A 68,937-nucleotide genomic window follows, 5' to 3' on the forward strand; every position below is an offset into this window, starting at 1 on the left:
CACCTGTGCCCAGGTGCCCAGCAGGGCATCAAGTGCTACCCAGGAGCTCTTTGTGCAGGGAGGGATCCCCTCCCCTGTGTGCATTGACTGTGCTGAGAGGACGAGGAGCTGCTGGTGGCCTGGCCACCCAGCCTGTCCCCGTGGCTGTGACAGTGGAAAAGGCAAAGAGATGGAGCTCAGGGATGGGGGGGGAAAAAAAAAAAAAAAACAACCCAAAAATATTCAGGTTGGGCTGGGTGGCGCCGAACCCGAAAGCAAAAAAAAAAATAAACCAGAACAACAAAACCCTGAATGTCTCGTGTGGAGCAGGTTTTGGAGAACAGAACAAAGGCAGAAATGGTCACGTGCGAGCGAGGGCTCATTTCCACAGCGGGGAGCTGAGGGAGGGATTGCTGCCCTGGCCTCCTCCTCCTCCCATGGACTGTCCATAGCCCATCATTCCATTGGCTCCATAGAAGTTCATGCCAGCCATCTGCTGGGTCATCTGGAAAACGGGACAGAGAGAGGTCAGGGATGGGCCTGGCCACTGCCCACGGCTCCCAAAAACTGCACAGCCCTCCAGGGGAGCAGGGAATGGCAGGAGTGCAGGGCAGCCTGGACACCATGGAATTCCTCCATGGGCAGCCCTTGGGATTCTCTGGGGGAGTTGGGAAACTCCAGGGATGGGAGGATTTCAGGGCAGGGTGGACATCAGCAGGAATTTCCCCATGGAAAGGGTGGGCAGGGGGTGGAATTGCCCAGGGAAGTTTGGAAATATCAGCAGGAATTTCCCCATGGAAAGAGTGGGCAGGGGTTGGAATTGCCCAGGGAAGTTTGGAAAACCCAGGGACGGGAGGATTTCAGGGCAGGATGGACATCAGCAGGAATTTCCCCATGGAAAGAGTGGTCACACCTGGGAATTCCCTGGGGGAATCTGAAGCCCCCACACCCCAGGAGGTGTCCATGGGCTCAGTGCTCTGTGCTGGGAGACGACCTTGGGACTGAATTGGGAATTCTTTCCCAACCAGACCCACGCTGGGCCTCTCAGGACCCTCCCACCCCAGCCCAGCACCAGCCCAGTTTAACCAACCCCAAAACCCCGCCGATCCCCATCTCCCCTCGGCAACCCCTGCACCCCAAATCCCACAGGAACAGCCCTTCCAGGGCGTGTCCCCCTCACCTGGGCCAGGTTCCACTGCAGCTGCTGTGCCGGCTGGACCCCGTACACCTGGGGCACCGCGGCCACGTAGCCGGGCTGCTGGCCGCCCATCATCCCGTTGGGAACGCCCAGCACGTTGCCCACGTATCCCGCGGGGATGGCCACGGGAGCCACCATGCCGGGGCCTCCAGGCTGGGCCAGCATCCCCACGGATGGGGCCACCATGCCCCCCAGCACGCTGCTGGAAGGGGGAACTCCGGGGAAGGCGGGGAAAGGAGGGGCGGGATAGCCCAGCTGAGCCGGCGCCATGAACATCGCTCCTGGGAAAGGCAGGGCACGGAAAAGGGATCAGTCCAAAGCGGGGGGAAGGTTGGGATTCTGGGCACAGTCCGGCTGGGATGTCCAGACTGAGCTGCTGCTTGTGCTGCAGTTCTCAGGGAAGCTGGAGAGGGAATTTGGGTGGGGATGTGCAGGAATGGATTCCCAGTGCAGGGTTGGGATGGTCATTGGGAATAAATTCCTCTCCCCTGAATCCCAGTGCAGGGTTGGGATGGATACTGGGAATAAATTCCTCTCCCCTGAATCCCAGTGCAGGGTTGGGATGGATACTGGGAATAAATTCCTTCTCCCTGAATCCCAGTGCAGGGTTGGGATGGATACTGGGAATAAATTCCTCTTCCCTGATTCCTGGTCCAAGATTGGGATGGATAGTGGGAAGGAATTCCTCTTCCTCGATTCCCAGTGCAGGGTTGGGATGGATAGTGGGAATAAATTCCTTCTCCCTGAATCCCAGTGCAAGGTTGGGACGGATACTGGGAATAAATTCCTCTCTCCTGATTCCCAGTGAAGGGTTAGGATGGATACTGGGAATAAATTCCTCTTCCCTGATTCCCGGTCCAAGATTGGGATGGATAGTGGGAAGGAATTCCTCTTCCCCAATTCCCAGTGCAGGGTTGGGATGGTCATTGGGAATAAATTCCTCTTCCCTGATTTCCAGTGAAGGGTTGGGATGGATAGTGGGAATAAATTCCTTCTCCCTGAATCCCAGTGCAGGGTTGGGATGGATACTGGGAATGAATTCTTCCCCGTGAGGGGCTGGAATGGATTTCCCCCAGAATCTGCAGCTGCCCCATCCCTGGAAGCTCCTGGAAAGGGCCTGGAGCACCCTGGGAATGGTGCCAAGCGCGTGGCTGGAACGGGACGAGCTCCACACGTTCCCAATCCCACCCAACCCACTGTGGGACCCTCGGGGATCCAGCAGCATTCCCACTCGTGCTGGAAGTTTCTCAGCTCCCAGGACATCCCAAGCAGCTGCCCTGGAGCTCTCTGGGTTACCTTGTGCCGGCACCTGGGACGTCTGGGAGCCGTACAGGGACAGGATGGAATCTTTGGAGAGCTGCTTCTTCCCCACTTCCTCCCCTTTGCCTCCAGGCTCCGGGAAAAGGTTCAGGTTTTCGGGAACGGAGCCGGCGCTTCCAGAGGTCGGCATGGAGCCAACGACCTGGGGCAGAGAGACGGGATCAGGGCAAGATCCAGCTCCAGGGGGAAAACTGGGAATTATCCAGCCACAGCCAGCGATGAGCTGGGGGAGGATGGCTTCAATTTTAGGATTTAAGGAAGGGAAATGTAGATAAAGCAGGATTTAGGGCAGGCAGCTGTGTGGTGGGCCAGTGGCACAGCATTCCCAGATGGATTCCCCATCCTTTGGAAGTGTCCAAGGCCAGGTTGGAGCACTGTGGGATGGTGGAAGGTGGCCCTGTCATTTAATGCTCCTTCCATCCTGAATTCTCCCGTGGTTCTATCATCCAGCCAGGCTTTTCCAAGCACCGACATTCCCAGCTCACCTTCCTGGAGTCTGAGCTGGATCCCATGGATGCAAAGAGGTCCAGGTCCTTCTCCAGGCTGCAGGGCCGGCCGTTGGTGACAGGAGTTGTCACCGGGGCGTCTGCAGGGACAGGGACCCCAAAATCACTGCAGAGCCCCCCAGTCTGGGCTGGGATCCTGCCCCAAACCACCCCAACCCCTCAAATTTGGGGTAAATCCTCCTCAGATAACATCCAAACCCCTCAAATTTGGGGTAAAACCTCTCCAGATAACACCCCAACCCCTCAAATTTGGGGTAAAACCTCTCCAGATAACACCCAAACCTCCAAAATTTGGGGTAAAACCTCCCAAATTTGGGGTAAAACCTCCCCAGATTACACACAAACCTCCAAAATTTGGGGTAAAACCTCACCCAATAACACCCAAACCCCCACATTTTGGGGTAAATTCTCCCCAGAATACACACAAACCTCCACAATTTGGGGTAAACCCCTCCCAGATTACACCCAAACCCCCAAAATTTGGGGTAAAACCTCACCCAATAACACCCAACCCCATCAAATTTGGGTAAATCCTCCCCAGATTACACACAAACCTCCACAATTTGGGGTAAAATCTCACCAGATAACACCCAAACCCCCAAAATTTGGGGGAAAACCTCCCCCAAACCCCCAAATTTGGGGTCAAAGTCTCCCCTGAAATCACTGCAAAAACCACAAGTTTTGGGGTAAAACATCCCAAAAAACCTCCAAGATCCTCAAATTTGGGACCCCTCAAACCCCTGGGACTTCCAGACTTGACCCAACCCCCCCCAAAATCCCCAAACTGAGGGTGAAACTCCCCAAACCCTCCCTAAAACCCCCAAATTTTGGGTAAAAACTCCCAAATTTTGGGTAAAAAGCCCCAAATTTTGGGTAAAATTTTGGGACAACTCTGTGCTGCCAGCGACCTGATCCTGACTTCCCTCATCCCTCTGGAGCTGGGAAGGGACTGGAGCAGGATTTGGGATGTGCCCCTGGGTCCTGGTTGTCCCACAAACCTCCAGCTGCTGCTGGAACATCCACAAGCTCCAGGAGAAAGGGAAAACACATGGAAACCTCCTGGAATTCCACAGTTCCCAAAGATTATCCTTGAGGATTTATTGTCCTCCCTCTTCCATCCACACAAACCAAACGAGCTCCAAGAGGAAGGGGCAGGAAAACAGGATTTTAAACCACTCAAAACAGTCCAAGGAGCTCTGTGATCCTGCCTTTTTTTTTTTTTTTTTCCCTCCTTTCTTTTGAAAAGGAAATCAGCTCCAGAAAATTTCACTTTTTTTGAAACCCACCCAGCACTTTCAAATCTCCTCAGAGCCGGGCAGGAATTCCCAAACAGCACTGGAGAAATTCAAGCTGAGTATTCCTGCAGGATTCCCTGGAATTGTTCACCTGACAGGGAAAATCAGCACTTGCAATTCCTCAAATTCCCACAATTTCCAGTTTCTCTTACCCAGGCCCAGCAAATCCATGACTGGCTCAGATTTGGGGGAACTTTTCCTGGATTGCTGCGTTTCATCCTTCTTTTGAGGCTGGGGAGAGGAAAAGAAAACAACACAAATCTCATTTTGGGGTTCACCCTGAAATGTCATGAGGTTTTAATGAGATCAACCCTAAAAAATCCCTTTTTCCCAGTGGATTTAAGCCAAAAAAAAACCCCAGTGAAATTCTCTTTGCTCATCAAAAAAAAAAAAAAAAAAAAAAAAAAAAGAATTTCAGAGTGAATATTCATGGATTTTTTTTTTTTATTGTCCCAGTAGGCTGACAAATCCAAGCAGGTTCTAAACTAGGGAGAAGCAGCTGCTGGAGCTGGAAAAATAAAAAAAAATGAGCAGGGAATAGTTGGATTCCAAGGTGCACATCTGCTCAGTGTCTGGTGAGCAGAGCAAAACAAGCTCCCACCAGTGACTCAAAGCACCCAGGGTGTGACAGAGGCCAGAAAAATGCTCCCAGGAGCAGCCTGGAATCCCTCTGCTCTGCCTCAGGGATGTCTCCACTGCTGCTCCAGGGTTTTCTTCCTGCTCTTACCATTTTCACCTTCTCAAAGATGATGGGTTCCAGTTTCCTCTCCGACTCGTTGCTCCTTTTCCATTTGTCGTCTTTTTCTTTCTGTGAAAAAAAAAATCAAATTACTGGCATGAGGGGGAAAAAAATCCTGATTACACCAAGAAAAGGCTCAAAGCTGGTGGTGTTACTGATTTTAAACCTCTCAGATGTAAAAATCCCTCAGAAAAAGCTGAATTTGAGGTTAATTTTTTTGCACTTTTCCCGCTCTGAGCAAAGAATTGGATAAAACCTTTCCTAGATCCTTCTCCAGTCATTGTCCCTGGATATTTACTGCCTCCCTCTTCCATCCTCACAAATCAACAGCTCAAAGAGGGAAGAGAACAGGAATTTAAACATTTTCCTAGTCCTTTTCTTTCCCTGAGAGAAAAAAAAAATCCTGATTACACCAAAAACAGCTCAAAGCTGGTGGTGTTACTGATTTTAAACCTCTCAGATGTAAAAAAAACCCTCAGAAGGGCTGAATTTGAGGTTAATTTTTTGCACTTTTCCTGCTCTGAGCAAAGAATTGGATAAAACCCTTCCAAGACCTCATCCTATCATTATCCTTGGGATCTCCATCCATACCAACCAAGCAGCTGGATGAAGAAGAGGCCAGGAAAACAGGAATTTAAACCACTCAATAAACTCCAACCCCCTGAGCTCTGCCATATCTGTGATCCTGCTTTTTTTTGCCTTTTTTTTTCTTTTTTTATTTTTTTCCCTGGAATCAGCTCCAGAAGATTCCCTCAAAACCAAAAACCCACCCACAAGCACCTTCAAATCTCCTCAGTGCTGGGCAGGAATCCACTCCAACGGAGAGGAAAACTGGAGAAGGGAATACCCCTGCCAAAAGGGAATGTTTGAAGTGCTTTAAATCACCAATTTCAGCCTCCAGACTCACCCTGAAGGCGTTGATGTCGATGCTTCTGTCCATGTATTTCTTCTTCTCGTATTTATCCCGGATAAAACTCTCCACAGCTCTACAGCAGCTGGTTAAGGACAAAGGAATCCAGAATAGAAGCCTTATTTGACAGGGAGGAACAAGGTACAGGCTGTAACTAAATTAAATCATTGTTTAAAGAGCATTTCCAGCAGTAACTTTCTTAAAATAATTTACTGCTGGATCCCAACTCGGTGGATTTTTTTTTTTTTTTGGCCTGTGGGTTATTCCAGGTTATTTCAGTGCTATAAAAAGGGAATTGAATCAGGATTTAGGCTATGGTTGTGTTTTCTCCACTGGTTTTTTTGTTTGGCCCCTAAGCATCCCCTCAGCACATTCTGGTCACCAGCACAGATCAGAGTGGTCACAACAGGATCCTGCATCTCCAAAAAGCACCTCAGCTACCAGATTAACCCAAAAAATGATGGTGAAAAGGTGCTCTTGTGGTTTATTATTTTTTTTTTTAGGTTGACATCATTAATATCCCTGTTCGCTCAGCATTCCTGCAAGGTGGGAGCTGCAGCTGAGGTTTTCAGGAGCATTAAAAAAAAATTCTCCATCAGAGAATCCCAACCTGGTTTGGGTTGGAAGGGACCTTAAAGCCCATGGGTAGGGACACCTTCCACCATCCCAGACACTTCCAGGGATGGGGCAGCCACAACTTTCCTGGGAAATCCATTCCAGCCCTTCACAGGGAGGAAATTCCTTCCCCAAATCCCACCTGTCCCTGCCCTGTGACAGTGACAATCCACCCCCTTGATCCTGTCCTTTGTAAATCATCTCTCTCCATCTCTGGCAGCTCCTTCAGGTCCTGGAAGGGTCACAATTAGAGGTCTCCACAGAGCCTTTGGAATAAAACCCCAAAACCCTCCTCATTTTCCCTTCCCCAGGCTCCAAAACCTGCAGCAGCCTCCTGTGGTGACACTGATGTCCCAGTTTTCTCCACCCTCCGAGCAAATCCTTCATTCCCCTGCCCCAGGGAACTCCTCCTTCAGGAAGCTTTAACCACACAGCTCCAGGATGGAAAAACTCCAGTGGTTTTGTTGTTTTGGGGGGTGTTTTTTTTTTTCTCCAGGGAAAAAGAAAGAATAACAAAAAGGATGCTGGTCTGTCTGGGGCCTCCGGAAGTTTTCGGGCAGGTAAGCTTCATAGAGACGATTGGCTTTGCCATTCCCCATCTCCTGCACACACTGAAAGCCAGAAAAAAACAAAAAATTCCTTGAAATTTCTCCTTTCCTGAGATTTCAATTCTCCCAAAGCATCTCAAGCTGGCAGGGAAAGAGAAATGGAGGGAGGGAGATCCTCCTGAAAGTCACTCTCCACCTCCCCAGGGGATTCTGAGGCAGCTGCTCCCATCCCATTGCCCAATCCTAACAGATTCCATCTAAAGCAGGATAATATCCCATCAGCAGTCCCAAATTCCCTCTGGAAATCCTCGGGAGCTCAAGGAGAGTGGGAAGCACCTCCAGGCAGGGATTGGTAATTTAACAGGGACTTGCAGCTCCTTCAGCTTCACTCTCTGCTGCTTTTGAGCCTGCGATGAGGAATTTTTCCTTCCCAGCTGGAATTCTTCTTCCTCCTCCACTTCCCACATTTTCTGGGCTATCCTGACTGGGTTGAATTTTAAATTTACGAAGCTCCACTAATAAAAAAAACCCCAAAAAACCCCCCTGGCTGTGTGATCCCAGCCCTTACCTGGATCTGTTCCTGTGTCCACTGGTCGAGGTTGACGGATTTGACCCTGGATATGTGAACTCCCAGGTTCCTGTGGATCCCAGCACAGCGGATGCAGATGAACACCCCGAGGTTCCAGGAGGCCCATCGTGGTCCTGGGGAGAGACAGAAAAATGTTTCCCACCTGTCCAAGCCCCTTTTTTAAATTTTATTTCTATTTTTTTAATTTTTTTTTTTTTTTTTTTTTTGGCCTGGAGCAACTGGGAAACTGCACCGAGTGAACTGGGATTGAGGCATTTGGATGTTGTCATCCAGGCTGGAAGCTGGAATTCCACATCAGCAGGAATGGTTATCCTTGAGGAATTACTTGCCCCCTCTTCCACCCACACAAACCAAACAAACTCCAAGAGGGAGAGGCAGGAAAACAGGAATTTAAACCACTCAAAATGCTCCAACTCTCCCTGAGCTCTGTGATCCTGCTTTTTTTTTTTTTTTTCCCCTGGATAACCTGGAATCAGCTCCACAAGACTCTCCTACAGCAAAAAAAAACCTCACCCAGCATCTTCAAACCTCCTCAGAGCTGGGCAGGAATTCCCAGCTGAGCCAGAGGAGCAGCACTGAGCCCAGGATTTTCCCCAAAAACCCAATCCCAGCCCAAGGAATGACAGTTTCCACGGCTCTGATGGAGATTCCTGGTTTTCATGCAGCTTGGGGCAGACAGGACAGCTCCAAGGTGTGCATGGGAGGGATTTAAAACCACAACAAAACAAAAAAAAAAACCACCCATGAGGGAAATATCAACGAGCTCAGATGGGCTCAGTGCACCCAGGAATCCCAGCAGAGTGTTCCCAAAGGGATACAGAGAATTCCCACCCTTCTCCCAGCCCTCAATCCTGTTGAATAATTTAGGATATTTTTAATTTTTTTTTTTAAATTAAACTCCCTGCTCCCAGTCCAGAGTTCCGGCTCCCAGCACAAACTGGTGTCCCAGTGCATGGGAAACTGGGAAAACCACAGAATTAGGGCTCAAACAGCCTCCAGCAGCCCCTTTTCCCAGACACGATGCCAGAGGATGAAGAGTTATCCCGCTTTTCTTGCCACAGCTAAAATAGCAGAGCCTCGAGTTAATGAGAGGGAGGTGGGAGGGGGAAAGAAAGTGTAATTTGGAAGCCCTAAAAAAGCAGAGCTGCGTTTGAGATGCTGTTAACAGCTTAATTCCCAAAGCCCGGAGCATCCTGAGGGATTTGGGGCTGATGATGCATTATCAGCACTCTGACAGGTAACTCCAGCACCTCTTCCAGGGAATTACAAATAAAACCACCACCACCACCACCACCACAAAAAAAACCAAAAACAAAAACAAAAACAAAAAACAACAACAAAAAAAAACCCAAAACAAAAACAAAAAAACAAAAAAAACCCAAACCTCTATTAAAGTTTTCTGGCCTTTCCTGCCATTATTTCCTGCTTTTTCCCCCTCTCCTAAAGGAGTGACCTTTGGGAATGACATCAATTGAACGGAGCTGAGGAATCCAATTCCCAGTGACCCCTTTATCACCAAAGCAAAACCCACAACTTCAGCACCACTGGGAATGAAAAATCCCCCTCTCCCCAAAAAAAACCAAACCTGGGAATAAAACCCTGAGAGCCAGGATCCCTTCCTGTGATTCCCACCCAGGAATTCTCTCCCAGATCCACCCCCAGGGCTCTAACGTGAGACTGCCGCTGGGGATTAGCAGGAGCTTCAAGGTTAGATTTAAACTCCAGATAAATTTAGCTTTGATAGGACTAAAAGGATTAAGGAGGGGAGGGGGCAGCTCCTGGAGTAATCAGCTCACTGGGGTTTGTCACATGGAGCAGCTCAGGCCACCACGACATGACTCAGGGGCAGTGTCACACCCTCCTGGCTGCTCCAGTGTCCCCTCCGGGGTGACAAGGGGAATCCCAACTGGAAATGTGCTGCAACTCCTCAACTCAAATTCTGGGATTGATGGAGAGGCTTCTACCTCTATTGAAATTAAAAAAAAAAAATGAGTATTTGAAGGATTTTTTTTTATTTTTGGAGTTCCTCCCAGCAATAAACACATTATACAACCAGGGGGGAGCTCTTCCCTGGGGAGGTTCCAGCTGGGATTTGGGTGTCCTTGCAGGGCCAGGAGGGAATAGAGGAGTTGGGGGATGTGGGAGTTGGTTTTTATCCAGAGCCAGGGCACAGATTGTGACCCCAGCAGCTCAGGATTCTGCTCTGTGACAGGAGGGACTCCAGATTTTTGCCAGGGAGGAAAAAAATCTGGATTTTGCCAGGGAGGAAAAAAATTCGATTTTGCCAGGGAGGAAAAAAAAATCTGGATTTTGGCCAGGGAGGAAAAAAATCTGGATTTTGCCAGGGAGGAAAAAAAATCTGGATTTTGCCAGGGAGGAAAAAAAAATCTGGATTTTGCCAGGGAGGAAAAAAAAATCTGGATTTTGCCAGGGAGGAAAAAAATTCGATTTTGCCAGGGAGGAAAAAAAATCTGGATTTTGCCAGGGAGGAAAAAAATCTGGATTTTGCCAGGGAGGAAAAAAAATCTGGATTTTGCCAGGGAGGAAAAAAATCTGGATTTTGCCAGGGAGGAAAAAAAATCTGGATTTTGCCAGGGAGGAAAAAAAATCTGGATTTTGCCAGGGAGGAAAAAAAATCTGGATTTTGCCAGGGAGGAAAAAAAAATCTGGATTTTGCCAGGGAGGAAAAAAAATCTGGATTTTGCCAGGGAGGAAAAAAAATCTGGATTTTGCCAGGGAGGAAAAAAAATCTGGATTTTGCCAGGGAGGAAAAAAAATCTGGATTTCGCCAGGGAGGAAAAAAAATCTGGATTTCGCCAGGGAGGAAAAAAAATCTGGATTTCGCCAGGGAGGAAAAAAAATCTGGATTTCGCCAGGGAGGAAAAAATCTGGATTTTGCCAGGGAGGAAAAAAAATCTGGATTTTGCCAGGGAGGAAAAAAATCTGGATTTTGCCAGGGAGGAAAAAAATCTGGATTTTGCCAGGGAGGAAAAAATTTCGATTTTGCCAGGGAGGAAAAAATTTCGATTTTGCCAGGGAGGAAAAAATTTCGATTTCTCCAAAACGCTCCCTGAACTTGGAGCCACAGCAAACCCTGGCTGGGGTCAGGTGAGATCCAAACCCTTTTCCCAGACCTCCAGCTTAACTCCACCAACATTTTAACCTTCAAACGCCTTCTAAAAAACGCCTTTTAAAACATCTCACAAAGCCCTGGGTTTGGTGCAGATGTAAACAACCTCCCACTTCCCTCTTCGGAGCAGCTCACGCCGAAACATCTCCCACTAAAAAAAAAATCTCTCTGTAACTTGCCCAGCGGCTCAGATTTTGCTTTTTAGGGCTTTTTGCAGGCATCTCCTCAGGGTTTAGCAGCTCTTTTCAAGGTGACTCGGCTCCAAAAAGCCCCAGGTGGCATCTCCAGATGTGACTTTCACTCCACGCTGTTGTTGCTCACTTCCCCAAAATCCAACCCCAGCTCGGAGTCTGCAGCAGCTCCAGGGATAAAAGGGAGAAAAACGCTTGGGATGAGGTTTAGGGTAAAATTTTTTTTCGGAGAAAAATGGGTTTTTATCAATAAATAACGAGAGTTTTAATCAGCACTGCTGAGCTGCCATGGGAGAATTATCATCCCTCTACAGAAATTGGGCACGCCCTGATACCCAGCAGGAACTGAGCACAGGGAGCACCTCGCCCTCCTCCTGGCTCAGGGAATTTGGGATTTATCTCCTTGAAGGTTGAAGACAAAGCCAACAGAGGCATTCAGCTCCTTAAACCACCAAAAAAAAAAAAAAAAAAAACCACCACAAAAAACCCAAAAAAACCCCCAAAAAAACCCCCCAAAAAACCCCCCAAAAAACCAAACCAAACCAAACCAAACCAAACCAAACCAAACCAAACCAAAAAAAAACCCCAAAAAAAACAATGCTCCTTGCATGAATCCCCTGGTTGATGTCCCAAACTCGATTCTGAGCATCCTCAGAGCCACCAGGCTGAAATGGAAACCCCAAAACCTGAGAGTTTGCTCCTGTGACCACCAGGGCCAGCCTTGCCACCTTTGTCTCAGCTTGGTGGGTAATTTTAACACCCACAGAAAACAAAGTCACCTGGCACCAACACAAAGGCATTGACCCTGTTCTGGTGATGGCCCTGCACAAACCCCTCCTGGGCTGAAGGAAAACATCAATCTGGAGAATCCTGATGCCTCAAGTTTGAATTTTCCTGTATTTCATGTTGTGTGGTGCCCAGGGGTACAGCTCTGAGCTCACAGCAGTGTCACTCAGCTCTGCACACAGCAGGGACACAAAACAAATCCTTGTCCTGCTGCACACCAAGGACACCTGGGACAAGTTCTCAGGGCCAAAGGCACAAACAAGGGTGGGCTGGAGGGAGGGACAAGGAGGATGGGACTGCATCAGCTGGAGCTGGGATGGGACAATTCAACCCCAATGGGAAAATGGACCAACACTTATCAAAGTGTGAGACCTCGTGACCATTTGTCCATTTTGTGACCATTCTGTGCCCATTTTGTGACCATTTTCTGTCCATTTTGGGTCCCTTTTGGGTCCATTTTGTGCCAATTTTGGGTCCATTTTTGGCCCATTTTATGTCCATTTTTGTGACCATTTTGTGCCCATTTTGGGCCCACTTTGGGTGTAGCCCTGCCCAGGCTCTTGTCCTGCCCAAGATGTACCTTAAAGGCCTTTTAATAAATCCCTGCTTTATCCTCAGCTCTGCCCACTCTCTGTCCCAGCTCAGCCTTCCCCAGGCATCAATCCCAACACTTTTTGGATGCCCACTCAGCTCTGGCACAAGATTTGGGGAGCTCAGCCCCTCCTTGGGATGTGCTCCCAGCTGCAGGAGCATCACAACCTCCAAAAGCATCCCCTGCTCCAGTGAATGTTCGTTTTCCAGTTTTCCTGAACACTCTGAGCACATTCCCAAGGGATTCGGTGCCCAGCCCCTGCTCCAGGAGACAATTCCAGAGCCTGTTTTACATCCCAGCCTGTCAAAATAAAACTCCACATACCAAACTGCTTGTGCCAGCTCCAGTCCCCGTCTAAGCCCTGCTCATTAATGCTCCAAGGGCTGCTGAACACTCTGAATGACTGAAAAGGATCCTAATTCCCTTTAAAACCTCAGCCTAATTCCCTTTTCAACGCCCAACCAGCTCCACTTGCTCCAAGTTCACACCCTGGAGTGGTTTTAATGGAGAAATCCCGAAGGGATTCACTCTTCAGCCTTTTACTCAGGCACCAAATTCTGGCCCAAATTCCTTTTTGCAGCGGTAACTCTGCAGAGAAGCATTTAAAAAATGAACCAGGAGCTGGCTGCAAAGCCACAGCCTCCTTGGAAAAGGAGGAGCAGGAGGGGAAAAAAAATAAAAAATAAAAAATTAAAAAAAAAATAAAAACAAAACAAACACAAAACCAAAAACAAACACACACACACAAAAAAAAAAAAAAAAAAAAAAAAAAAAAAAAAAAAAAAAAAAAAAAAAGAAGAAGAACTGCTGCTTCTACGGGCAGGATTGAGGGAACATCAGAAATATTCCCAATGGGAATCCTCATCCACAGATCCCAAAACTGCTCTGTGTCTGTCTGTGGAGCCATCCAACCATCCTCTGAGGATAAAAAAAAAAAAAAAAAAAAAAAAAAAAAAAAAAAAAAAAAAAAAAAAAAAAAAAAAAAAAAAAATCCCAAAAAAACCCAAAAAAAAAGGATGTGGGGGGATTCTCCTGGAGCAGGAAAATCCCTGCCAGGGAATTCCACACCCCTCAGCTTTTCACTGAGGAAAAAAACTCCAAAAAATCCCTGAAAATCCTCATTTTGTTGCAGAAGAACTCAAGATCTGAAAAGTTCCTCTGCCTCGTGGTTTCCTCTGGTTCTGGAAAGAAATTGCTCAAGGATTTGCTGCCATTCATCCTGTGACACAGCCTCTCTTGCAAAACAACTTCCTCTGCTCTGTGCTGGAAATTCTGCACTCCAGGACTTTGGGGAACCAAAGGAAACTCCAAAAACCCATTAAAATCAGCCTCGAGACCCCTAAATTACATTATATTGTCATTAACATCATTAATCACTGAGGTGAGCACAGATCCTGCTGCAGGGATCATGGATCCAGCTCACATTTGGGATTAACCCCTGCTGCACCCCAAATTTAATTCCCAGGATTTTGGGGATCCAAAGGAAACTCCAAAAACCCATTAAAACCAGCCTCAAGATCTCTAAATTATGTTATTTAGTCATTAACATCATTAATCACTGAGGTGAGCAGAGATGCTGCTGTAGGGATCATGGATCCAGCTCAGATTTGGGATTAATCCCTGCTGCACTCCCAGATTTAATTCCCAGGATTTTGGGGATCCAAAGGAAACTCCAAAACTCCATTTAAATCAGCCTCAAGACCCCTAAATTATGTTATTAAAGTCATTAACATCATTAATCACTGAGGTGAGCACAGATCCTGCTGCAGGAATCACAGATCCAGCTCAGATTTGGGATTAATCCCTGCTGCACCCCAAATTTAATTCCCAGGATTTTGGGGAACCAAAGGAAACTCCAAAAACCCATTAAAACCAGCCTCAAGATCTCTAAATTAAGTTATTTAGTTATTAAAGTCATGGCTCCAGCTCAGATTTGGGATTTGTGCAGCTCTCAGGGGATGCTGAAGGCAAACCCTGACTCCAGGACACACAAAAGGTGTTGGAGAAAGATCTAAACCAAATCAAGCAGCTCAATCACCCCAAAATTCATCCTTTAAAAGAAAAAAAAAAAAGCCATTTGGGGGATTTCTTTGTCTTTTTTTTTTTTTTTTCCTTCTAAATAATTGCAGCCCCATTTTACAAAAAAAAAAAAAAAAAAAAAAAAAAAAGAAGGTGCTGGTTCTGATTTCTGCCAGAAAAAGCTTGGAAAATCCAATATTTCAGGGCCCTGTGGCCTCGAAGACCAAGTTTTGTGTGTTTTTTGAGTAAAGACCAGCAGCTTCCAGCTCAGCTTTATCTCTGCCACCATTTTACAAAAAAAAAAAAAAAAAAAATCCAATATTTTCCAATTCACCAAAAAAAATTCCAATATTTCTCAGTTTACAAAAAAAATTCCAATATTTTCCAGTTTATAAAAAAAAAAAATTCCAATATTTTCCAATTTACCAAAAAATATTTCCAATATTTTCCAATTTACCAAAAAAGAATTTCCAATATTTTCCAATTTACCAAAAAAAATTTCCAATATTTGAGGGCTCTGTGGCCTCAAAGACCAAGTTTTGTGTGTTTTTGAGTAAAGACCAGCAGCTTCCAGCTCAGCTTTATCTGTCCTTTGAAGTGGAGGAAATGAGAAATTTCTGTCACCAGCAGGGTGGGGCTTTCCTGCTGCTGCACAAAAGTGATGGTTGTTCCTTCAGTCAATAATAAAAAATCATAAAAAAAGAGGTGACAGAGATGGTTTCAAGCAGCGCTGTCTCATCAGGATCCACCAAAAAAAAAAAAAGAACAAGGGGTGACATCACCAAGGCTGATGGTGACATGGCTTAAAAATATAAATATATATTAAAGAAAATTAAAAAAAATTAAAAAAAATCAGTCAATTCTATAATTCACCCACTTCTTGTGGCTTTATTTTTGACCTAAACCATGCATCAGTTAATCCTAGAAATTCCACGTTTCAAGGAGGGCTGAATTTCCATGAAATGCAAAAATTTCAGGTAAATGAATGCTCTGTAAACAGAGCAGCAGGAGGGAAGCTCTGCCATCACTAAACTGACTTTTGATGCTGTAAATAGAATTTTGCTGCTTTTTAAGATTTTTTTTTTCAATTCGTCACTCGGTGTTGAAAAACATTTAAATTCCGTTTCCCAATTTAATTTGAGTTGGTTTAGAAGCCACCAAGTCTTTAAAAGAGGAGGGGAAGGTCCTGGGTCAGTTTTTTGATGGATTGAAATTTTATTTTCAATATCTGGAGCTAAACACGAACTATCCCTTGAAATTCCTGGAGAAAGGCTCAGGGAAAAATGGCAAAAAAAAAATTACAAATAAACCAATTTATTACGGCCCAGACAAATCCTGTGCTCAGTGCTCCAAGCCAAAGCTGTGATTTTGTCCCACATTTCCTGGGCCACAGGGAACAATCACCACCAGGGATCAACCTGAAGGAGCCTCGAGCTATTCTTGACTTTTTTTTTATTATTTTTAATTTTTTTTTTTTTGCTTGGTTTCAAGCCCTACTTTGCATTTGGGAGCACGAGCAGCTCTCCCTTTGCACTGCAGCTGCCATTCCTTACGTAACTCCAGTTTCTATAGGAACAAACTTTACTCCAGCTGGGAAATCACGTGGAATTTTTAATTTATTTTTTTATTATTATTATTATTTTTTTGGAGGAGGAGGAAAAGGGGGAGAATTTTCTTTTTCCCACCTCCACTGCCCAGGTGGGTCAGCACACAGAGCCCAGGTGCTGCTGCTCCAAGGATTATCCCTATTTCTGGCACATTTAGGGCCAGGGATCCAAGTGTGTGACTCAGAGCTCTGCTTAAAAAGGATCTTCCTACAACTAATTCCACACTAAATCCCTGTTGGGAACACACTGGATATTTTTTTTCTTTTTTTCCCCCTTTTCTTGAGTGGGAAGTTCCAGCTCCAGGCAGCTCAGGGTGCACTGAGCTGTGTCCTCTCCCAGTTTTACCCTGCTGAGGTGAAGATCCCAGAGGGATAAAGTGAATTTTGGAGAATATTTCTGCTCCTTTTGTGCACAAACCTCCGAGATCTGAAGGGGCAGAAAAGCAGAATATTCATGGAAGATGCCAGAATATTGTGGCTGCAGCTGAGGATCCAAATGAACACACAACCCACGTGCATTTCCCCTCCTCTGGCAAGATTCCTGCAGGAGGCTGAGCTTTCTCCTCATCCCAGATTTCCTAATCCAAGCTGAGCAGCTCCAGCCCCACCCCTGTGGGTTTTTGAAGGCTGCATCACTCCATCAGTGCTGTTATCCCTGATCCTCCTTCCTCCCAGGCAGCTGCTCCAGCAGCTATTTAAAAAATAAAATTAAAAAGAAAAAAAAAAGTTCCTCTTGGAAGTGCTCTGAAATTGCAAAAGAAATTCAGCTGCAGCTCAAGAGGCTGCTGGAGGAGGAGGAGGAGTTGAGTCACGCAGATTTTCAGGGAATATTTGGTTTGGATGAACGGGAGTTAGGCTGGACTCAAGCAGCTCCCCCGTAAAATAATTCCCAAATTCCACTGGAAATCTGCCTCCTTCTACCACCTATTCCAGCCCTAAGCTTGTCCCCCTTTCCCATCCCATATTTAACCACCTCTGGGCAGGGATTTCCCCAGCCTTACACCTTTTTTTTTTTTTTGATTTTTTTAGGTTTTTTTTTTTTAGGTGAAGAATTAAACCTGGATTTGTGCCGCGCTCAAATCAGCACCTCTCCCACCTAACCCCTGGAGACACACAGAGGATGGATTCAGGCCTGGAGCCCGTGGATCTCCCAAAACAAAAGAAATAAAAAAGGGAAAAAGAGCCAAACCAACCAGGGAGAGGAGCACAGGGCAACCTGAACCTCTGGGCAGCCACGGCAGCAGCCTTGGGGAGGAACCTCCCGCTCCAGCGCCACTTCCCCGGGATGCACGGAGCCTGCTGGATGCAGGGATGGGGCTGGAGAGCAGGGGGAAGAGTTTGGGAGAAGGAAAAAACCAAACACGATTAGCTGAGGGCACCTGGAGAGGAGGCAGTGACCCCCAGAGTGGCTCCAGGGGGAATTTTCCAAATCCCGGCGGAGATTTCGTCTCATCCCGGCTCCAAGCAGGGGATGTGCTGCTGGATGCTCAGGTTGGGTTATCTCTCTCCCTCTCTCTCACACACACAGAGAGAAGGGGAAAAAAAAATATAAAGAACAGCAGCACCACAGGAATGGGAAAAAAAAAAATCCCACCAGCTGCTCATTCCAGGTGTTTCTCCAAGAGAACCCCAGAGCAAAGGAGAGGATTTTAACTCAGCAGTGCTCACCCTTGCCCTGCCTCAGTTCCTCCCAAAGAAGAGGTTGGCAACCACAAAAAAAGAGGAAGAACTAGTTAAAAAAAAAAAAAAAAAAAAAAAAAAAAAGAGCAGATTTCACCCGATTTCCTGCAAAACAAGAGCTCTGAGCAGAGTTTGCTGCTGCTGCTGCAGCAACAAAACCACCCTGAGATTTCACAGGGTCTCACAGTGCCTCGGGTTGGAAGGACCTTAAAGGTCATTTAATTCCATGGTGGGTGAGGGACACTTCCCACCGTGCTCCAGCCTGGCCTGGGACACTCCAGTCCCCGCACAGAAAAGCAGCTTTGCTTCCAGACATCCCTGCGAGGGCTGAGGGCACCATCTGGAGCCACCTCCGGGCTCCTTCCCACGGGCAGAGTGGAATGTTGGCACTTATTCCAGGAGGAACATCAGGCAGCGGTGCTGGGAGAGCCCCAGGGCCACCAAAAAGACCAAAACTGCCCCAAAACTGCAGCAATTCCCTGGAGCTCAAGGCAGAGACTGCTCCATTCACCAAAAATACCAAAACTGCCCCAAAACTGCAGCAATTCCCTGGAGCTCTGGGCAGAGACTGCTCCTTTCACCAAAAATAACAAAACTGCCCCAAAACTGCAACAATTCCCTGGAGCTTTGGGCAGACACAGCTCATGTGGCACCACATTGATCAAAAATACCAAAATTGCCCCAAAACTGCAGCAATTCCCTGGAGCTCAAGGCAGAGACTGCTCCTGTGGCACCCCATTGATCAAAAAGACCAAAACTGCCCCAAAACTGCAGCAATTCCCTGGAGCTCTGGGCAGACACAGCTCACGTGGCACCACATTGATCAAAAATACCAAAATTGCCCCAAAACTGCCTCAAAAGGTGCAGCAATTCCCTAGAGCTCTGGCCAGAGACAGGTCCTTTGATCAAAAGTACCAAAACTGCCCCAAAACTGCAGCAATTCCCTGGAGCTCAAGGCAGAGACTGCTCATGTGGCACCACATTGATCAAAAGTATAGAAACTGCCCCAAAACTGCCTCGAAAGCTGCAAAAGGAATTCCCTGGAACTTTGAGGGAGAGACAGCTCCGCTCGTCAAAAATACCAGAACTGCCCCAAAACTGCAGCAATTCCCTGGAATTTTGAGCAGAGACAGCTCCATTCACCAAAAAGACCAGAATTGCCCCAAAACTGCAGCAAATCCTTGGAGCCCTAAGCAGAGACAGCTCCACTCATCAAAAATACCAAAACTGCCCCAATTCCCTGGAATTTTGAGCAGAGACAGCTCCACTCACCAAAAAGACCAGAATTGCCCCAAAACTGCAGCAATTCCCTGGAATTTTGAGCAGAGACGGCTCCATTCACCAAAAATACCAAAACTGCCCCAAAACTGCAACAAATCCTTGGAGCTCTAAGCAGAGACAGCTCCACTCATCAAAAATACCAAAACTGCCCCAAAACTGTCCCAATTCCCCAGGACTCTGAGCACAGCCAGCTCAACGCCCTGGAGGAGGAGATTTCCCACTTCCAGGAATCTCGTTAGCGCAGGGGGTAATTAGTGGCTCAGCTAACTGGGGACAACCCCAACCTGCTCTCTCCAGGACTGCTGCAATCCCACACAGGAGCAGCTCCCAGCTTTGGGAAGGCTGAACTCCTCCCTGAAACTTCAGGATCATTCTAATAATTAATAAACTGGGATTCTGCGTTTTCCAGGACGTGCTGTGACCAGGAGAAACTCCTCCACTCCATCACCCCCTGAGCTGTGGGGTAAAATTTATTCCCATTTTGGTGGAATTTGCTATCTCAGGCTTGGGAAACTGAGATAAAAGAGTTCTTTCTGCTCCTCGGGGCTGGCAGGAGGTGCGAGGAGATAAAGGACTGGAATGGGAGAGGAAAATCCTGATCTTCCCACATCACCTTCATCCCAAAGCCAGGTGTGCTCCAGAAAGGTGGGAAGGATGAGGTTATTATGGGTTTTAGGGTGAAAATAAATGGTAATTATCTCGTTTTTACCGTTGTTCAAGGGGGCTCTCTGCGGTTTTTGAGGTCACACTGAGGTGACCGAGCCTTTTGTTTGCAGCTGGATTTGGCCAATCCCTCCTCTAAGTTCACTTCCAGCAGCTCTTGGGAAACCAGGCTCAAGTCCAGATCTCCAAGTGATTAGGGCAGCTCATTAACACGGGATTTTGGGCAATTTTAACTCTTTGGCTGCAGGGAAACAAAGCAGCAACCACAGAGCAGCACCAGGGGAGAGAAGGAACGGTTTTATTCCTTTGTTTTATCCTCTGGAATTCAAACATTTCCTCTCTCGGATGGATCAGGGTCACAAACAAGCCTTGGAATCAGAAAAAACATGGGATGGTTTTGGGTTAGGAGGGATTTTAAAGCTCCTCCTGTCCCTTTCACCATCTCAGGTTGGCCTTGGGACGACTCGCAGGGATGAGGCAGCCACAAATTCCTCTTTTCAGGGGGAAAACCAGGTGGGAAAGGAAGCAGAGGACAAAAATAAAAATAAAAATAATCTGGAATTCCTGCAGTGGTCCACGATGGCAGGGTGAGGTGACAACTCCTTCCCTGTCCTTCCAGCGCCCAGGGCAGATCCTGCCGCTCACATTCCAGCCCCGGGTGACAGGATGTGACTCCCCAGCTGGAATTCCCTGGGTTCCACAGCGCCGGCTTTTCCAGCTCCCTCTTCTCCTGCCCTGCCCGCCCTGCGCTGTTTCCCGGGATTCCCACACGGACATTTGGGGTCCTTCTTTCCTTATTTTCCTCCCCCGGCTTTCCAGAGGCGACTCGCACCGAGCCCAGCTGCGCTGCAGCCAAAAACTGGGGGTTTTCCTCCGAAAACAACCTTGGGCTTTTCCCCAAAACCACCCTGTTCCTGCCCCAAAAACCATTCTGCTGTCTCCTCAAACCACGGCGTTCTTTGCGCCAAAACCACCCTGTTCCTGCCCCAAAAGCTACCCTGTTCTCGCCCCAAACACAGCCTGTTCTCCCTCCCAAACCACGGAGTTCTTTCCCCTCAAAACCACCCTATTGTCACCCTAAAAACCACCTTGTTCTCTGCTCCAAAACCGCCCCGCTCTCTGCCCAAAACCCATCCTGTTTTCGGCCCAAAACCCATCCCGTTCTCTGCTCCAAAACCGCCCCATTCTCTGCCCCAAACCCGCCCCGCTCTCTGCCCCAAAACCCATCCTGTTCTCTGCCCCAAAACCATCCTGTTCTCGCCCCCAAACTCATCCTGTTCTCGCCCCCAAACCCATCCCATTCCCTGCCCCAAACCTACCGTTATCTCGCCCCAAACCCACCCGGTTCCTGTCCCCAAACCCATCCCATTCCCTGCCCCAAACCCCCTTATCTCTGCCCCAAACCCCCCCCTTATCTCTGCCCCAAACCCCCCCCTTATCTCTGCCCCAAACCCCCCCCTTATCTCTGCCCCAAACCCCCTCGTTATCTCTGCCCCAAACCCCCCCGTTATCTCTGCCCCAACCCCCGTCTCCTCCCCTCACAGCCCGCGCAGGTTCAGCCGCTGCCCACACACAACCCCCGTAACCGCACCGTTGTCCCGCGGCGCTCCCCACCGAGCCGCCGGCCCCAACCGGAGCCGTCCGACCCTCGGCACAGCGGCGACACCGGAGGGTGGAGGGGAGGCACCGAGGGCCCCGCGGGCCCCGCCGCCCACGAGCGCTACCTTTGGCCTGACAATCGGCGCAGAACTTGTTCTCGTCCTCGGCCAGCAGCCCGGCCAGCACCGCCTGGTAGCGCTCCACGTCCCGCACCGATTTTCCCGTCATGGCGCGGCCGGCGCTGCCCGCCCGCGGGTCACGGCCGGTCCGCCCGCTTCCTGCTTCCGCTATGGGCGGGGCTTGAGCCGGGGGAGGAGCCAATCAGCGCCGGCCTGGCGCGGGAACGCCTCCCGCGCGCGCCGGAGGTGCTGGGCGATGATTGGTCGCCGAGAGACAGGCGGGAGCCAATGGGGAGAGAGGGGCGGGGCCGCTGAGGGGATGAATGGGGAGGGTCACGTGATGTGGGTGGGGGACAATGGGGGATACGGGGGGACAATGGGGGGACAATGGAGGGACCATGGAGGGACCGGGGGGGACAGACAGGGACAGACAGGGGATGGGGCACACAGGGGTGCGGAGGGGTGGCCGGGGGGAGGTTTGCGGGGGGCTGTGGGGTGCTGGGCGGGGGCCAGGGGTGAGGGGTGGGGGTTTGGGGGACTCAGGGGTGATGGATGGGGTTTTGGGGGGGTTAAGGGGTGCTGGGTGGGGGATTTTGGGGGGTCTCTGGGGTCATGGATGGGGGTTTGGGGGGCTGTGGGGTGCTGGGCGGGGGGCCAGGGGTGATGGATGGGGGATTTGGGGGGTCTCTGGGGTGATGGATGGGGGATTTGGGGGGTCTCTGGGGTGATGGATGGGGGTTTGGGGGGGCTCAGGAGTGATGGATGGGGGTTTGGGGGGTCTCTGGGGTGATGGATGGGGGATTTGGGGGGTCTCTGGGGTGATGGATGGGGGATTTGGGGGGGTTAAGGGGTGCTGGGTGGGGGATTTGGGGGGGCTCAGGGGTGATGGATGGGGGTTTGGCGGGGCTCAGGAGTGATGGATGGGGGATTTGGGGGGGTTAAGGGGTGCTGGGTGGGGGTTTGGGGGGGTCTCTGGGGTGATGGATGGGGGTTTGGGGGGCTGTGGAGTGCTGGGCGGGGGGGCAGGGGTGCTGGGTGGGGGATTTGGGGGGTCTCAGGTGTGCTATGATGCTGGGTGAGGGTCCAGGGGTATGGGATGGGGAAGGCTGGAGGTTCTGAGGTGCTGTATGTCAGGTTTTGGGGGGCTCAGGGATGCTGGGTGAGGGATTTTGGGGGTCTCTAGACCTCTGGGATGCTGGGTTGGGCTCCAGGGGTATGGGATGGGGGGATTTGAAAGCTCAAAGGTGCTGGAGATGAGGTTGGGAAGGACTCAGGGGTACAGAAATGGTGCAGGGGGATGGTTTTTGGGGCCATGGGATGGTTTTTGGGGCCATGAGGTGCTGGGTGGGGAATCTTGGGGGGCTTTGGGGTGTTAAGATTCTGGGTGGGGGTTCAGGGATGTGGGATGGGAGGTTTGGTGGTTCTGAGGTGCTGGATATGAGGTTGGGGAGGACTCAGGGGTACAAAGGTGCTGTGAGGGGGATTTTGGGGGTCTCTGGGGTGCTGTCCCTTCGGCTGGAGGGGGACCTGGCCATACAGGGAGCCAGTGGCCGTGCTGAGGAGAGAATTCCAGGACCAGCAGTACCCCAAAACCCGCGATAAAACGAGCAATGGCACCGACAGGAGACAAAAACCTGTCACTGTCACTCCGAGAAACAGCCGGAATTACATAATCCTCCCCAAAGTGACACTCGTGTCCCAGAAAGGGACAGTGCCGGGACACACGGGCACGAGCAGGAGCATCCCAGCAGCTCCGGGAGGGAGAGATCCTAAAGGAGATGCTCGAGGAGGAGTTCCCCATAGGAACTGCCCCTGTGATCTCCCCCTCCCCTCCCAGCGCCACTCTGGGGACATGGGGACAGTCCCCGAGGGGCTGCGCGGGGGGCACGGGGCAGGAATTGGGGCAGGAATCCCCCAGGAGCTTCCCTGGGGTGGCAGGAACTGGTTCCCAGTGTTCCCAGTGCCGCCCCCATCTCAGGGCGTGGGGGACAACAGCCCAGTGGCACTGGGGTGGCATCGGGGTGGGGACACCACGGGGACCCCCTGGGACATCCTGGCCGCGCTGTCCCCGGCAGCAGCTCCCGAGCTCATCCCTGTCCTGCCCCAGCCCCTCGCCTGTGCCAAATTCTGTCCCCATCGAGCCAAATTTGTCTCCATAGCGCCAAATCTGTCCCCACAGTGCCAAATTCTGTCCCCACAGTGCCAAATTCTGTCCCCACAGTGCCAAATTCTGTCCCCATCGAGCCAAATCCTGTCCCCATTGAGCCAAATTCTGTCCCCACAGTGCTAAATCCTGTCCCCACAGTGCCAAATTCTGTCCCCATCGAGCCAAATCCTGTCCCCATCGAGCCAAATTCTGTCCCCACAGTGCCAAATCTGTCCCCACAGTGCCGGACTCTGTCCCCACAGTGCCGAATTCTGTCCCCACAGTGCCGAATCTGTCCCCACAGTGCCGAATTCTGTCCCCACAGTGCCAAATCTGTCCCCACAGTGCCAAATCTGTCCCCACAGTGCCGAATTCTGTCCCCACAGTGCTAAATCCTGGTCCCACAGTGCCAAATCCTGGTCCCACAGTGCCAAATCCTGTCCCCATCGAGCCAAATTTGTCCCCATAGTGCCAGATTCTGTCCCCACAGTGCCAAATCCCGTTCCCATTGTGCCAAATTCTGTCCCCATCGAGCCAAATCCTGTCCCCAGAGTGCCAAATCTGTTTCCCTGTCGTGCCAAATTCTATCCCCGCAGTGCCAAATTCTGTCTGAATCGTGCCAAATTCTGTCCCCGTCGTGCCAAATCCTGTCCCCATCCAGCCCGCACATCCAGCTCACCTGAGAGGGGCGGGGACCTGCCCTCCTCCCTCTGCTCCATATTCATGAGCCCCTTCCTCCTCCTCCTCCTTCCCCCGGTCCTCCCGCTGTCCCGGAGCGCTGTGACTCGGGCTCTCGGTGCCAGCCCGGCTCGCCATGGCCCGTGTCACCTTCGTGTCACCGCTCTGGCTCCTGCTGCAAACCTCCTGCCTCTGCCTGGCCCAGCTGGTGAGTGCCGGGCTGGATCCGGGCTGGGATGGGGCTGGAGAAGGGATGGGGATGAGGATGGAGAAGGGATATTTTCCTTTTCCGTGCTGAGCATTTTGGTTTTCCCAGGAATTTTTCCCTCTCCGTGCGCAAAGCGCGGACTCGCAAATCGGGGAATTGGCTAAACAAGTTTAGTTTGATTTTTTTTTCCCCTCTCTGGGTTTCCCACTGGAGTTTCCCATTGGATTTTCTGGGAATTTGCTGTCTCTTCCCTGGGATGTGCTGCAGGTCCGGGCTGGGCTGGGCTGGGGGGGTTCGGAGCCTCCCGGGGGTGTCCCAAAAGTCCCTAAACTCACCCAGGGGCAGGAGAAAAATGGATCTGGAAGAAGGGAAGGTGAGCCCTGGAGAGGGGCAGGCAGTGGGATTCCAGCTGGAAAAACTCTTCTCGCCTTACAACTGCAAAAAAATTAGAAATAAATCAGATTTTCGAGGTTTTAGGGTATTTTTCCATGGGGCTGCTGAGCTCCGGTTGGAATGTGGTGGATAACTCTTTCCTAAATTCCCCCCCGGGTTCCCCACGGGCTCGTGCGGACAGGGGAGCGGAGCGAGGGGGATGTGGGAATTTCGGGAACAAGGAACCTTTTGGAATTCGTTCCTTGGGCAGGACAAAGGTGCCATTCAGGGGCGATCCGGGGCTGGGGATTCGCTCCCTCCTCGGCTCAGGGATTGATCCAAGGTGGTGCCGGGGCTCTGCTGAACCTCCTGTCATCCCCATCGATCTGCATTTATTCCTATATTTATATACTTTATCGATTTTAAAATTAATATTTAAATTTGTATTATCTTACTTTAAAATGAATATTTATTTTAAATGTTTCTTTGGAAGGATATATGTATCAATAATTAGTTAAAAATTTATTTAATATTTATTTTTGATTGATTTTTAAATTTAAAAATCATTTAAATTTTAAAAAAAATTATTTATGTCTAAATTAAGATTTAAAAAAATATTTCTTTTTGAAATGACTCCAGCCTAGGAGGCTGGAGGAGCCACAGCCCAACCACCTCCTGCTTCCCATTTCCAGGAACACCAAGGCTTCAGTCTTCAGCCCTGGAATCTCTTCCCCCTGAACTCCCTGTTCGCATAACAGAGGTTTCTTTGCCGAGTCCTGTGCAAACCTCAAAGCCAGGATGGGGCTCCCGGAGCTTCCCTGAATGGAGCTTTTGTCCAGAGGCCGGGATCAGAGCCAGCCCAGCCCAGGGAGAGCTCACACCGAGGGGCTGAGGGTCCCCACCTCATCCTGGGGGTTTGGGCACCCAGATCCTGCTGGTGCTCCCAGAAATGCTGCTGTCACCCCAGGGACACCCCAGAGCTCCGGGACAGGGGCTCTGGGACAGGCAGGGAAAGGGGGGACGGGGTAGAAATGCTCAGGGATCCTGCTCCATCCAGGCAGGAACACCAGGGAAAGAGGGAGAAGAGATGGGGTAAAAATCTCGTCCCATGGAGATCCTTGGAGGTGGATGCCAGGAAAAGAGGGAGAAGAGATTGGGTAAAAATGTCATCCCATGGAAATCCTTGGAGGTGGATACCAGGGAAAGAGGGAGCAGAGATGGGATAAAAATCTCATCCCATGGAAATCCTTGGAGGTGGATATCAGGGAAAGAGGGAGCAGAGATGGGGTAAAATGTCATCCCGTGGAAATCCTTGATCCACGGGGGCAGGAGAGCCTTGGACACCAGGGAAAGGGTCAAAATGTCATTCCATGGAGATCCCTGCTCCCTTAGGGCAGGAGAGCCTTGGACACCAGGGAAAGAGGGAGCAGAGATTGGGTAAAAAATCTCATCCCATGGAAATCCTTGGAGGTGGATATCAGGGAAAGAGGGAGCAGAAATGGGATAAAAATCTCATCCCGTGGAGATCAGACCCTTGGACACCAGGGAAAGAGGGAGCAGAGATGGGATAAAAATGTTATCCCATGGAGGCCCCGCTCCATGAGGGCAGGACAGCAGGGAAAGAGGAAAGAGGGGTGAAAACGCTGCCATCACCCCGCGGAGACCCTGCTCTGCTCCCCACAGAGCAGGAGATGGGAGAAACGGGGACAGCAAAAGGCAGGGAATGAAGAGCTGGAGGTGCCAGTGTGAGGAAATATCCCAGATTTCCCCATCCATACCCCAGGGGGTATTCTCCATCCCATCTCCCTGGAAGGGAATCCCCAGCACATTCCCACGAATCCGGGGCTCCCTCCTGACGTGGATCCCATCCCTTTTGCCCTCAGAGGGGTCCTCCAGGAGAGCCTGGCCCTCGAGGGCCCCCGGGTCCCCCAGGAGTGCCAGGAGCCGATGGCATCGACGTGAGTGACCTGCGGGGACAGGGGGAGGGAGGGAGGGGACAAAAGGGACATTGTGAGTGGCGCAGGGGCTCCGTGCTGCTCCCACTCCTGATTTAGGGTGGACAGAGCAGCCTCAGCTCTGCACAGGAGGATAAACCCCCAAATCCAGCTCCGTGCACAGCTCAGGAATTGGGACCTCCTGAATTCCCAAAATTGGTTTTTGGGGAATGCGGGACAGGGAGGTCCCAGCCCTGCACAGGAGGATGAACCCCAAATCCAGCTCTGTGCACATTTCAGGAATTGGGGATGGGTTTTTGGGGAATGTGGGACAGGGAGGTCCCAGCTCTGCACAGGAGGATGAACCCCAAATCCAGCTCTGTACACAGCTCCGGAATAGGGACCTCCTGAATTCCCAAAAATTGGTTTTCGGGAGGTGCCAGCCCTGCACAGGAGGTTGAACCCCAAACCCAGCTCCGTGCACATTTCAGGAATTGGGACCTCCTGAATTCCCAAAACCAGGTTTTTGGGGGATGTGGGGCAGGGAGGTTGGGGTGAGTGGAGGATGCTCGGAGGGGCTGGGGCAGGGATCGCCCCAGAGGTGCCCAGGGAAGGGGGGACAGTGACACCCCAGTGGGGTTCCTGCAGAGGGATGTGAGGGGGGATTGTGGCTCTGGATGCTCCAGGGCCCCGAAGAGAGGGGAGCCCTGTGAAAGTGCCCTTTCTCCAGGATGTGGGGTTATTTTAGTTCTGTTTATACCCAGAGCAGCCACATCCATCAAACCCTCAAAAACCCCAGTAAAACCCTCTCAAAGCCCTCAAAAAACCCCCCAAAAACCCCCCAAATTTCCCAGCACAGCACTAACGAAACCCTAGTACAATTTCCACCAGTTCTCCCTCACAAAACCCCAACAAAACTCTGACAAAACCCCAACAAAACCCTCACAAAACCCCAACAAAACCCTCAGAAAACCCCAACAAAACTCTCACAACCCCAACAAAACCCTCAGAAAACACCAATAAAACTCACAAAATCCCAATAAAACTCACAAAACCCCAATAATACCCAACCCACTCCTCCCAACACCGGCCCCATCCTGCCCTGCCCGTGGGATCCCTCCTGTTTTAGGGTTGGGACAGGGATCCCCGGGATCCTCCACGGGGTGACTGACCCTTTCCCACCCCGTCCCCTCTCCCCAGGGTGACAAAGGTCCTGCTGGTGTCCCCGGCTCCCCGGTGAGTACCCACCCCTGCCTTTGCCATCCCAATCCTTCCCCAGGGGCTCATCCCAAAAGCTGATCCCGACTTTTTCCCTCTTTCGCAGGGTGTCAAGGGCGAGCCTGGAGCCCCTGGTGTGGATGGCCCTCCGGGGAAGCCGGGCATTGATGTGAGAACTGAGCCCTGTCCCACAGAAAATGGGCCCAAATCCCTCTGTGCGGGAGCTGGAAGTGCCTTGGGAATCCCAAAGGAGCTTGGGGAGAGCTTTTGTGCCTTTGGGGTCCTGAATGAGCTCAGGAAGAGCTTCTGCCACCCCCTGTCACCTTGGGAATCCCGTCAGAGCTTCTGCCACCTTTGGGATCCCAAATGAACTCGGGAATTGCTTCTTCCAGCCCTTCCCACCTTTGGGATCCCAAATGAGCTCAGAAAGAGCTTCTGCCACTTTTTTCCCACCTTTGGGATCCCAAATGAGCTCAAGAAGATCTTCTGCCACCCTTTTGTACCTTTGGGGTCCCAAATGAGCTCAGGAATAACATCTGTCACCTTTTCCCACCTTTGGGATCCCAAATGAGCTCGGGAATAACATCTGCCACCCTTTTCCACCTTTGGGGTCCCAGCAGAGCTCCTCCTGGTTCCCCCCCGGGTGAATCTGAAGCAATTCCGTGTCCCCCGCTGTCCCCGCTCCCTGGACAGCCAGGAGGTGGCCCCGGTGACTTTGTCACTGTCCCCTCCTTGGCACAGCCTGGCGGGGGTGGTGGCAGGAAGGGGACGGAGCTGCCACTTCCCTCTGCCTGTCCCCAGGTCCCCTGGCTGGGGTCTCGGGGGGGTTTGGGTGGGTCCCTGCCCCATCCCAGGGAAAAACCCGGTATCAGGAGCTCCCCACGTGTCCCTGGATGTCCCCAGGGTCCCCACGCCAGGAAATCCCACCCTCGGCCCCTCCTGATGGGCTCAGCCCAGCGAAAATTCCTGCCTGGAGAGCAGCAGGGATGGGAATAACTGCTGTGTCTGTTCCCTGGCAGGGGCTGACGGGAGCCAAAGGGGAGCCAGGAGCCATCGGCAGGCCAGGGGTTAAAGTGAGTGAGGGGCAGCCCTGGGCTCCCACATCGCCAGGATCCCCAAATTCCAGACTCCCACGTTGCCAAGATCCCAAAATTCCAGACTCCCACATTCCTGGGATCCCAAAATTCCAGACTCCCACATTCCTGGGATCCCACATTCACAGGGTCTCACCTTCCTGATTTCCCACCTTCCCAGCTCCCACTTTTCCAACTTCCCACCTTCCCAAGCTCCCTCATTCCCAGGATCCCACCTTTCCAAATTCCCACATTCCCAATTTCCCACCTTCCCCAATTCCCTCCTGTCCAAATTTTCACCTTCCCATGCTTCCACTTTCCCAAGTTCCCACCTTCCCAAGTTTCCACCTTCCCAGGATCCCCCCACCTTTCCAAATTCCCACACTCCCAATTTCCCACCTTCCCCAATTCCCTCCTGTCCAAGTTCTCACCTTCCCATGCTTCCACTTCCCCAATTTGCCACTTTGCTAAGTTCCCACCTTCCCGAATTCCCACCTTCCCAGGCTCCCTCATTCCCAATTTCTCACCTTTCCAGGCTCCCCCCTTCCCCTCCCTGGGCCCATCCCCATCCCTCTGGATGCAGGAACCTCCTGATGGAGTTTTTGGCCCCGAGGCTCCATCCAGGGAGGGGGAACGGGAGCAGATCCTCCTTTCCCAGCTCCTGACTCTCCTCTTGTGTCCTGGCAGGGTCAGCCCGGACTCCCGGGGCCACCGGGGCTCCCCGTGAGTATCTGCTGCTCCCATGGGTGGGGTGAGCACCCCACAACTCCCCCCTGCTCCATCCGTGGTGGCGGGGTGGGAATCACCCTCCTCGGGGCAGGAATTCTGGGGGATTTGAACCAATTCCAGCTTTTTTGTTGTTCTTGTCGTTGTTGCAGGGTCCTTCACTGCCAGGACCCCCCGTAAGTGCTGCGATGGGGGGTCTGGGGTCCTGCTGGGAATTGTGCAGGGAGAGCTCAAACCCCAGCAGCTCCAGAGGGGAGGAATCAGGATGGGATCTCTCTCTCATGCCGTGGATTTCTCTCCCTTTTCCTTCAGGGGCTCCCAGGGCAGGTTGGACTTCCCGGGGAGATCGGGGTGCTGGGACCCAAGGTGAGGAGGAAAACCGCCCCCAGGAGCTGCTTCCCTGCCCCTCAGGGCTGCTGGGATCATCCCAAAACGTGGGGACGGAGGTTTCCCCGGTGCCATCACGCTGGGGATGTCCCCGTTCCTGCTGGGACAGCCTGGCTCTCCACATCCCCATCCCAAATTCTCCTCCTTTCCTTAGGGTGACCCCGGCCCCGACGGCCCCAGGGGACCCCCAGGCCCTCCAGGCAAACCCGTGAGTATCCTCCAGGAGGGAGAAACTTCCCCCAGGCTCATCCCAACAAGGGCTGGGGCTGGAATTCGGGCTCTGGCTCTCACCTCCCGCCCCGTTCCTTGCTCCCTGCTCCTGTAAAACCGCCCTGATGTAAAACCATGGAATGCTGTGTCCGTGGAGATGATCTCCAGGAGATCATGGATGGTTTCCTTTCCCCGCAGGGGCTCCCAGGACACCTCCAAGGCCTGGAAGGCAGCGCTGATTTCCTGGTGAGAGCTGCCCTGACCTTGTCCCCTGTGTCCCCTGTGTCCCCTGTGTCCCACCTGGAGCAGGACCCCTCCCTCCCTCTCTTCCCAAACTTCTCCAGGTCATTCCCAACTCATCCTTGTCCTTGCTCTCCTCCCAGTGTCCCACCAGCTGTCCCCCAGGTCCCAAGGGCCCCCAGGGACTGCAGGGATTGAAGGTAAGGAATTCCTGGAGCATCCGTGGTGGGGGGGAAAAACGGGAATTGTCACCTCCAGGATGTGGTGGAGCAAAGGATCCTTCTCTGGGATCTCTGGAGCACCGGGACAGGGAGGCCTGGAGGAAAAGGTGCCATGGGAAAGGTCCCTGTGGGTCCCCAGCCTCTTCCTGGGGGGAAGTGACAGCTCAGGATGTCCCCATGTGGGATTGTGAGCCCCTCATTGTCCCCTGTGGGATTCTGAGCCCCTCATTGTCACCTGTGTAATTCTGAGCCCCTCATTGTCACCTGTGGGATTCTGAGCCCCTCAATGTCACCTGTGGGATTCTGAGCCCCCCATTGTCACCTGTGGGATTCTGTGCCCCCCCCCAATGTCACCTGTGGGATTCTGTGCCCCCCCCCAATGTCACCTGTGGGATTCTGAGCCCCCCCCAATGTCACCTGTGGGATTCTGAGCCCCCCAATGTCACCTGTGGGATTCTGTGCCCCCCAATGTCACCTGTGGGATTCTGAGCCCCCCAATGTCACCTGTGGGATTCTGAGCCCCTCATTGTCACCTGTGGGATTCTGAGTCCCTCATCATCTGTGGGATTCTGAGCCCCCCCCCCAATGTCACCTGTGGGATTCTGAGCTCCTCATTGTCACCAGTGGGATTCAGAGCCCCTCAATGTCACCTGTGGGATTCTGAGCCCCCCAATGTCACCTGTGTAATTCTGAGCCCCCCAATGTCACCTGTGGGATTCTGAGCCCCCCATTGTCACCTGTGGGATTCTGTGCCCCCCAATGTCACCTGTGGGATTCTGAGCCCCCCAATGTCACCTGTGGGATTCTGTGCCCCCCAATGTCACCTGTGGGATTCTGAGCCCCCAATGTCACCTGTGGGATTCTGAGTCCCCCAATGTCACCTGTGGGATTCTGAGCCCCCCCATTGTCACCTGTGGGATTGTGAGCCCCCCAATGTCACCTGTGGGATTCTGAGCTCCTCAATGTCACCTGTGGGATTCTGAGTCCCCCCAATGTCACCTTTGACCCCCACCACGTCCCCAGCGGGGTCCCCAGGGTGGGATGTGGTGGCTCTGTGGGACGTGGCCACCGGGATGGTGCCACCACCCTGCAGCTTCCCCAGGGACCATCCTCAGGGATTTCCTCTCCCCCCAGGGACACAGGGGCCGCCCCGGAGCCCTCGGAGAGCCCGGCCAGCAGGGAGAGGTGGTGAGTGTCCCAGCAGGATCCCAGCAGGATCCCAGCAGGATCTCCATGGGATCCCAGTAGGACACAATCCCAGCAGGATCCCAGCAGGATCCAGGTGTGGCTGTCCCTGCGGGGCTGGGCCCAGGGCGGGAATTTTGGGAAAGGAAAAGAAGAAGGGAGGAAAGAGGAAAAGGGGAAAAGTGGGAATGGGAGATCAAGGTGGCCTTTCCCACGGTGGCTTCCTGGGCCACCTGTCCGCGTCCCCTGCCGGCTGCTGGGTGAGGGCTGTGGTGTCCCCAGGGTGCTCTGTCCCCTCCTCTCCAACATTCCCATTTCTCTCCATCCCCAGGGCCCCAAGGGGGACGTCGGTGCCTCTGGAGAACAAGGAGTCCCGGGCCCTCCGGTAAATCCTTCACTCCTCTTTCCCCTGTCCCCAAAGTGCTGCAGGAGCCAGGGGTGGCCTCTTTGTCCTTGTCCCCACACCCAGGGAGGTGACACCGGCGTGTCCCCGCTCCCTGCAGAAGCAAATCCCTCTCCACGGATCGTCCCCTCCACCTCTCCCTCTGCGGAGCTCCAGGGGCTGTTCCCAGGGATAATTCGGGATAAATCCCTGCTGTCCCCTGAATCCCCCCACCTTCCCTCGGGGTGGGGAATGAAAACCACGGGAATTCTCGGAGCACTTTGAAGATGAAAAGCGAATGAACCGGGCTGAGCTCTCCAGGCCAGGAAAGGGCAGAGCCGCTTTGAAGCCAAGAGCTCCGCTTGGGAGTGATGGAACTGACAGCTGGAAAAGCACCTGGTGGGAGCCTCTGGAATTAGGAAGGAGCCGGAATTCCTCATGTTTGGCGTCGGGTTTTGCTGTAATTGCTGCTGCTGAGGGGATTTTTTTTTTTTTCCCAGTTAATTGGCTGTGGTTTCCTTCCCTGCAGGGACCTCAGGGCCTCAGGGGGTACCCCGGCATGGCAGGACCCAAGGGTGAGACGGTGAGTTTGGGTGGGCTGGGGGCTGCAGATCCCACGGAGGGCACTCCCAGAACATCCCAGCCCCGCTGGGCCAGCTCCAGGATGGGCTGGGGTGGGAATTGAGCCTTTCCTTGCTCCCTCTGCAGGGTCCTGCTGGCTACAAGGGCATGGTCGGGAGCATCGGAGCAGCGGGGCGGCCGGTGGGTGCCCCCCTCACCCCTGGGTGCTCTGAATCCCACTTTGCCCCGCTCAGCCCTCGCTTTCCTCTCTCCTCCAGGGCAGGGAAGGCCCCAAGGGACCACCTGGGGATGCTGGTGACAAGGGAGAGCTGGTAGGTGACATCCCCCAGTGGCGGTGTCCCCTTTTCCCCAGCTTGTTCCCATATGGGAAGGACTTGGGGTGCCCTAGAGGGACATCTCTGTCCCCCAGCTCTGTCCCCTGCACCGGCAGGACACTGACACTCGTCCCCTCCTGCTCTAGGGTGGCCGTGGCATCAGGGGACCCCAGGGTGACATCGGCCCCAAGGGGGAGAATGTGAGTACAGCTGGTGGCACCTGTGCCCAGACCTGGAACGTTCCCTTCCCTTCCTACACTCTTCTGTCCCCACGCTGAGCCTTTGAGGTGTCACACGAGGGTCCCCTCCCCTTTTCCAGGGTCTCCCGGGCATCGATGGCAAGGATGGCACCCCAGGGATCCCCGGAGTGAAGGTGAGGGAGCTGCAGGGGCTGGCACAGGGAATGCCAAAGGGAATGCCAAAGGGAACGTTGTCCCTTGGCATGGCAGCGCCTGCCCACGGGGTCAGGGGCACTGTCCCCTCCTCGGGCAGGGGGCCCTCGCTCACCTGTGGGCCCCCCATTGCTAGTGACACCCCCTCTGTCCCCTGCAGGGTGGCACAGGACAGGCCGGACGCCCGGGGACGCCGGGACACCGGGGACAAGCTGTGAGTGCAGGAGCCCCCAGCCTGTCCCCTGAGGGGTGACACCCTGTGCCAGGGCCAGCACCCCGAGGGGACACTGAGCTGGGTGACACCCTGAGCCAGAGGTGACACCCCATGGGGACACTGAGCTGTGCCAGAGGTGACACCCTGTGCCAGGGCCAGCACCCCGAGGGGACACTGAGCTGGGTGACACCCTGAGCCAGAGGTGACACCCCATGGGGACACTGAGCTGTGCCAGAGGTGACACCCTGTGCCAGGGCCAGCACCCCGAGGGGACACTGAGCTGTCCCCAGGGGTTGATCCCGGCTTTGTTTTCCTTAGGGATTGCCGGGCCAGCCGGGAAGCAAAGGTGGCCCAGGTGACAAGGTGGGTGACACCTCTGAGCATCCACCCCGCGGCTCTTGTCCCCTCCCTGTCCCCATATCCCTTCCCTGTCCTGTGTCCTTTCCCTATGTCACTTTCCTGTCCTCACTATCCCCTCTCTGTCCCGTGTCCCCTCCCTGTCCCGTGTCCCTTCCCTGTGTCCCCTCCCTGTCCCGTGTCCCCTTCCCTGTCCCTGCTGTCCCTTCCCTGTCCCCGTGTCCCTCTCTGTCCCGGTGTCCCCTTCCCTGTCCTGTGCCCCTTCCCCGTGTCTTCTCCCTGTCCCGTGTCCCCTCCCTGTCCCCGCTGTCCCCTCCCTGTCCCCGTGTCCCCTCCTTGTCCCCGTATCCCTTCCCTGTCCTGTGTCCATTCCCCGTGTCTTCTCCCTGTCCCCGCTGTCCCCTCCCTGTCCCCGCTGTCCCCTCCCTGTCCCGTGTCCCTTCCCTGTGTCCCTTCCCTGTCCCGTGTCCCCTCCCTGTCCCCGCTGTCCCCTCCCTGTCCCGTGTCCCCTCCCTGTCCCGCTCACCTGCCTCTCTCTCCCATCACAGGGTGAGGCGGGTCCTCGGGGCCACCCCGGTGTCGCCGGTGCCCCAGGGCAGCTCGTAAGTCCGGCGATGTCCCCGTGTCCCTCCTGGGGACAGCCTCGGGGCTGATCCCTCTCTTTTTCCCTTTTTTCCTGCGATTCGGGCACTTGAATCCCACCCTGCTCCTCCCGGGATCTCCGCTCCTGTCCCCACCCTGCCCGCGGCGACAAGGACAGGGCCACCCTGTCCCTCGGGGGAGGACAAGGAGCCCTCGATGCCGCCGAATCCCAAATTTGGGTTTTTTTTTTTCTTTCCCGTTTTAGGGCGAGCCCGGACCTCGGGGGGAGCAGGGCCCGCAGGGTGTCCCCGGGCCCAAGGTGAGTTGGGGACACCGCGGGGTGGTGGCAGTGCCACGGGGGCTGGCCCTGACCCCGCTGCTCTCCGCAGGGTGACAGGGGAGAGCGTGGCCTCGTGGGTCCCCCCGGGGAGCAGGGCAGAGTGGTGAGTTGTCCCCAAAGCTGGTGAGTTGTCCCCAAAGCCGGGCTGGGACATGGGGAACGCTCTGAACTGTCCCCAAAGCCACTCTGGGACACGGGGAACACTCTGAACTGTCCCCAAAGCCACTCTGGGACACGGGGAACGCTCTGAACTGTCCCCAAAGCCGGGCTGGGATACAGGGGATGCTCTGAACTGTCCCCAAAGCCACTCTGGGACATGGGAGATGCTCTGAGCTGTCCCCAAAGCCACTCTGGGGCACAGGGAATGCTCTGAACTGTCCCCAAAGCCAGGCTGGGACACAAGACACACTCTGAGTTGTCCCCAAAGCCACTGTGGAACACGGGGGATGCTCTGAACTGTCCCCAAAGCCAGACTGGGACACAAGACCCACTCTGAGTTGTCCCCAAAGCCACTCCGGAACACAGGGAACACTCTGAATTGTCCCCAAAGCCAGGCTGGGACATGGGGGATGCTCTGAACTGTCCCCAAAGCCACTCTGGGACATGGGCGATGCTCTCAGTTGTCCCCAAAGCCACTCTGGGACACAGGGAATGCTCTGAACTGTCCCTAAAGCCAGGTTGGAACACAAGACACACTCTGAATTGTCCCCAAAGCCAGGCTGAGACACAAGACACACTCTGAGATGTCCCCAAATCTGCCCAGGGACACGGGACGTGCTCTGAGCTGTCCCCAGACCCAGGCTGGCCCACGGGGGACGCTCAGCCCTGCGATGGGGGACGCCAAACCCGGGTCAGCAGGACACAGCCAGACCCCCGCTGTGATCCCAGGGTCAATCCCGTGCCTGTCCTGCTGCTGGGGGATTAGGGAATAGCTCAGGGATTAGTGGGACCCCAGCCGGGCCAGGAATTTCCTCCCGTCCCAGGAGAGGGCAGAGGCCCAGCCCCTCTCCAGAGCTTTCCTGTGCTGGGAAAAACAGCCAAAAAAAGGGAATTTTGGTGCTTTTCCTGGGGATAGGGACCCATCCCTGGGAGATTAAAGCTCCTGGAGTGGCTCCTCCATGGTTTTATGTCCTGTCCTCCCTCAGAGCGGTTTGGGATCAGCTGGAGGATGGGGAGCTGCCCGTGCGCCTCAGTGCCTTGGGGGGAATTCCCTGATGGGAAAAGCTCTTTCCTTTTGCTCTCCTCACTCCTTTTCCCATATTCCTTGGATTTCCAGGGGCCAAAGGGCGAGCAGGGCCCAGCAGGCATCCCAGGACCCCAAGGCTTGCCTGGAGTCAAAGGAGACAAGGTGACAGCTCTGGGGACAGCGTGGTGGCTTCTCGGGGACTGTGCTCTGAGCGGGGCTGATCCCACTTTTCCCTTTTCTCCAGGGTTCTCCAGGGAAAACGGGCCCCAAGGGCAGCGTTGTGAGTACAGGCTGTGGCAGGAGAATTCACCTTCTCCATGAATTCCCCCTCCTCATCCCAAAGGTGACTTTGGGAACGTTCCCACCTCTCCTTCCCTTTAGGGAGATCCCGGAGTCCACGGCCTGGCCGGGCTCAAGGGAGAGAAGGTGAGTGCTCCCAGATGATTCCTGGGAATGCTGGAGGATCCTGGCCTTAAATCCCAGCTCCATCCCATAATTCCACCCCTAAACTCCCGTGTCCTGTGTCCCCAGGGGGAGTCAGGAGAGCCAGGACCCAAGGGACAGGTGAGTGATGGGATTTGGGACCAAAGGGGCCCCGAAACGTGGGGAGGATTTGTGGGATCCTGCTGCTGATCCCTGGAGCTGCTGAGGGAATGTTTTCCCTGGAGATGGGGGCCAGTGACCACAATCAGCCCTGGATTCAGGCTCAGCCAAGATTTTTGGGATCCAGTCCTGAATTCAGCCCCAGCCCCAATTTTTGGGATCCAGTCCTGAATTAAGGCTCAGCCCCAATTTTTAGGATTCAGTCCTGAATTCAGGCACAGCTCCAATTTTGGGATCCAGCCCTGAATTCCGGCTCAGCCCAATTTTTGGGATCAGCCCCAAATTCAGCCCCAGCCCCAGTTTTGGAGATCCAACCCGATTCAGGCTCAGCTCCGATTTTTGGGATCCAGCCCTGGAGTCAGGCTCAGCTCCAGTTTTTGGGATCAGCCCTGGATCCAGCCCCGCCTGTGTTTTTTGGCAGATTTGGGGCTGTCTGTGCTCAGCCCCGTGCTCGGCACAGCCGGAGCCCCTCACGCCCCTCTCTCTCCATCCCTCCTCCAGCAAGGCATCCCGGGAGACCTCGGCTTTCCCGGCCCCTCGGGGGATGCAGGAGCGCCGGGAATTCGGGGCTATCCCGGCCCTCCCGGCCCTCGGGGGCTGGTGGGGGAGCGCGGAGTGCCGGGAATGCCGGGCCCGCGGGGCACAGCCGTGAGTATCCGCATCCCGCATCCATCCCGCATCCCTCATCCATCCCGCGTCCATCCCGCATCCATCCTGCGTCCCTCCTGCATCCTACATCCATCCCGGCGCCCTCAGCTGCTCCAGCCCTGCAGGAATTGCCTCTCCTCCCCACCCAATTCCTCTGGGAAGGAGCTGCTGTTCCGCTCAGGGGCTGGGATCTCACTTTCCTGAGCAGGAATTCCCTTTCCCACCCTGTGCGGCATCCGTAATCCATCCCCATATACACAAGGGGTTTGCGGGGTGGGGATTGTTCCCCAAAAATCTCACTTTGGGGTCAAAGGTCACGAGCTGAGCATGGAGCACTTGCAGTGGGACAGGACGGGGAGGAGCAGGGTGGGAAGGTGACCTGGGATTGGGGGTTGGGTTGGGAATGGCCCCGGGAGGGGACGGAAGGAGCGGAATTCCCTTTCCTGGCAGGGCCGGGACGCCGGGGACCAGCACATCGTGGACGTGGTGCTGAAGATGCTGCAAGGTGAGGCCACCACATCCCGTGGATCCTGTGGATCCCACCCCATGGATCCCATGGGTTCCATCAGTCCCATTCCATGGATTCCATGGATCCCATCCCGGCCCCTCTGTGCCCCACAGAGCAGCTGGCAGAGGTGGCCGTGAGCACCAGGAGAGCCGCCCTGGGCGGGGTCGGGGCCATGGGACCCCCCGGGCCCCCCGGCCCCCCAGGGCCCCCCGGTGAGCAGGGCCCCCACGGCCCCATGGGACCCCGAGGTGTCCCCGGAATCCTGGGAGCTGCCGGCCAGGTCGGGAATGTCGGACCCAAAGGTGGGTGACGGTGGCACAGTGGCAGGTAAAACCCTCCTGGGGGTGGCACTGCCACACTTGTCCCCACCCCTGAGCGGGGCAGGGCTCTCCTGTCCCCTCTGCGGTTTCCTTGGATTCCTTCCCGCTTTTTTATCCCCACAGGGAAGAGAGGAGAGAAGGGCGAGCGGGGAGAAGTTGGCCGTGGCCACCCGGGAATGCCGGGGCCTCCAGGGATCCCAGGTGAGAGCGGCTGTCCCCACACACGGCCGGGTGGCCTTTGTCACCTTGGGGTGATCGGCACAGCGGTGGCTGGGGACCTTCTGATCCATCCCAGAAACCTGCCCGGGGTCATCCCAGAAAAACTGCCCGGGGTCATCCCAGAAAAAACTGCCCGGGGTCATTCTGTACATCTGCTCACGTTTATCCCACAGAACCTTCTCAGGTTCATCCCACAGGATTTTCACAGGTTCATCCTGTAAATCTGCCCAGGTTCATCCCACAAAACCTGCCCAGGATCCTCCCACAGAAACTGCCTGAGTTCATCCCACAAAACCTGGACAGGCTCATCCCATAAACCCCTCCCAGGTTCATCCTGTAAAGTTTCCCAGATCCATCCCACAAAACGTGTCCAGGTTCATCCCACAAACTTCAACAGTCTCATCCCACAAACCCACTCAGGTTAATCCCATAAAACCTCAGGTTCATCCCACAAAATCTACACAAACTCATCCCACAAAACCCGCCCAGCTTCATCCTATAAATTTCCCCAGATCCATCCCACAAACCTCCCACCTGGATTCATCCTTCCCTTCCATCTTCCCCATCTCCGCCGCCTTTCCCACTCTCTGGAATTACACCTCCCACCCTCCCCAGCATCATTCCCAAACCCTTATTTCCCCATTAAAAACCCCATTCCCATCCCAGGTCTCCCTGGCATCCCCGGCCAGGCTCTGGATGGCAAAGCTGGCGAACGAGGCGTGCCGGGCTCTCCGGGAGAGGCTGGAAAACCGGGATTGCCCGGCCCCGCGGGATTCCCGGGATTCTGTGAGCCGGCCGCCTGCCTGGGAGCCTCGGCGTACGCGGCCGCTCGTCTCACCGAGCCCGGCAGCGTCAAGGGGCCCCTCTACTGAGCAATTCCCAAAAAAAAACCATCCAAAAATTCCGTTCCCGAAACGGAATTCCCGAAATTCCATTCCCTGCAATTCCATAGGGAGCGGCTCCCGTGATTTCCCAGGTTTTGGGAATGCCGGGATGAGGGAGGCCGTAGGGAGAAGGCAGCCGTGGGGAGGGGATTTTGGGGTGGGGACGCAGGGTTTGGGAATAAAGGGTGGCCTCAATTCCTGTTTCCATTCCTGTTTTCCAAACCTGCTCCTTGTGCCCTTTCCCCACCCCCCCGAAAAAAAAATTGGAATAAATTTTATAAACCCTTTCCCTGCGATGTCTGAAGGAGCTCGTGGAAATTCCCTTTTTATTCCTCCCTTTTTTAGCCTTTTTTTTTTTTAATTTGGAAATTTTCAAGCCCCCTCCTGCAACAAATTTTTGATTCATTTGATTAATGAAGAGAATTCCCAGCTCCGACTTGATCACTCCCAGAGCTGTAAATCTTTGTAAAATAGGGATTAAAAATAGGAATATTTTATACCTGTGACGAGGAGAAACACCAACTTTCAGAAAAAAAACCTGGACAATAAAACCAGGCTGGATTCTTAATAACTGGAATGATGCGTGGATTTCTTTGGATCAAACGCGGTGGGGCTGCAGATTTTGGGGGGCTGAAGTTGCTTCGTCCCATAAGGAAACAACTTGGGTGATTATCCAGAGAAATCGAACCCCAAATGTGGAGATGGAACAGCTGGAAAATATCCAACTCTATCCCGAATCCCAAAAATCCCTGTTGGGAGAGAGGGAACAACCTGGCTGAGCCTCCCTTTGCGAGGAGATTCATCCCCATCCTTCTCCCTGGAATTCCCATGGAATTCCCGCTGTCCAAGCCCTGGAATCCCGCTCCAGCTGTGCCGCACATCTGGGACACAGCCCGGCTCTGTTTTCCCCACGAGAGGGAGCTGCCAGCCCGTGGAATTCGCTCTGCCAGGCGGGGATATTCCCGAGAAACGCGGGTTTCCTTCTGGAAGGGGTTGGAGCATCATCCCTCGGGACTGCGCTGAGCTCTTGGGGGAAAATTCCCTTCTTTTGACCTCTTCCCACTCTTGGGATGGACATGGAAGGACTGGAAGGGGCTGGGAGCTGAGTGTTAGTCCTGGAGCAGGAAAGAGGAACTTCCAGGAGGGATCAGGGGCTGAATTTGGGTCCTGGAGCAGGAAAAAGCGGTTCCAGGAGGGATCAGGGGCTGAATTTTGGTCCTGGGGCAGGAAAAAGCAGTTCCAGGTGGGATCAGGGGCTGAATTTTGGTCCTGGAGCAGGAAAAAGCAGTTCCAAGTGGGATCAGGGCCTGAGCAGGGAAAAGCCACTTGCCAGGACAGACCCTGGAAAAGCTCCGCTGTGCCTGTGGAGCATCCAGGAGCGTTCAGGAATTCCTCGGGGGCTCCTCAGCCCCGGGATGGGCTGGATGAGCTCCAGCACACCCAGAGACGCTGCTCCATCTGCTCCTAGAGCCAGCACAGCTTCCCAAAAAAACTGCTGAGAGAGCTGTGCCTGGCCAGCAGCAGCTTTGACCTTCCTGATCCATCCCTGGAGGCGCCGGGAGTCGGGAATCCAGAGCCTGGCCAAGCCGGCGTCTGGGAAGGCTATAAAAAAAATCAGGAATTAATTAAAATTCCGGGAAGCAGCTGTCTGGAGCTCCTGCCTGTCTCTGCTTCCCACCTGCTCGTGGATCCTCCTGGGAGCCAGCCCAGCTCTTGTCACCTCGGCTGATCCCTGTTCCCAGACAGGATCCCAACCAGGGCTGGGCACGGCTCCTTCTCCGAGCAAAACCACCTGGAATCTTCCCAAATTATTCCAGTTTGGGCTTTAAGAATCGCCTCCTGCAGCCAGGGAATCGCCGGGGATGAGGAAAGGCGGAGAGCGGCGTCCTGCCTGCCTTGGGTGGGGTGGGAAAAGGGGATGGAGGAATCCCTTTGGGAATGGCACCGATTCCTCCTCCACACCCCAGACCCGCCGCGGGAATTTTCCTGTTCTCCCCCAACTCCTTGGAAAAGAGGAGAGGGAGAATCGGGATAAATTATAGCCTGGAATAATTAAACTAAATTAAATGGGCAGGGACATCTCCCATTATCCCAGGTTGTTCCAGCCTGGCCTTGGGCACTCCCAGGGATGTGCAGCCACGGTTTTCCTGGGAAATCCATCCCAGCTCCTTTCCACTCTCCCAGGGAGGAATTTTTCCCCCAAAAATCCCACCTAAAGCACTTTTTTTTTTTTCCCACCAAAAGGCACCTGGTCACCGCCCGGGACCATCCTGAAATCCTCGCCCTGGAATATTCCCGTGCCCATGAATAATTCAGGAATAACAGGGAAGTTTTTTTTCCGGAGGTGCCGCATTGATGAGCCCGAATCACCTGGAGGGCGGTGAGGATGAGCTAATCACCGTTTGTTCTCTCCCGATAGCTGATTAACCGCTAATTAGAATATTAAACAAGGGCTTAAATGCGTAAATGAGCAGCCGAGGACGGGAGTTGGTTATTGGAAGTGCCATAAAATTCCTGATTTTTTTTTTTTTTATTCTTGGATTATTGTTTGATAAGGAGGAGGCTTTTTGTCTCGTAAAAAGAGGAGACAAATTCGTTTTTTTTAAAAAAAAGTGGTTTGTTCTGCTGGAATCTTGGATAAATGAATCCCAAACTCTATCAGAACGCCGGGAATGGCGCTCCCAGCCCCAAAGTTCAGGAAATTTTTTTCCAGGAAAAAAATTTAAAAAAGGCAAAATTTTGGATGCTCTGCCCAAACCAGCTCCAAGATTCCTGCAGAGCGGGAACGGAGAGCCGCAGGGAATTAATTTCCATCCGTTTCCATGGAATTTTCCCATCCATTTCCATGGAATTGGCCGCGGGAATGAGGCCGGGAAATGGCGAGAGCCCAAATTGAAGATGGGGAAGACCAGGGACAGGGAGGGACAGAGGGGACAGCGGCGTCACACACCCGGGGGTGGCACCCGGACAGAAAACAGGGATGGAAACACGGGAATCATGGAATGCTGAAGGTTGGAAAAGATCTCCAAGATCATGAAATTCAACCTTCCCACGGAGCCCATGGACAAGGATGCTCCATGGAAAACCCTTGGAAAACCCGGTGGGAATGTTGGATCCACTCCATCCCAGGTATCCCTGCAGGACAATTCCTGGCACAATCCTCCCCGCGCGGGAAGCAGGGAACAGCTGCCTCCTGTGTGTAAATGAAATAATATTAATTAGGCCTCTTAATGAGCGTTTGTGGCGGCGTTAATTAACCCCCAGGCCTTGTCAGAGGCTGAGGGGGGTGTCAGTCCCAGCACTTCCGAGGAGAATTCCTGAGATTCCTGCTGTCATTCCCCCTCCAATCCTGGCAGTTGTCCCTGCTCCGGTCACCTCTCCGGGCTGCCAAAATTTGGGATGTGAGATCCTTAAACCTCTCTCTCTGCTGCCAGCAGCGTTTTGTTCCCATCTGTTTTCCAAAGGTTTTTCTCCAAAGGAGCTCAGCCCAGCCCGGTGATCCCTGCTCCCAAACCCATCCCTTTGGAAGAACATCGTTGGAATAAAGGAATTCCAGAGGGGTTTGGGGATAGAAAGGACCTTAAGGATCATCATCATCCTGCTGTGGGACACATTTCACTATTCCAAGTTTTTCCATCCCGGCCTTGGACACTTCCAGGGATTTGGCAGCCAAAAATTGGGAATATTCCCTTGGAGCCCAGCCGGGATTTGTGTCCCAGTGCTGGGAAGGACAGAGACCATCCCAACCCTCTGCCCGTGGTGGGGCAGGAGCAGAGCAGGAGGTTGGGGATAATTTTTAGGGATAATTGAGTTTGGAAAAGACCAGGGATGGGCCAGGAGAGGCCAGGGGGGGATCCGAGGATTCCAAGGGGTTATCCCGGCCTTGCTCCAGCAGCGGGAGGATGGAGTGATGGAGAGGGGACCAGGGAAAAGGGGAATATTCCCTTGGAGCCCCTCTGGGAAGGACAGACACCATCCCAACCCAGCTGCCCATGGAATTCCACCCTGGAATCCTCTCCAGGTGGGATCACACCTGACCCCAGTGTCCCCAAACTGGGAATCCTGCACCCAGCACGGGATTCCCATGAGGAATGAGCCGCTGGATTGGGATGTAGCTGCTCCATTTCCTGCCGCCAATCCCGGGTTGAAACCTGTTTTTAATTCCCGCTGTTCCAGGCAGAGACCAGCAGCGGGAATGCCAACACCAGGGAGGAAATGTAGGGGAAAATCAACCCCCAAATCCGGCGGGGAATGGAGTTTTGGAGCCGGGGTGGCAGCAGGAGCTGCTCCCGGCAGGATTTGGGAAGTTCAGAGCCAGGATCAAGGTGCTGCATCCAGCTGCTCCTGGGAATGATGATCCATTACCCAGGGATTCTCCAGTTAATCCATGGATTTGTGTCTAATTCCAAGGTTTTAGCAGGCCCAGGGCGTGTATTCCCAAGAAGAATTGGGAATTTTGCTGATTGTGGCAGCTCCTCCCGGCTGATCCCACATCCAGGAATTCCAGGTTCCAGCAGCTCCATCATCAGCCTCGCCTCGAGCTCTTGGTTTGGGTCTCAACACGGATTTTAGACAATTCCCTCCCGTTTTTTTTTTTTTTTTTTTTTTTTTTTTTTTTTTTTTTTTTTTTCTCCCCAGATTTCCTGGCGGATTTCCCAAAGAACGCTCCAGGAGCAATCCCAGAGCTGTCCCAAAGTGCCCAGCATTTCCTCCAGCGATGTTTTCCAGGCGCTGAGAAGTGGCGGAAGAAAAGGGAGGGGAAAAAAAAAAAAAAGGAAAAATCAATAGTTACAATCCCAGCGGCTCGGTTCTGCCAATGAGCCGTGTTATCCCTGCTGAAAAACCCGGGAATTGCTTCGTGGAGGGGAAAAAAGGGAAATAAAGGGGAAAAAAGGGAAATAAAGGGGAAAAAAGGGAAATAAAGGGGAAAAAAGGGAAATAAAGGGGAAAAAAGGGAAATAAAGGGGAAAGGGAAAGAAAAAAAGCGCAGAAAAAAAATTTTAAAAGGGGAAGAGGAGGAAAGGAAGGAAAAAACGGAAAAAAAAAGGGGGGAAGGAAAGGGAAAGGAAGGAAAGAAAAAAATGGGGGGGAAAGGAAGGGGGGGGGAAAAGAAAAAAAGCACAGGAAAAAAAAAAAGGAGGCGGAAAGGGAGGAAAAAAGGGAAAGAAAAGGAGGAAAAAAAAGAAAAAGGGAAAGGAGGAAAAAAAAGAGACGGGAAGGAGCACAGAGCTCCCCTCGGCGCCGTCTCCCGCTGAACCGCCCGTGCCCTGAATTCCCTTGGGAATTCCCTTTCCTCGGGAAGATCCAACCACTCCCCTGCAGTTCGGGGGTTGAATTTAATCACCTTTAATGACCTTTAATCACCTTTAATGAGAGCCAGGCCGAGGATCGCTGCAGAGGATTCCCAAAGTTCCCCCAGCGTTTGTCCCACCATCAGCTGGAAAAGGGCGGCCGGAGCGATAATTCCTGGATTCCTCCTTTATCCCTCCATCCTTAGAGTCCAAGTGATCTTCAAAGCCACATTTAATTAAAGAGATATTCAATTTATCATTTAATTTATAAATCCCAGCTGGAGGAAGCGCCGGTTCTGTGTTTTCCATCCCATTTCCATTCTCCTCACGGGGAGTTTTCCACTTGTTTCACTGGAGTTTGGAATATCCAGTAAAAAAGATGGGAGGTGGTTGTTTTGGGGTGGAAGTGGAGCTCGGGGGGATTAATTTTGGAAGAAGAAAAATCCTAATTTTAAACATCTCGCGGATTATTTCGGAGGGGGATGAGCCAACTCCTGGCCCGGAGAATTCCTCTGGAAACTCGGGAATATCTAAAAGCGGGTTTTTTTTGAGTTTTGGGGGGGTTTTTTTGTGGGATTTTCTGCAGCTCCAGCGTTGATGACACCGCGGAATTTGGGGTTGAGGGATGTGGAATTTTCTCTCCGGGAACTTCCAGCCGGGAAAAACAAACCAACAAAAAACCACCGGGATGAGCTGAGCTCCTCATCCTCTTCCCATCTGGGAATTCCGGGACCCTCCGCCTTTTAAACGGCCCCAAAAAGCGCCTTGGCCGCGGAATTAATGAGGTGTTAATGAGTGAGGAGCCTCATTAAGGAGCCGAATTGCGGCTGCCTGGACCGAGCTGAGACTAATTAACGATGCAAATTTATCCGGAGCCCTGTGCCAGCTCTCCCAGCTGCTCTTCCCGGTGTTTTATCCCCTCAAAAAATTCCCGGTGGATGCTCCAGCTCCTGTCCTGCTGCTCTCTCCCTGGATTTTCTTTCTGGTGGATGTTCCAGTTCTTTCTTCCCTGGTCTCTCCCTGTTTTTTTCCCCAAAAAGTTTCCCAGTGGAAGTTCCAGTTCCTCCAGCTCGCTCTCCCAGCATCCCTGATGCTCTCTTCCCGATTTTTCTCCCCCAGAAAATTCCCAGTATTGGTCTCACCCTGTTTTTTTTTTTTTTTTTTAATTATTTTTTTCCCAAAAAAAACCCGCACGATGGAATCTCCAGCTCTCCCAACTTCCCTGCTGCTCTCTCTCTGATTTTTATTTTTTTTCCCTCAGAAAATTCCTGTTGTTGGTCTCTCCTTGTTTTTTTTTTTTTTTTTTTTTTTTTTTTTTTTTTTTTTTTTTTTTTTTTTTCCCCAAAAGATTCCCAGCGGGAGCTCCGACTCTCTCTCCCTCAATTCAGACCCTAGAGGAGCTGGAAGAGGATTTTTGGGATTTTTTCCTTCCCGGGAATGCTGGCAGAAGGGTCGGGAGAGCTTTGGAAAAGCCTCAAATCCTTGTTTTGGAGGAGATTCCAAGGCTGGGACTTGGCGGCGAGAAATGAGGAATTCACCCCAAAAGCTGAGCCTGGCTCAGGGATTAAATCCCAAATACAGAGGGAAACCTCGGGAATTGGAAGCAGGAAGGATCCTGGAATGATTCTGGTTGGAAAGACCTTTAGGGATCATCCCAACCCACCCAATTCCATGGATGAGGACATCTCCCACTGTCCCACACCGCTCCAAGCCGGGACATTTCCAGGGATGGAAATTTTTCTGGGAAATTCCATGGATTCTTTGATGCTCTTCCTTCCCTTAGAATCCATCGGGAATCCGGCAGGATCCAGCTCTGCTGCCCCAAAATCCCAAGGAATGTCCCTGCTCCAGGCTCATCCTGCTGGGAATTGGTGACACCCAAATATCCCAAAAAACCCCCCCTCAGCTCCTTCCCATCACCTTTATTTGGGATAAATCCAAGTTTAAATCCAAGGAGAGCATCAAATCCATACTGGAACAGCTGCTGGACATCAAAGACCCCGCCAGAGCCTTTTTCATCCCAAATTTCCTTGATCCCGAATTAATTCCTGCCAATCACCGGCCACGGAGAGAGAGGAGGAGTCGAGCTCCTAATTAAAACCTCATTAAGGCAAATTTGGGGTTGGGAAGTATCCCGTGGGATGTCCCTGAGGAAATCCCGCTGGAAAAGTCAAATCCGTTCCTCCGAATCCATCCAATCCCTCTGGAATTTCCTCCTCCCTTTTCCTGAAACCGGGACACGATTTTTGGGAAAATCGGGAATTTCCAGCCCTGCACGAGCGGTGTGTGCACATCCAGAAAATCCTGGGAGAAATCTTTGGGAATTCACACGCACACACACACTCAGAGAAAGGAAAATAATAATAATAATAATATTAATTAAAAATATTATTAATAATAATAATAAGAAGCACCAAGGGGCTGTAAGAAAAAGCAATGCAAAAAATCGAGATTTTTTTTATTGTTCGGAAATTCCAAAATCGAAAATAGCTTTGAAATTCCGCCGGGGGGAACGCCGGGAACACACGGAAAAGCCTCATATACAGAGACAGATAAATTAACTGGGAATTCTGCAGACAAGCCAGGGCCATGGAGAGATTCCATATGTACATTTTTTATGGAAACCATTTATACACTTTATTACATTTACAAAAAAAAGCTAATTTATTATTTTTTTTTTCTCCACTACTTTTTCTTGTTTGTTTTTTCCCTACGATAATGAAAAAAAAATTACATTTTGGTTTTTTTTTTATTTATTTTTTATAGCTGTACAAACTTTTAATTAATAAAAATATATCTCTGTACAAAAGAGGGATTTGAGCTTTTTTTGTGGGTTTTTTACCTTTTTTCTCATTTTTTCCTTTTTTTCTTGATATTTTTTCCCTTTTTTTTTTATTTTTTCCCTTTTAATTTTTTTCCCTTTTTTCCCTTTTTTTTTTTTTTTTTTTTTTTTACCATATGCAAGTCCTCTGGGCACAAGGATGGAGAATGACATGGAGCAGATCCCAGCCACCTTGCAAAAAACCAAAAAATGGGAATAAACCCCATTTTCCACTTCCTTATCTCCCTGGGCAACAGCAGGAAAAGGGAATTCATGGATCCAAAGGAGAGAATTCCATTGAACCCGAGCTCCCCCTTCTCCCTGCCTGGGTGGTTTTAAATATTTTGGATTTATTTGACGCTCCTGGAGGTGACTTTCTCCTGGTTTTTCCATGGAATGAGGACTTCTCCCGGTTTTTTTTCCATGGATTGAGCAGGAGCCAGGTGTGGGAAACCAACGTGCATCACCAGGAGCAGTCAGGAGAGAATTCCCTGGAATCTGGACAGGAAGGAACCTGGAAGGATCCAAGCTCTGCTCCCAAGGATTGTTGGAGTTTTGGGGCCTGGATTTGGGATCAGGACGTGGTGGGGCAGGAGCAGAGCAGGGGGTCGGGATAATTTTTAGGGATAATTGAGTTTGGAAATGACCAGGGATGGGCCAGGAGAGGCCAGGGGGGGATCCGAGGATTCCAAGGGGTTATCCCGGCCTTGCTCCAGCAGTGGGAGGATGGAGTGATGGAGAGGGGACCGGGGAAAACGGGAATATTCCCTTGGAGCCCCTCTGGGAACACAGACACCATCCCAACCCAGCTGCCCAGGGAATTTCACCCTGGAATCCTCTCCAGGTGGGATCACTCCTGACCCCAGTGTCCCCAAATCCGCGTGGGAACAAATACCAAAACCCCAACCCCTCGTCCTGTCCCATCCAGGTGTTTTCTGTAAATCCAGCCAGGAATGCCCAAAGGAAAATCAAACACAGGGAAAAGGAGAAAAACTTCCTAAGGTTTGGAAAACTCCCATTTGAAATCCCTTCCTCTGCTCAAGCCCTGGGGTTAGAAAATCCAACCAAAAACCAAAAAAATAATAACCCAGACACATAAATCCTCATCCTGTCCCATCCAGGTGTTTTCCATGAATCCAGCACCTTGTGCACGACCCTCTTTGTCGCCCAAGCTCTTCCCAAAGTTTGGGAGGCTCCTTCCAGGAACAGCTGGGGAAAACCTTCCCACCACCAGGCATTCCTGAGGGCTTGGAGCGGAGCCGGAGCAGAACCTTTGGCTTGGAGATCCAGCAGGATGGAGGAGGTGGATCCAGCAGGATGGAGGAGACAGATCCAGCAGGAGGGAAGAGGTGGATCCAGCAGCCCCTCGGGAATTCCAAGGGAATTCCAGCTTCTGCACAGCCTCGGCAGGGGTGGGAGCAGGGAGGTGGGGAGGGGATGGATGGATGGATGGACGGATGGAGAGGTGGGACAATCATCCACTGGACACCAACCCCGGGAAATCTGGGAAAGCAAAGGGTTGGTTATGGCACGTGGAAATTCTGGGGAAGGGGCTTTGTTATCCTAAAACTGGAGTATTCCAGAGGGAAGGGCTCCACAGCCCACAGGGAACTTTTGGTTACTGGTAAATCCCGGATCCCTGTGCTAAATTCCCTGTCTGGAGTCACCCAGACATCATCCCACCAGAACCCTTCCAACTTTGTGATCCCACCAGAACCCTTCCAAGCCCACACATTCCATGATCCCACTAGAATCTTCCCAACCCCATGATCCCACCAGAACCCTTCCAACCCCATGTGCTCCATCATCCCACAGAAACCCTTCCAACCCCAATCCATGATCCCACCAGGACCCTCCCAACCCCATGAACTCCATGATCCCACCAGGACACTTCTAACCCCACGATCCCAGCAGAACCCCTCCAGCTCCCGCCCCGCTGTGCTCCCACATCCCCATGGTGACCTCAGGGCCGTGTCCCTGCCCCACTGACCGGTGCTATAGGGCCATGCTATGGGGCCGTGTCCCTGCCCCACTGACCGGTGCTATAGGGCCATGCTATGGGGCCGTGTCCCTGCCCCACTGACCGGTGCTATAGGGCCGTGTCCCCGCCCCACTGACCGGTGCTATGGGGCCATGTCCCTGCCCCACTGACCGTGTCCCTGCCCCACTGACCGGTGCTATGGGGCCGTGTCCCCGCCCCACTGACCGGTGCTATGGGGCCATGTCCCTGCCCCACTGACCATGTCCCCGCCCCACTGACCGGTGCTATACGGCCGTGCTATAGGGCCGTGTCCCCGCCCCACTGACCGGTGCCATAGGGCCGTGTCCCCGCCCCACTGACCAGTGCTATGGGGCCGTGTCCCCGCCCCACTGACCGGTGCTATAGGGCCGTGTCCCTGCCCCACTGACCGGTGCTATATGGCCATGCTATAGGGCCGTGTCCCCGCCCCACTGACTGGTGCTATAGGGCCGTGCTATAGGGCCGTGTCCCCGCCCCACTGATCGGTGCCATAGGGCCGTGTCCCCGCCCCACTAACCAGTGCTATGGGGCCGTGTCCCTGCCCCACTGACCGGTGCTATAGGGCCGTGCTATGGGGCCGTGTCCCTGCCCCACTGACCGGTGCTATAGGGCCATGCTATGGGGCCGTGTCCCTGCCCCACTGACCATGTCCCCGCCCCACTGACCGGTGCTATGGGGCCGTGTCCCCGCCCCACTGACCAGTGCTATGGGGCCGTGTCCCTGCCCCACTGACCGGTGCTATAGGGCCGTGCTATGGGGCTGTGTCCCTGCCCCACTGACCGGCGCTATACGGCCGTGCTATGGGGCCGTGTCCCTGCCCCACTGACCATGTCCCCGCCCCACTGACCGGCGCTATACGGCCGTGCTATGGGGCCGTGTCCCCGCCCCACTGACCGGCGCTATACGGCCGTGCAGACGGTGCTGACGGTGAACTCGGCCTCCCCTGCCATGATGTCCGAGGGCTGCAGGTTGCGGTCGTACATGGGGTTCTCAAAGGTGCCCCTCACGTTGGTGTTCTCGTGGCCGGCGTAGCCGTTGAAAGGGACTTTGGGTCTCCTCCTGTGCGACAGAAAAAACCCTCACGAGGGTGATGGTGCTTTGAGGCTGAGCTTCTGTATTTTCAGAAATGTGCTGCCCCGGTGCTGAGCCTCAGGTTCAGCTCTCTGCACACAGCAGGGATGTGGCCTGGTATTTTCTGAGCCTGTCACCCTCGATCTTTTTCACTGTTTGTGTTTTGTTCTCACGCAGCTTCAAGTAAACTATGTGTATTTTTGGGATTTATCTATTTAGTTGACACATTTCTCCTCTGGGAGGAGAAAGATGATTGATGGTGATGCTCACCAATGAGGCTGCCTGTGGAGCCAATCTTTGGTCCTCTTGTCAAAGGTATAAATGGAGTCAGAGAAATAAAGCAGAGAGCTTTTCCTGCTGACCTTCCTGCTGCCTGCTTCGTTCTTTTGTGTCCTAACAGTGACACGAGCCTGAGCTCCTCCCAAAGGGAACTTTTCAGCAGTCTTCTTTATCTCAAAACAACCCTGTGTAAACAATATTCTTTTCCCATGACGACACGTGCTGTTTGCTATTTCTGTGACTCAGCCAATGGCAGAGGTGTCAGCCCTATGGGCCAATAACGTGACTTTTTTAGCCCAGCGTGTTATAAAAGGGCTGAATGAATTGTAAATAAACCTTCTGATTTCTGCTGCCTCCTGACTGGAGTCAAACATCTTTATTTTGTGTCCTATTGCAACACAGGGAGATAAAACAAATCCTTTTTGTGCTGAGAGCCAAGGACAACTTTCTGCCCAGCAGCACAATCAAGGGTGGGCTGGAGGGAGGGACAAGAAGGATGGGACTGCATCACCTGGAGCTGGGATGGGACAATTCAACCCCAATGGGAAAATGGACCAACACTTATCAAAGTGTGAGACCTCCTGACCGGTCAGCCATTTTTTGTGACCATTTTGTGTCCACCTTGGGTGCAGCCCTGGCCAGGCTCTTGTCCTGCCCAAGGTGGATCCTAAAGGCCTTTCAATAAATCTCTACTTTATTCTCAGCTCTGTGCAGTCTCTGCTCCAGCTCAGCCTTCCCAAGGCATCAGTGAGGGAAGCCACTGGCAGGGGAAACCTGTAGAGATGGGGCAGGAAAATCCCCAGCCAGGGATCTGCAGTGAACCCAAATTTGGGAGGAATTTGGTTTTTATCCTCCTAAAGGTGGCCACAAATCCCATTAAAGGCCAGCAAAACCTTCTTTGCTCTCCTCTCCCAAACCCTCGTCCTGCCATACTTTGTTTTCCCACTTCCTGAATTAAACCAGCTCTAAAGGCAAGATTTTAAGCCCTGCTCACCGATATTTCTCTCAAATCCCTGAATTTCTTTCACGTTTGGAATTATTCCCCCAATCTCCCAGACCCTCCTTGTTGCTGTCCCACCTCCTGAATTAAACCAGCTCTAAAGGGGGAATTTTAAACCAAACTCACTGATACTTCTCTCAAATCCTTGGAAATTTCTTTCACCTCTTGGAATTCTTGCCCCAAGCCCACCTGTGTTTGTAGAGATAAAGCACAAACCCCGCAATAACTGCCCAAACCCACTTTACTTTCATCCCACCTCCAGAATTAAACCAGCTCTAAAGGTGAGATTTTTAGCCCAGCTCACCTACATTCCTCTGAAATCCCCGAATTTTTTCCAGGTTTAGGAATTCTTGCCCCAAACCCACCTGTGTTTGTAGAGATAAAGCACAAACCCTGCAATAATCAGGGCGATGAAAGGCACAAGGATGGCTGCTGCCACGGAGCTGCTGTTGGATGCAAAGTGGTGGCCTATGGATTCGGGATCGTTTTCCATCATGCTGATGTCTGAAAGCAGAAAGGAAACACATTTCCCACTTTTCCAAGCCCCTCCTGGTGGGAAAAGGACTTGGCTCGAGGTGCAGGTGGCACCAGCAGCAAAATGAGTGAATTTGAGCTGGAAAAGGGAATTTAAAAATGGATGTGAAGGATGAAAATCCAGCCTGGCTTAGGCCTCATCATTTATTTAGAGCTGCAATTAAAAGAGAGGTGGAAATAGATTTATTTTGCCAAAAAGGTCCGACTTGGATGCATAAAGCTGGGCTTTAAGGAGACTGAAATGCTGCATTAATGAGTATCCACAAAGGTGATGAGATTCCAGCAATCCTGAGGGATTAAAGAGCTCAAACCACGCTTTAAGAGGTATTTAGGAGCTTAAACTTCGGGTGGTTTAAGCTCCCAAGAGCCTCTGTGATTTCTGATGGAGACACTTTCTGTGGTGGGAATGGGATTTGGGCTTGGCAGGGATCTGGGGATTTGAAAAAAACAAAAAAAAACAAAAAAACCCACATCCAGGTGTTTTTTGTGCTTCCAAACCCTCCCTGCCTTTGGACAGCAGCCTGGTTATCCCTCATTTTATAAATCCATCATTTAGATTATAAATTGTATCGTTGTGCTGTTTGTTCTGTGCTCTCTGTCTCCCACAAACCTCACACCGAGGTCAGCAGAGCTCAGAGAGCGCGGAAAATTCCGGGATTGGGGGAACATTTCCCTGGAAACCCCCACCAGGCCAAGATGGAGCTTTTGGAATCGAGGGGAAAACTGCAAATCCAAGGAATTTTACCCAGTCTCTGGAGGCCAAACTGCCCGAAGCCTTTGCCACGTACAAAGCCCTGGTAGACGAAGGTGCCGCTCGAGGACTCTGATGAGACCTGCAGAGAGTGGAAATCAATGGATTTATCCAACATTCCCCTGGATAAATCCCTGGATTTAACACCCAGCTCATCCCAACCCCTTTCAGGAGCATTAATTTGATGCATTCCCCAGAAAATCTTGGTGTTTTTAAAGGAGTTTCATTGCCCAACAGATGAAAATTTTCCTGTCTCGAAGGATGGGAAGCCAAAAAAATCTTGTTTGTGATAAACCGGAGAGGACGTTGCTGATTCCAGAGGGAGAGGGAAAAATTTGCCATGGATCAGTGTCAGATCCACATTTTTTCCAAGCTCCAGTGGCTCCCTAAAGGGCTTGGGAAAACTCCCAGACACAGGCAGAGGGTGAGGAGTTGGCTCCATTAGGGGGAAATCAGCTTTTCCAACCCAGACGTTGAGTGGACCTAAAATATCCACATGGAATGAATCCCGTTGGTTTCTCCTCCCGCATGACCTGGGAGATGATGGATTCCAAACCCCAGGGCAATAAAACCAACCCCCAGCTGCAGGAGGAGCTGTCACCTGCTGGGAAAGTGCCACATGTCCCCTCCCAGCTGGTGGATGGAGCAGCCTCATCCTGCTCCCAGCTCTGGGAATTATCCCTCAGCTCCAGGGAAGGGAAATCCAGGCTGGGACATCCACAGAAGGGTGGATTTTGTGCACTCACGTGTCCATCCAGAGCCCATTTGTCGTTCCTGAACTTGTTGGCAAAGATCTCCAGCGGCCCCATGATCTGGTACACCTGGAGCAGCAGGTGAACATCTTCCTTCTTGTAAATCCCTGGAAAAGGAGGGATTTTGTCAGCTCTGGATCTCTCTGGCTTGAAACAATTTGGGTGGGAGGGCAGAGAAACCACGGCAGGGTTTGAGTGGAGCCAGCCCTGGCACTGGGAAACACAGCCCAGGATACTGGAGATATTTTCCACATGGGAAAGGATTCAGTATTTAATTAAGTCAAGTTTGCTGCTGGATCAGGAAGAGCTCCAGGAGGGCAGGGACACGGAGCACTCACGGGATCATGAGCTGGAAGGGATCATCCAAGTCCAACTCACATAATTTCATGTTTTTTTTCCCAAAAGCTCCACATCCTACCTCGGACACCTCCAGGGATGGGCATTCCAAACCCCCCTGGGCACTTCCAAGGCCTGAGCACCCTTTCCATGCAGGAATTTTCCCTGATATCCAACCTGGCACAGATTGAGGTTGTTTCCTCTCATCCTGGGAGCACAGCCCACCCCATCCTGGCTGTCCCCTCCTGGCAGGGACTTGTGCAGAGGCAGAAATTCCTCCTTTTCTCCAGGCTGAGCCCCATCAGCTCCATCAGGAATTCTCCAGCCCCTTCCCAGCTCCGTTCCCTGCCCTGGAATTCTCCAGCCCCTCCATGGCCCAAATGGAGGAGCCCAGAACTGCCACAGCCCTGGAGGTGTCCCAGCCCCACCACAGTCCCCTCCCTGCCCCTGCTGCTCCATCCCTGACCCAGGCCAGGTGCCACACCTGCCTCACCTCCAGCTGCTGGCCCTCAGCACCCCCAGGTGCCTCTCTGCCTCCCAGCCACTGTCCCCAGGCTGTCCTGCCTTTCCCTCTGCTGCAATCCCCAATGTCCAGGGTGACTCCAGGAGAGCCACAGGCTCCATTTCAATGGACCAGGACACGCTCCTCACCCAAAACTCTCTGGGGCAGGTAAAAAGTGGGGGAAATAAACAATTTTTATTCCTGTGGAAATGCTTCTAGACCCAAAAAACTCCCCAGAAGATCTCCAGGTGACTCTTTAAGGAAAAACTGGAGGTGGCACTTGAGTGTTGAGTCACAGGTTGGACTTGATGTCCTCAAACCCCTTTTCCAACCCAATCCTGGGATTCTGCTGTGGAGAATCCACCAACAGTGGAGACCCTCCCACCAAATTAACCATTTTTGTCCCGTGCAGGAGCTTCTAGACCCAAAAAACTCTCCAGGTGGCTCTTTAACAATAAATTGGAGGTGGCACTTGAGTCACAGGTTGGACTTGATGCCCTCAAAGCCCTTTTCCAACCCAATCCTGGGATTCTGCTGTGGAGAATCCACCAACAGTGGAGACCCTCCCACCCACCATTTCTGCAGGTACCTCTAGACCCAAAAGCTCCCCAGAAGATCCCCAGGTGACTCTTTAACAATAAATTGGAGGTGGCACTTGAGTGTTGAGTCACAGGTTGGACTTGATGTCCTCAAAGGCCTTTTCCAACCCAATCCTGGGATTCTACTCTGGAGATTCCACCAACATGGACACCCTCCCACCAACCATTTCTGCAGGTGCTTCTAGACCCAAACCAACCTCCCCAGAAGATCCCCAGGTGACTCTTCAAGGAAAAACTGGAGGTGGCACTTGAGTCAAAGGTTGGACTTGATGCCCTCAAACCCCTTTTCCAACCCAATCCTGGGATTCTGCTGTGGAGAATCCACCAACAGTGGAGAGACTCCCACCAAGTGAACCATTTTTGTCCCGTGCAGGAGCTTCTAGACCCAAAAAACTCTGCAGAAAACTCTTCAAGGAAAAACTGGATGTGGCACTTGAGTCACAGGTTGGACTTGATGTCCTCAAACCCCTTTTCCAACCCAATCCTGGGATTCTGCTCTGGAGAATCCACCAACAGTGGAGACCCTCCCACCAACCATTTCTGCAGGTGCTCCTAGACCCAAAAGCTCCCCAGAAGATCCCCAGGTGACACTTTAACAATAAATTGGAGGTGGCACTTGAGTCACAGGCTGGACTTGATGCCCTCAAACCACTTTTCCAACCTGATTTTGGGATTCTGCTCTGGAGAATCCACCAACAGTGGAGACCCTCCCACCAAATTAACCATTTTTGTCCCGTGCAGGAGCTTCTAGACCCAAAAAACTCTCCAGGTGGGTCTTTAACAATAAATTGGAGGTGGCACTTGAGTCACAGGTTGGACTTGATGCCCTCAAACCCCTTTTCCAACCTGATTCTGGGATTCTGCTGTGGAGATTCCACCAACATGGAGACCCTCCCACCCACCATTTCTGCAGGTGCTTCTAGACCCAAAAGCTCCCCAGAAGATCCCCAGGTGACTCTTTAAGGAAAAACTGGATGTGGCACTTGAGTCACAGGTTGGACTTGACGCCCTCAAACCCCTTTTCCAACCTGATTTTGGGATCCAACCCAATCCTGGGATTCTGCTGTGGAGAATCCACCAACATGGAGACCCTCCCACCCACCATTTCTGCAGGTACCTCTAGACCCAAAAGCTCCCCAGAAGATCCCCAGGTGACTCTTTAAGGAAAAACTGGAGGTGGCACTTGAGTCACAGGCTGGACTTGATGTCCTCAAACCCCTTTTCCAACCCAATCCTGGGATTCTGCTCTGGAGAATCCACCAACAGTGGAGACCCTCCCACCAACCATTTCTGCAGGTGCTCCTAGACCCAAAAGCTCCCCAGAAGATCCCCAGGTGACTCTTTAACAATAAATTGGAGGTGGCACTTGAGTGTTGAGTCACAGGCTGGACTTGATGCCCTCAAAGCCCTTTTCCAACCTAATTCTGGGATTCTGCTCTGGAGAATCCACCAACAGTGGAGACCCTCCCACCAAATTAACCATTTTTGTCCCGTGCAGGAGCTTCTAGACCCAAAAAACTCTCCAGGTGGGTCTTTAACAATAAATTGGAGGTGGCACTTGAGTCACAGGCTGGACTTGATGCCCTCAAACCCCTTTTCCAACCTGATTCTGGGATTCTGCTGTGGAGAATCCACCAACAGTGGAGACCCTCCCACCAACCATTTCTGCAGGTGCTCCTAGACCCAAAAGCTCCCCAGAAGACCCCCAGTGTCCCAGCACAGGGGACAGTGCTGCCCTCACCGGACACCTGCAGCTCCACCCCGCTGTGGTCGATCAGGGTGGCGTTGACCTTGCTGGTGGCAGGGTCGAAGCTGGTGACAGAGAGCATGGCCGGCTGCTTCTTGCCCAGGTACTCGTAGGAGCCTTTCCACAGGGAATTCCTGGCGAACACATCCGCGGGCACTGCAATTACACCAGGGGAAATTGTGAAAAAAAACCCAAAACAAAACCAGGAGTATTTCTGTTTTTCAGGGGAAAATAAAACCCAAAAACCCAGAGCAGGATTTCTGTCTTTGAGTTCTCCCAACAATAATGAAGTTGTTTGAAGTGTTTAATATTTTGGAAATATTTTGTGTTTTAAATACATTTTAAATTCTTCGAGTTTGCCGACAGTAATTAAATTGTTTTAAGTATTAATTTTTTTGTATTTTAAATACATTTAAAATTCTAAATTCTTTGAATTCAATGACAATTAATTTGTTTGAAGTATTTAATATTTTGGAAATATTTTGTGGTTTAAATGCATTTTAAATTTTAAATTCTTCAAGTTCGCCGACAATAATTAAATTGCTTAAAGTATTCAATATTTTGTATTTCAAATACGTTTTAAATTTTAAATTCTTTGAAATTGCTAACCATAATTAAATTGTTTTAAGTATTTAATAGTTTGGAGATATTTTGTATCTTAAATACATTTTAAATTTTAAATTCTTTGAAATTGCCGACAATAATTAAATTACTTTATGTATTTAATATTTTGGAAATATTTTATATTTTAAACACATTTTAAATTTTAAATTCTTTGAATTCACTGACAATAATTGCTTTAAGCATTTGATATTTCAAAAATATTTTGCCTTTTAAATACATTTTAGATTTTAAATTTTAAAGTCTTTGAATTCATTGACAATAATTAAACTGCTTTAAGTATTTAATACCCTGGAAATATTCTGTATTTTAAACAGCTGAAATCCAACTTGCTCTGTGCCATCACCACGGGGGACAAAAGCCAAAACCAGCGACTTTGATTTGGCTGCGGTGACCAAAAACACGAGGAAAGCTTCCAGAAAGAACCAAACCCCAAAAAAATTTATTAGGAAAAGTCAACTTAAAATAAAAAAATTAAATATGAATTTCTTATTATATAAAATAAAATTATTATATTAAATAAAATATTAAAAATAAAGAATTAAAAAAAAACCCTTAAAATAAAAAAAAAGTCAAATGTAGGAAATCCTGGAAGGGCCGGGATGCCCAGGGGAGGTCAGGGATGTGAGGATACTGCAATGATCCTGATGGCTCTCCTGGGAATAACACTGGGAATGATGTGGCAGCTTCCAGAGGCCCAATGGATTCAGGAGGGTGAACTAAATGAGGTGCAGGGATGCAAGAACCTAAACGAGCAGGGATCTAAAAAACGTGTCTGTGGGATGAGGACCCCAAAAGCCCTCACCTGAGACCTTGGCGAGGGGCGGGTCCCGCGCCGTGCCCACGGGCCGCCCGCTGGGACGGACGTCAGCTGTGAGTGACAAAAAAGGCACAGCTGGTGAGTGTTCTGGCCTCTGCAGATGTGCATCCCAAAATTCCTGAGGCTGGAAAAGCCCTCCAAGGTCACGGAGTCCAAAGCTGTGCCCGAGCTCAAGCTTGTCGCCCAGCCCAGAGTGTGCTGAGTGCTGTGTCCAGCCCTTCCTTGGGAGCTCCAAACCTCCCTGGGCAGCTCCTGCCGAGGCCTGAGCACCCTTTCCATGCAGGAATTTTCCCTAAAATCCAACCCCAAACTCCCCTGGCCCAGCCTGAGGCTGTTCCCTCTCCTCCTGTCCCCTGGGAGCACAGCCCACCCCATCCTGGCTGTCCCCTCCTGCCAGGGACTTGTGCAGAGGCAGAAATTCCTCCTTTTCTCCAGGCTGAGCCCCCTCAGCTCCATCAGGAATTCTCCAGCCCCTTCCCAGCTCCGTTCCCTGCCCTGGACACTCTCCAGCCCCTCCATGGCCCAAATGGAGGAGCCCAGAACTGTCACAGCCCTGGAGGTGTCCCAGCCCCACCACAGTCCCCTCCCTGCCCCTGCTGCTCCATCCCTGACCCAGGCCAGGTGCCACACCTGCCTCACCTCCAGCTGCTGGCCCTCAGCACCCCCAGGTCCCTCTCTGCCTCCCAGCCACTGTCCCCAGGCTGTCCTGCCTTTCCCTCTGCTGCAATCCCCAATGTCCAGGGTGACTCCAGGAGAGCCACAGGCTCCACTTCAATGGATCAGGACATGTCCCTCACCCAAAACTCTCTGGGGCAGGTAAAATGTGGGGGAAATAAACAATTTTTCTCCTGTGCAGGTGATCCTAGAACCCAATCCCCTCTTAGAAGATCCCCAGGTGACTCTTTAAGGAAAAACTGGAGGTGGCACTTGAGTCACAGGTTGGACTTGATGCCCTCAAAGGCCTTTTCCAACCCATTCCTTGGATTCTGCTGTGGAGAATCCACCAAGAGTGGAGACCCTCCCAGCAAGTGAAAACCAGGCTGGGCCATCCCACAGCTTCCAAAGGAAAAAAGTCACGGCTGAAAACACCTCCCTCCTTCCTCGGAGCTCTGACCCCACAGCTGAACCTTGGGTTTATCTGCAGCTTGAAAACCTCCTTTGAAGCACCTCAAGTCGCGGGATCTCCACACAGAGACCCTGGGGAGGGGTCTCAGAGCCCAGCTGGTGCCCCCAGCCCCTCACCCAGGCAGATGGGGGGCTTCCCTGTCCAGCTGCCGTCGGCTTTGCAGGTGCGGTGCTCGGAGCCCCCGGTGAGGTAGAAGCCGCTCTGGCAGGAGTAGATCAAGGTGTAGCCCAGGGAGGGCAGGTCCAGGGCACCCACGTTGGCGTGGGATGGGGTCTCGGGCTGCTTGCAGTGGTGGGCTGGAGGGGACAGGGAAAACAGGTGAGAGAAACCAGCCAGGTGGGCACGGGGAGGGTGAAAAGTGACACTGTGATGTCAACAGAGGACAGAAAGCTCCTGGAAGAGTTTCAGCTCACAGGGCTAAGACTGGGTGTTTCCCAGTTGGAGGAACTAATGAGGAGCTTCCCGTGCTGGGTTTCCCTTCCTGGCTAAAGCTGAACCCTGCTCCAGCTTGAGGAGCTGAAAATCAGGATTGGCCACCCCCGTTTTTAAAGAAAAACGGCAAAACTAAAGGATGCTGAAGCACCTCTGAGCTCCAAGCACAGAACTGAGCGCCAGGTGCGGGTCCAGACTAAAAACCGCCTTTGCAATCCCCAATTCTCCCTAAAATCCAGTGCATTTCCTGCAAGAATTCCTTTCCAGAGCCTGGCTGAGGGCCCCAGCTCCCCGAGGCATTCCCAGGACTCACGGACGCAGTCGGGCTGGACACCACTCCAGGTCAGGTTGGGCAGGCAGGTCCTGGTGGTGGAGCCCTGCAGGAGATATCCCTTCTGGCACCTGAAGAACAGGATGCTTCCCACCTGTGCCAACGGGAGACAAACACTCAGCTTCCCAGGGATTCCCAGGTCTTCATTCCGTGTGCTTCCAAAGGGGCCATTCCCTTGTCACCCCCTCACAGGAGCAGCTCCACTCCCAGCTGAGCAAAAGTCCCACTCATGGTGCCTCCAATTCAATTAAACCTAAAATTCATTAATTAAACCCCAAGATTAAGGTAACTAATTAGCAGGAAAACAGAAGGATCCACTCTGGCATCCACTATCCCAGCAGGGAATGGAGCCCCCCAGGGGGTCACTGTGGGATTTTTTTGTCCCCATTCCAATGGTTTCCTGCTGGATGAGAGTCAGGGTCAGCAAAAGCACCTGCAGGATTTGGCCTGAAAATTAATTAGGAATTAATGTGAACAGCAGCAACTATTAATTAGCACTGTCATTAATTTCAGATACAATGCTCTGCTAATTAATGCCATGCAAACACACTCGGAGGGCTACAGAGCACGTTGGGGTGTCCTGCTCCCAGGAGGTGACAGGAATCCATGGATGGACACAAGAATCCATGGGATGAGACAGTAATCCATGGGAGGACACGTGAATCCATGGGATAACACATGAATCCACAAGAGGAGACATTAACTCATGGGAAGAGACAACAATCCATGGAAAGACACAAGAATCCGTGGAAGAAGGACACACGAATCCATGAGACGAGACATTAATGCATGAGGGGAGACATGAATCCAAGGGAGAACACGTGAATCCATGGGAGGAGACATTAACCCATGGGAAAACACAAGAATCCATGGGAGGACACATGAATCCCACGGGAGGAACACAGAAATCCGTGGGATAATACGTGAATCCATGGGAGAACGTGAATCCATGGGATAATATGTAAATTCATGGGAGAACATGTGAATCCATAGGAGAACACATGAATCTATGGGAATACACAAGAATTCACAGGAGGACACATGAATCCCATGGGATAACACAGGAATCCATGGAAGAACACAGGAATCCATGGGAAGACACAAAAATCCATGGGAGGTCACTTGAATCCAGGCCAAGGACGGAGCAGGGCTGGCTTTGTGGTCCACCCCTCTCCCATGGCCATACCTGGTATCCCTGGGAATTGTTCTGCATCCCAAAAAGAGGCACTCCAGGATCTGCACACGTGGTGAGGCTGGGATCTGTTAAAAACAGGGACAGGGATTTATGGGAGAGCTCCGAGCCCTCCAGGCACACGGATCCTGCTGCACCTCCTGAACTCCAGCAGGATTTGGCTCTGAAGGAACACACAGCAACAAGGCAAACCACATAGAACTTCCTGTTCCTTAAATCCCTGCCTGCTGCAGGAAGGAAGCGACCAGAGGCACTTTATCCCTCAGGGGAAAAACTGGGAACACATGCCTTGGATCAGCACAGGACCAGCTGCTGGGAGCCATCCCAAGCATCCCGCCCTCTGCTCCCAAGGGCCATCCCGATCTCCTGGGACCACGGGGTTGGGATGGTGTCCCGGGGTGGAGTTTGGGATGTATTCTATCACCATCTTCATCTCATGGCCCACCAATGCCCTGCCATGACTCACAGATCACTCCCTCCGGGGTTATCTCTCTTTAATGGGCCATCAAGGAGCTCATTAATGACTCATCAGCCCACTGGGAGATGCTCTGCCCACAGAGAAGAGCCAAGGTTGCCACCTGGATAAAAACTGGGATTTGGGACAGTAGAAGCAGCCCTCACCCACTGGATTCCCAGAGGAACCAGACCTTTCTATGGGATCACTGCTTCAGGAAGACCACCTCACCTGGACTGCTTCCATCACCCTGCTCAGGTTGTGTTCTGACTCTGTCAATGGTTTTTCTTTTTGTATTGTTGCACTTATTTTATTTTTTTCCTTTTCTTCTCACTAAATTGCATTTCTGACTTAGAGCCTCTCACTTGGTTCGTTTTCAAGCCACAACATGGGAAGTAAAGTGAGCCCCCAAACCCTCCAGCAGCCCCCCGAGGGGCCCCTCACCGATGCAGCTGGGCTGGGTCCCACTCCAGGTGCCGTCGGACTGGCAGAACCTCCGCGCCGAGCCCACCAGCACCAGCGGGGCCAGGCAGGAGAAGGACACGGACGAGCGGTAGGTGAAGCCTCTGTCCTCCCTCCTGCCCTGGGCTGGCGTCCCTGGGTCCCCACAGAACACGGCTGCAACAGCAAAGGGACAAGGACATGGCCACAGAGCCCCCCAGGAATGTCACATCCCATCCAGGTTGATCAAACTCCACGATTAATTTGGGAATCCAGAGCGCTGCTGGCTGCATTCCTTGTGATTCTCTCCTTTTGTCAATGGCTGTTAATTAACTTCCAGCTTCTCCCCCGGATTTGCCTTTTTTTCCCTCCCCCCTTCTTTATCCTCCCCTAATTGCACCGTGTCACTTTGTTCCTTGGCTCTGTGTCACACGGAAAGCCCATTAATTATCCCAGTTCCGGGGAAAGGTGTGAGGAACGGTGAGGGCTTTGTGGGATTTAATAGGAAAATGGATATTGTGCAGCTGGAAAAGCAACTCAGAGCTGCCTTTAGCATCAGGAGACGTTTAATTCCCTTTTTTTTTCCCTGTTTGTATTGTACTATATTTTATTTTGTTTGCTGTTGTATCAAACCCACCCAGCCCTCACAAAACATTCCCAACTTCTGCTGCAACACGGTGTCCTCTGCCAAAGGAATTTTTGGCACTTCCAGGAGTCCTGATGGCAGAAGATTTGGCCACTGAGGGCAAACACCCTCAGGTGTTTGAGGATGTTTTGTAGGCAGGAACATGGAAAATGACTGGATTCATCCCAAATGTGGCGTCACCCCTCTGTCACAACGGGTGGAGTGACCACGTGAGTCCCTGGAGTGATCACCAGTTCTCCATGGAGTGACCAAGTGTGTCCCTGGAGTGACCATCTGTGTCCATGGAGTGACCACCTGTGTCCCTCCCTCCTCCTTCCAGGCGCCAAACCAACGCTCCCAAAAAAACCCCAAGCCACGTGAGAGGTGTGAGAACACCCAGCCTTTATCTCCAGGCTCCTGAAACATCCCCAGCCCACCCAAAATTCCCACTCCAGCTGCTGGAAAACCTCATTTAGGAACGGGGGCAAGAAGCACCTCACTCCTCAACCCTGAGCTGCCAAACCAGCGACACGGAGCCCGGAAAAAACCCTTGGGAAAAGCCCCCAAAAATCCGGATTTTCAGCAGAAGCCTGCTGATCGCTGGTGGGAAAACGGGAAGCTGGAGACTCACGGAAGCACTGGGGGATGTCCCCGCTCCAGGAGCCGTTGCCCTCGCAGGTGAGCACGGCGGGCAGCGACAGCTGGTAGCCCTCCAGGCAGGCGTAGGTGACACTGGAGCCCCAGCTGAAATCCGAGCCCACCACCTTCCCGTTGGGAATGGCCTGGGGAGCTCGGCAGGTGATGGCTGGAGGGAAAGGAGGAAAGAGGAGGAAAAGAGGAGGAACAAAGGAGAAGGGGTAAAAGAAAAAAAAAGGAGAAGGAAAAAAAGATAAGAAAAAGGAGAAAGAAAAGGAGAAGGAAAAAAAAGAAAAGGAGAAGGAAAAAAAAGAAAAGGGAAAAAAAGGAGAAGGAAAAAAAAGAGAAGGAAAAGAGAGAGAAGGAAAAAAGGCGAAGGAAAAAAGGAGAAGGAAAAAAGGCAAAGGAAAAAAGGAGAAGGAAAAGACAGAGAAGGAAAAAAGGCGAAGGAAAAAAGGAGAAGGAAAAGACAGAGAAGGAAAAAAGGAGAAGGAAAAAAGGCAAAGGAAAAAAGGAGAAGGAAAAGACAGAGAAGGAAAAAAGGCAAAGGAAAAAAGGAGAAGGAAAAGACAGAGAAGGAAAAAAAGGAGAAGGAGAATGAAAAAAAGGAGAAGGAACAAAAGGAGAAGGGAAAAAAGAAAAAAAAAGGAGAAGGAAAAAAAGGAGAAGGAAAAGACAGAGAAGGAAAAAAAGGAGAAGGAAAAAAAGGAGGAGGAAAAAAAGGAGGAGGAAAAGGAGGAGGAGGAGGGGTTGAAGGGGAGGAGGAAGAGGAGGAGGAAGAGGAAAAGGAAAAAAGGAAAAGCAGGGTCAGATCTCTCCACTTAGTAAATATTTCCATTAACAAGCAAATCCCACATAGGAGCAAAGTCACCTCCTGCTCTCCAAGAGCATCTCCTGGGAATGCCACAAAATGGGGTCAAACCCTTTGAAGTTTGGAGTTAAATCCCAAATCATAACACACCCTGAGGGAAGGGATCCATGAGGATCATCCGGTCCAACCCCTGGCCCTGCAAAGACACCCCCAAATCCCACCCTGTGCATCCCTGAGAGCATTGTCCAAATATTCCTGGAGCTCCTGGGGCTGTGCCCATTTCCCTGGAGAGCCAGTTCAGTGCCCCACCACCCTCTGGGGGACGTTTTTCCTAAACATCTCCACAAATCCACAGATTTTGGAGTCTGTCTCTCTCAGCTGAAGGTAAAAATCCGCCCTGACGTGGTGTGAAAAGTCAGCCCAGATTTCCCCGAAGATTTGCACATTTTGGACAAGCTGGCTGAGGCTCAGACGAGCAGTTGAAGCCACAACCTGTCGGGTTTTCACCCACTCTGGGCTGTTTGGAAATGACATTTTTGCAGCACTCTGAGAGGAGCTAAACCCGTGCCTCCGAATCTGAGACTCGTTGCCACGTTCTGGATCATTCCTGCAGCATTTGCTCAGTGCAGAGAATGAAAAAGGAGAGGGAGAATTGCTCTTTACAGCCTCTGAAGGAGCTGGAGTGCATTTCAGAGTTTTCATGTGGCCCGTGTTTGTATCAGAGCCGTGACAGGTGAATTTTGCAGATTTTTAAAGGAGTGCAGAGATGCTGCCACACATCTTATCTGCACTGGGGTGTGAGCAGAAGAGATCCAGCCTTGCCCAGCCACTGCTTCCCTATTCCCCTTTTCTATCTCTGAACCACAGGAGCCATCTCGGAATAATGAAAAGGCTCACAGGGAACATCTTTTCAGATGTTCCTGGGTGAGGCCAGCAAAGCATCTGCTGGAAAAACACAATATTTCATCCCAGTTTGAGCCGAGTTTTTGTGCAGAATCACTTTACTCCCCGGACTTTGCTCCCTCTCTAGCACAACGAGAAGAGCAATTTCCTCCCTCCCTCCCAGGCAAGGATTGATAGCCCTGAACACACCAAGGTGTTGCTGATCCCTGAAAAAAAAAACCACAAAACAACTTTGGATGGAAAGAGAGAGGCCAGGAACACCCAGCCAGGCTCCCAGGGAGACTTTTAGTGGACAAAACCTGTCTCCTGTGACATTGCCAGGATTCCTACCCTTGCAGACGGGTTTGGTGCCGTTCCAGGTGCGGTCTTTGGTGCAGGTGAGGGCAGCTGCCCTGTCTGACTCCATCATGAAGCCAGGAGTGCACTGGAACACCACGGATTTGTTGTAGGTGAAGTCGCTGCCCAGCCTCAGCCCGTTGGCCGGCACGCCGGGGTCCCCACAGTTGATCACTGCCAAGGAAGGGGGGGAAAAAAAGAGAATTTCTGGCAGCTGGAACCATGCCCGTGATGGTCCTGAGATGTTTTTCCAGGTGGGATTTAAGCAGTTAAAAGTGGAGCAGGTCTGTGCTCCTGCGCTGTATTACTAGGTGGGATTTAAGAAGTTAAAAGTGGAACACGTTTGTGGTCCTGGGTGTTTTTTCCAGGCAGGATTTAACCAGTTACATGTGTAGCAGGTTTGTGGTCCTGGTGGTTTTGCAGGCAGGATTTAAGCAGTTAAATGTGGAGCAGGTTTATGGTCCTGAGCTGTTTTCCCAGGAAGGATTTAACCACTGAAATGTGGAGCAGGTTTGTGGTCCTGCACATTTTTCCAGGCAGGATTTAACCAGTAAAATGTGGAGCAGGTTTGTGGTCCTGAGCTGTTTTTCCAGGCGGGATTTAACAAGTTAAATGTGGAGCAGGTTTGTGCTCCTGCACATTTTTCCAGGTAGGATTTAAACACTGAAATGTGCTCCTGGGTGTTTTTTCCAGATAGGATTTAACCACAGAAATGTGGAGCAGGTTTGTGGTCCTGAGTTGTTTTTCCAGGTGGGATTTAAGCAGTTAAAAGTGGAGCAGGTTTGTGGTCCTGCACATTTTTCCAGGTAGGATTTAACCAGTAAAATGTGGAGCAGGTTTGTGCTCCTGGTGGTTTTGCAGGTGGGATCGAAGCAGTCAAGCGTGCAGCAGGTTTGTGGCAGGGCGGATGTGGATCCGGCTGGAGCTTAATGGCTCATTAAGGAGCTGGATTAACACTCATTAAACATCAAAGCAAACCCGGGTCAAACCCGGGTGAAGGGAAGGCAGTTTGCCCACAGCGCTGCCCACTCAGCCCTCTGGTCAAATCCACCTTTGTCGCCAGCCCTGAGCTCACACATCCCTGTCCCCACAATGTCACACTCAGCAGAAGCCCTGGAGAGCCCCTCCAGCTCGGACAACATCCACTCCCAGAATTATTCCAGAGCTCCCTCCATCCAGCTGGAAAAAGACAACCCTAAAGAAGATTTTTCCATTAGGTCCCAGCAGAATTCCCAGACTCAGCCCCTGCTGCTGCCAGGGTTTAGCAGAGTTTCTCAGGGGTGGCACTCGTGTGTTGGTGCCTTAGGATTTTTAGCTTTTGTATTTTTTATCTATTCGTAACCCTGCAATTCTTTATATATAATGACTCTAAACTCCACACACAGTGTGAGCTGCTGCTTCCCCATTTTGGTCAGACACAACAATTCCTCTCCAGGAATGGGAATCAAGGACACCTCACTGCCTCAGGCCTGAGAAATTAAAACTAAAGTGAGTTTGGGGCAGCAGAGCTGGGGTAAATTACTTCATTACAGTTAATATTCCAGTTATGTTAAAGACATAATTGGAAGATTAACCCCTAATCTGCAAATGGCCCAAACTTATAAAAATGTAAAAACCTGTGGTCCATTTTTGGGTGCAGCCCCTGGATGGGTTTAATCTGCCCTAAATGCACCTGAAGGCTCTACAATAGATAAAACCGCTTTTTATCCCCTTAATTTCATCTGGTCTCTGTTTTTAGGTGCCCCAAAAAGGAATCATGTGCCCCAAAACGGGCACAGCTGAGCCTGGCAGCTCCTCCTCCCTGTATCCCCGTGCCAGGATTCCATCCTGTTGAAGTCCAGGACATCCCCTTGGATGGCCTGAGACCTGAAGAAAGGAGTTGAACCCTGGACAGGGGGGTGTGGAGACAGTCGAAGGGGCTCAGAGACCTTGGCACAGAGCCCAGGGAGACACCAGGTTTGATTTTGATCCATGGGAAAAGCTTCCAACATTGCAAAAGTAATTACAAACTTCCAAGATGTGAAAATTGTAGTCTAGCACAGTAGATGATGTAGAATTTAATAGTCTTAGAATTTTTAGAATAAAGATAAATGGAGACAAGATGGTGGAATTTGGGTAGTACCTTATGTACTTCTCCTTCTTCCTCATCCTCCATTTTCTGGGGCGGTGATGGCACAAAGTAGTTAAAGTAGATTGGACCAAAATAAAATGTCACTTCTGGTGTGGGCACTGGGCATTGGCACAAAATAGTAAATAACTAATACGTAATAATCTGTATAAATGTTAGGGGACATCCCATCTGTGGGGCAGTCGCCTCGTGTCCCAGCTGCTGTCCAGACCTCGGCTGAGAGCAAAGAAAATTCTGAGATATCAAATAATAAACAACGCAAGAAACCTGAAAACAAACCTTGAGGACTCTGCTTTCTTACACGAACGCGACTCGGGGCTTTTTAGAAGGCCAAGGACTTTAAACCACCTAAAGCTCGGGTGAGGAAACCCCCCCGACACATCCCAGTGCTCACCAGTGCACTCGGGGCTGGTCCCAGTCCAGGTGCCGTTGACGGTGCAGTGCCTGCTCAGCACCCCCGTGGAGTAAAAGCCCTCCCTGCACTGGTAGATGATGGAGCTGGAGAAGACCAGGCCGTCGTTGAAGATCACCCTGGCGTTGCTGGGCGTCCCGGGGTTCCCGCAGGAGATCACTGGGAAGGGGGATTGGGGTGGAATTCAAACAAAATGACAAATAAACACACAAACTCTTCCCAGAAACGCAATGTGGGGTTTCCTCCTGCCTTGCCTGTCCTCGGTAAAGGCAAGTTCTGGGGACATGAGAAGACTTCTGGGGACACCGAGGCAGTTCTGGGGACATTGAGGAAGCTCTAGGGACATGGGGACACTAGAACAGTTCTGGGGACACTGGGACAGCTCTGATGACACCAGAACAGCTTTGGGGACACCGGGGTATTTCTGGGGACATCGGGACAGCTCTGGGGACATTGAGACAGCTCTGGGGAC

The 68,937-nt window shown here is 51.9% G+C and overlaps 3 protein-coding genes across 3 annotated transcripts in view; 1 reads left to right on the forward strand and 2 right to left on the reverse strand.

Moving 5' to 3' along the window:
• Positions 1-288: 288 nt before the first annotated feature.
• Positions 289-21,536, reverse strand: SMAP2 (small ArfGAP2). The gene is made up of 10 exons (XM_066335346.1): positions 21,372-21,536; positions 7,679-7,812; positions 7,088-7,173; positions 5,945-6,023; positions 5,026-5,106; positions 4,451-4,529; positions 2,983-3,083; positions 2,474-2,639; positions 1,160-1,458; positions 289-484 (listed from the first exon to the last, which is right to left on the reverse strand). The coding sequence occupies exons 1-10, from the start codon at positions 21,472-21,474 to the stop codon at positions 359-361; spliced, it is 1,254 nt and encodes a 417-aa protein (XP_066191443.1). The 5' UTR covers positions 21,475-21,536; the 3' UTR covers positions 289-358.
• Positions 21,537-24,325: 2,789 nt separating this feature from the next.
• Positions 24,326-39,494, forward strand: COL9A2 (collagen type IX alpha 2 chain). The gene is made up of 32 exons (XM_066335344.1): positions 24,326-24,397; positions 26,653-26,727; positions 27,904-27,939; positions 28,028-28,090; positions 28,941-28,994; positions 29,682-29,717; positions 29,873-29,896; positions 30,033-30,086; positions 30,262-30,315; positions 30,516-30,563; positions 30,701-30,757; positions 31,913-31,966; positions 32,295-32,348; positions 32,875-32,928; positions 33,054-33,107; positions 33,185-33,238; positions 33,388-33,441; positions 33,561-33,614; positions 33,794-33,847; positions 34,166-34,210; positions 34,753-34,806; positions 35,052-35,105; positions 35,176-35,229; positions 36,403-36,474; positions 36,557-36,592; positions 36,694-36,738; positions 36,844-36,876; positions 37,417-37,563; positions 38,014-38,068; positions 38,185-38,373; positions 38,515-38,592; positions 39,277-39,494. Exons 1-32 carry the CDS (start codon positions 24,326-24,328, stop codon positions 39,480-39,482), a joined length of 2,073 nt encoding a protein of 690 aa, XP_066191441.1. The 3' UTR covers positions 39,483-39,494.
• Positions 39,495-50,525: 11,031 nt separating this feature from the next.
• The window catches only part of LOC136371392 (CUB and sushi domain-containing protein 2-like), a 45,646-nt gene continuing 27,234 nt past the window's right edge, over positions 50,526-68,937 (reverse strand). The window contains exons 18-30 of the mRNA XM_066335484.1: positions 68,448-68,624; positions 65,920-66,099; positions 63,871-64,044; positions 62,618-62,791; positions 61,714-61,787; positions 60,510-60,621; positions 59,881-60,060; positions 58,624-58,689; positions 57,192-57,353; positions 54,008-54,120; positions 53,256-53,343; positions 52,342-52,480; positions 50,526-50,685 (exon numbers count right to left, since the gene is read on the reverse strand). Of these exons, the coding sequence (XP_066191581.1) occupies positions 50,526-50,685; positions 52,342-52,480; positions 53,256-53,343; positions 54,008-54,120; positions 57,192-57,353; positions 58,624-58,689; positions 59,881-60,060; positions 60,510-60,621; positions 61,714-61,787; positions 62,618-62,791; positions 63,871-64,044; positions 65,920-66,099; positions 68,448-68,624 (1,799 nt within the window). The remainder of the gene's footprint in view (positions 50,686-52,341; positions 52,481-53,255; positions 53,344-54,007; positions 54,121-57,191; positions 57,354-58,623; positions 58,690-59,880; positions 60,061-60,509; positions 60,622-61,713; positions 61,788-62,617; positions 62,792-63,870; positions 64,045-65,919; positions 66,100-68,447; positions 68,625-68,937) is intronic.

Source organism: Sylvia atricapilla, chromosome 24 (genome assembly GCF_009819655.1).
Source record: "Sylvia atricapilla isolate bSylAtr1 chromosome 24, bSylAtr1.pri, whole genome shotgun sequence".
Lineage (NCBI taxonomy): Eukaryota > Metazoa > Chordata > Aves > Passeriformes > Sylviidae > Sylvia > Sylvia atricapilla.

Excerpts from the sequence above, each read along its gene's own strand:
- COL9A2 (XM_066335344.1), top strand. The coding sequence starts at position 24,326 with ATGGCCCGTGTCACCTTCGTGTCACCGCTCTGGCTCCTGCTGCAAACC. Across the intron at positions 26,728-27,903 it reads CAGGAGCCGATGGCATCGAC|GGTGACAAAGGTCCTGCTGG; the intron begins GTGAGTGACCTG and ends CCCTCTCCCCAG. Across the intron at positions 29,897-30,032 it reads CTTCACTGCCAGGACCCCCC|GGGCTCCCAGGGCAGGTTGG; the intron begins GTAAGTGCTGCG and ends CTTTTCCTTCAG.
- SMAP2 (XM_066335346.1), bottom strand. The coding sequence starts at position 21,474 with ATGACGGGAAAATCGGTGCGGGACGTGGAGCGCTACCAGGCGGTGCTG. Across the intron at positions 3,084-4,450 it reads CATGGATTTGCTGGGCCTGG|ACGCCCCGGTGACAACTCCT; the intron begins GTAAGAGAAACT and ends CTGTCCCTGCAG. Across the intron at positions 1,459-2,473 it reads GTCCCAGGTGCCGGCACAAG|GAGCGATGTTCATGGCGCCG; the intron begins GTAACCCAGAGA and ends TGCCTTTCCCAG.